At 45.0% G+C, this 69,324-nt stretch overlaps 6 protein-coding genes across 18 annotated transcripts; 3 read left to right on the top strand and 3 right to left on the bottom strand.

The window, feature by feature from the left end:
- Positions 1-2,687: 2,687 nt before the first annotated feature.
- LOC117648178 lies at positions 2,688-8,251 on the top strand. Its single transcript, XM_034390496.1, has 4 exons — positions 2,688-2,866; positions 3,546-3,767; positions 5,906-6,145; positions 7,076-8,251. The coding sequence occupies exons 1-4, from the start codon at positions 2,738-2,740 to the stop codon at positions 8,012-8,014; spliced, it is 1,530 nt and encodes a 509-aa protein (XP_034246387.1). The 5' UTR covers positions 2,688-2,737; the 3' UTR covers positions 8,015-8,251.
- Positions 8,252-15,136: 6,885 nt separating this feature from the next.
- LOC117648171 (juvenile hormone esterase-like) lies at positions 15,137-19,349 on the top strand. Of its 3 annotated transcripts, none has more exons than XM_034390463.1 (12): positions 15,137-15,284; positions 15,556-15,640; positions 15,729-15,873; positions 16,166-16,303; positions 16,801-16,894; positions 16,987-17,172; positions 17,469-17,692; positions 17,821-17,992; positions 18,085-18,302; positions 18,442-18,592; positions 18,664-18,793; positions 19,109-19,349. In XM_034390463.1, the coding sequence occupies exons 1-12, from the start codon at positions 15,263-15,265 to the stop codon at positions 19,284-19,286; spliced, it is 1,743 nt and encodes a 580-aa protein (XP_034246354.1). In that variant the 5' UTR covers positions 15,137-15,262; the 3' UTR covers positions 19,287-19,349. The 3 variants fall into 3 exon arrangements, with proteins under 3 accessions (XP_034246354.1, XP_034246352.1, XP_034246353.1); XM_034390461.1 differs by having other exon boundaries at positions 15,138-15,284; positions 16,750-16,894; XM_034390462.1 differs by having other exon boundaries at positions 15,188-15,284; positions 15,559-15,640; positions 16,750-16,894.
- Positions 19,350-21,277: 1,928 nt separating this feature from the next.
- LOC117648161 lies at positions 21,278-29,987 on the bottom strand. Its single transcript, XM_034390416.1, has 14 exons — positions 28,840-29,987; positions 28,343-28,615; positions 26,749-27,878; positions 26,291-26,632; positions 26,065-26,211; positions 25,940-25,985; positions 25,553-25,851; positions 25,158-25,484; positions 24,546-25,091; positions 24,176-24,466; positions 23,950-24,066; positions 23,516-23,878; positions 23,195-23,446; positions 21,278-22,945 (listed from the first exon to the last, which is right to left on the bottom strand). Exons 1-14 carry the CDS (start codon positions 29,103-29,105, stop codon positions 22,455-22,457), a joined length of 4,890 nt encoding a protein of 1,629 aa, XP_034246307.1. The 5' UTR covers positions 29,106-29,987; the 3' UTR covers positions 21,278-22,454.
- A 298-nt stretch (positions 29,988-30,285) lies between these two features.
- On the top strand, positions 30,286-35,073 carry LOC117648192. The gene is made up of 4 exons (XM_034390531.1): positions 30,286-31,042; positions 32,618-32,677; positions 33,892-33,952; positions 34,777-35,073. The coding sequence occupies exons 1-4, from the start codon at positions 30,955-30,957 to the stop codon at positions 35,036-35,038; spliced, it is 471 nt and encodes a 156-aa protein (XP_034246422.1). The 5' UTR covers positions 30,286-30,954; the 3' UTR covers positions 35,039-35,073.
- A 515-nt stretch (positions 35,074-35,588) lies between these two features.
- Positions 35,589-47,862, bottom strand: LOC117648174 (SET domain-containing protein SmydA-8-like). 11 transcript variants are annotated; one of them, XM_034390482.1, is made up of 12 exons: positions 47,842-47,862; positions 44,657-44,709; positions 43,141-43,400; positions 42,235-42,391; positions 41,500-41,633; positions 40,861-41,055; positions 40,006-40,161; positions 39,129-39,270; positions 38,194-38,334; positions 37,335-37,484; positions 36,921-37,108; positions 35,589-36,034 (listed from the first exon to the last, which is right to left on the bottom strand). In XM_034390482.1, exons 2-12 carry the CDS (start codon positions 44,682-44,684, stop codon positions 35,900-35,902), a joined length of 1,686 nt encoding a protein of 561 aa, XP_034246373.1. In that variant the 5' UTR covers positions 44,685-44,709; positions 47,842-47,862; the 3' UTR covers positions 35,589-35,899. The 11 variants fall into 11 exon arrangements, with proteins under 11 accessions (XP_034246373.1, XP_034246363.1, XP_034246365.1 ...); XM_034390472.1 differs by lacking the exon at positions 47,842-47,862 and adding an exon at positions 46,321-46,450; XM_034390474.1 differs by lacking the exon at positions 47,842-47,862 and adding an exon at positions 46,261-46,376.
- A 13,435-nt stretch (positions 47,863-61,297) lies between these two features.
- Positions 61,298-62,474, bottom strand: LOC117648498. Its single transcript, XM_034391005.1, has 4 exons — positions 62,405-62,474; positions 62,288-62,339; positions 61,556-61,705; positions 61,298-61,457 (listed from the first exon to the last, which is right to left on the bottom strand). The coding sequence occupies exons 1-4, from the start codon at positions 62,472-62,474 to the stop codon at positions 61,298-61,300; spliced, it is 432 nt and encodes a 143-aa protein (XP_034246896.1).
- Between the last annotated feature and the right edge of the window lie 6,850 nt (positions 62,475-69,324).

Raw genomic sequence — 69,324 nt, 5'->3', positions numbered from 1 at the left:
TCAAGTCTCTGTTACTGAACTCTCAAGTGAGTGGTATTTGTAAAATGGACTGAAATTTATTTGCCTTTGCTGATAATTATCTTGGAACGCTTAATGTCGCAGAGTTACTTTAATGTCTGTTTTCTCCCCACACATACGGTGTTAGGTACTTCTCTTCATAAGTTTTTTTGTTTTCGTGCTTTGAAGTGTGTCATTATGTAGCAGCGACATTTAAGTAATATTTCTAAGAACAAACAAATATCTCTCTGTTACCTTGCTGTCAAGTGGCTGACAAACTCTAAAACTAATTTCATAAATCTTTGTGAAAATCTTTTGCGTGGTTGTTTTTTTGTACTGAATGCCAATTCTGACAATTTTGTTGGGAAACGAAGGAGAGAAGTTCCGTTCTCCGTTCTCTTACCTTAAATTTATGCATTTAAAAGGAACATTTTGATGATTACAATTAAATTCAGTTAACCTAGTCTACTGTTGCTACACGGAAAAATGGATGGGTTGGAATGGAACTTAGTATGTAGTCAAGTTTCTTTGAGTGTATGAACCCTCTAGTGTTTCAACTACCTGAATCAAGTTGTGCAGCCTCAGGTATTTTCAGTTACCTCTCTTCAAAATTATTTGCTTTGCATTTGTGGTGTTAGTCCAAAATTTGAACCGCATTTTTTATAGTCTGTGAGTAATGGGTGCTTATGCTAACATTTAGTCGTTTCCTTCTCCCTAATTCCCCACACTGTAAAGGAATAGGGATCCAGCCTCCATATTCTGGCAGTAGCTCATTTGATAGAGGAAATAGAAAGCGTTGCCCCTCTTTAAAATATTCCTCTTGGTTTTCCTGAGAAAAAGTAATCAAGACCTGAATGTCGCATAATCTCTCAAATTTGAAGAATAATAAAAGGAAGCCTCATAAATAAAATTCAACACCCTCTACAAGGCTGAAATTTAGCTGTGGCACTCATGTCTTTTCATCATGTCTTTAAAGGTTCAAGTGACAGAATCTGGAGATTGGAGACCGTTCCCTTTGTTGAGAGAAACAACTAAAAGTTTCTGCAAACCTTCATAGCTCAAAAACTGAAGGGAGCTGAGGCCTGTAGCTTTAGGAACACATTCATCTCACAGAAATTAAATTTTAACCATGGAAGGAACTTCCTGTCGCAGGAATTTCCAGAACATGGAAATTTCGCTTTGAAGTATGCCTTATGCCTGCTTTTGTTCGTATTTACAGTGCCATGATCTCCTTTGGGACGATGATCGCGGACCTCAACCTCCAGACGGCCAGAGTCAAGCTGCGCATCGAGCGCGCCAAGCTGAAGGCGGTCCCCAGAGCGGTGCGAGCCGCCGAGCTGCAGCTTGTCTTCACCAAGGTGGAGAGGGACTACGCCAAGGTCGTGGCTGAACTGGAGGAGGTGCGGGGAGAACACCGCGGGTGTTTGGTGAGTGTGCTGCAGCCAACCACAGTGGGCCAGAAGACCGGCGTCGCCGGCGAAAACTCGAGACGCGTTTTGAGCTCCAGAGTCGTTAAATGGGACTCGATCAGAACGAGTGACCCCACTCATGGATTCCTCGCTCGGAGAGCAATCCATTGGTGGGCTCACACGTTTGGTTCGAGTCCCATTTAACGACTTCAGATCTCAAACCGCGTCCCGGGATTGCGACCGCCTCCACCGGTCTCCTGGCCCACTGTGCCACGGCACAGTTTGCTGACAAAGTCGCATGAGGAATTTATTGATTTGCGTTAGGTTTTAGAACAAATGTGTTGAGTGAAAGTAAGTTTTCCCAGTGTTATGTGATGCAAGTGCATTAGTTTAGAAATAATGCAGCGTTCTGTAAGCTAAAGTTGTTATCACTTACTTTCCCACGTCATATCAGGAATATTCCGGCCTGTAGTTTCACTGCAAATCCAATGCAATGTGCATTTGAGTTTGTATTCACACAGAAAAAGTCTGTCAGGTGTCGCTTGGTGTACGAACAAAACCAAGGCATTGTAACGCTTCTTAATACAGAGCATTTTTTCATAATACAAAGCTATTTTACACCTCAATTCTTTTTCCAATTATGGAGCAGATACTGCATGAAAAAACCACAACAAAAGTACAACATTTCCTGGAATTTTTTTTATCGGGAATTAAATTGTACTTTGAAAGTACAACAATTGGTGTACAAAGTACATTGGAACCGGCATGACGAGTGCTGTGCAGTGCAGTGTGCAATCCAGGCCTCGTTGTGGTTCGTACAATTCTCGATTGTACTTTTTACAATCCTTGTTGTACTTTAATTGTACAGTTTTTGTTGTACTATTCACAGTTTTTCTTGCAGTGGATGCATTAGAGGTTTTTAGGGCTAACTCCCACATGTTCTACAGTGAAGATTCCCAATGGGAAAATGTTCCATATTATGGTGTGCAGTGACTTCATAACATACCCTTCAGAAATGGCACTGTACCTAAATTTGACGAATTTCATTGGTACTTATGAAAGGAAAATCTCCACCATAATATGTTGGTGCAGCCTTTCACCTAAAGACATTTACAGTGTAGGCGGATCTCCCAATGTTTGTTCTGCGTGTGTCTCAGGACGAGTCTTCCTCCTTTTTTTCCGTCGTCGGAAAGGCCGTCCACCCGGGCGGCCGCCCGACCGGGGGCCCCGCCCAAAAATCGCCGGACGATTCCCAAAGGTGGAGCTTTTTGGGGGGAAGGGAGGCGGACAGGCGGTTCGCGGAAGCTCGTAAGCAGGAGCTGGAGGTCAAGATGGAGGCGAGGGCGGCGCGGACCCACCTGGAGCAACTACACCAGAAGATAGTGCAGCGCCAGAAGGACATTGCCGACGTGACCCTGCAGCTCGCAGACATGCGCAGCACCCACCGGGAGTGCCTCAGGGTGAGAGCCTTGTAAAAATTCCTAGGAGATTTCGTGTATTACACTGGTAAAACAAAGGCATGAAATTCACGCCCTTTAGGTCATAAATTCTCTCGTACGCCCTTCAAGGGCGTAAATCGTTTTATGCCCTTGGAAAGGGCGTGAATGGTACTGGAAGTTAAAGCAAAATTGTAATGTCCTTCCAAAGGGCATTGACAATTCAGGGAAGTAAATTGTTTACGCCCTTGAAGGGCATCATATTAATGCCTTTGTTTCACCAGTGTACGCCTGGAAAATGCCTTACGCTTGAACTGAGTTACAGTGCATACGGACAGTTTCATGTAAAACGGCCTCTAGATTGCTATATTTCCCTTTCATATTATTTTTACCTCATTAATTTTTTTTTATTTAGAGTTGTTACTTGTAGTAAATGGATTACATCTCAAGGAAAAAAGACCTCTCTGACTTTGTTAACTGTGGTGCAGAGAACAGCAGGCCCAGCTTGGGTGACAATACCCTTAGAAACTTGCGGAGTTCTTTTAAATTTGTGTCAATTAAATGTTTTACTTTCCGCCCACTTTCGATTTGCCGAAGTTCTTTTACATTTGCACAAATTTAATAATTTACCACAACTTTCTTCTGCCAAGCGGTCAAGTTTGCCAAAGAGACGCTCAAAGAATTTTTGTATGTCTGTGCCCAGGAATATGAGTTTGACGGTTTGGTGGAGCACCCTGATCAGTACCAGTGGAAAGACAAGACTTTGCGGCTTTCGGCCAAGGCGATGCACTCCAGGAAGAGGGTGGAGCATTTCATCAAGAAGCTCGCGACGGCGCCCTGCATGAAGACGCTGTCCTTGTTCCTCCAGGAGTACATCGGCGGAGTGCCCCCGTCGCTCAAGTTGGCCCAGGACGCTCTGTCCAAGGTAAGTCAATTTGGGGAAGTTCTGTTAAAAATCTCTCTTTCTGGAAAATTGGTCCCACTGTGAAAATTTGTTAGTGTTGTGAAGACTTACTGAGAAACGATTAAATTGTTCCATTTGCAAGCTCATGCCCTCAGTTGAAAAGCCTATTTTGGCTGTACTTTTAAAAAGTTCTTGCACCCATTATCTTAACGTTAAAGGATGGTCTTGAAATTTTTCACTTCTTTTATTCATTTTGGAAAGATCCTTGCATGTACTACTAGAAATTCATTACATTACTGATATCAATCTGTTAAAGCAGTAAGTTCATTCAAATTTGGCAAAAATGTACAAAATGTACGAGCTGTAGTGACATTCCAGCTCGAAAAGCTTGTCAATACAGTGGCGTGTAATTAGCATTAGGAGTTGTGTATGCAAGAATCTTTTAAAAGTGAATTGAAGTAGTGGAAAAAAAAGATGCATAAAATGGCTACAGCAACCTTTTGCGTTAAGGGAGGACCCTGGTGAAAAAATCGCCAAAATTCCAATAAATTGTATTATCAAAGTTCATAGATAAACATGTGCATAGAAGGTTTCAGATTCAACAGGTTTAACCCCTTTAAGCTATGTGGGTAGTTTCTTTATCATTGGGAAGGAAATAACATTGAGATCAGTTGTCGTTGGCTTCTACGCTCAACTTCACAGCTTTGCTCAGTCGACAAAAAATTTTGTCGTAGAAAGACTTCCTGCGTTCCTGGTTGACACCTACATGAGTCATCTTGCATGGACTCTATTCATTGATGACTTGTCGACAAATTTTAGTGACGGAATCTTGATATCAGCCCTACTTTTTTTTAAAACACACCTAAAAGTTTGAAAAAAGGGAAAAAAATCACTTTTTTTTTAATGTTAAAATTTGTAAACTCATATCTCAGGACAGAAGTTGAATTTGAAAATTCCGTCACTAAAATCTCTTCTATATATCTTTAGGATAACCCAAACAAATTTTCAAGACTTTCCGTCCCAATGAAAGACGCAAGAAGATTTTTCCCCAACGCTCCAAAAAAACACCAAAAAGCCACTTTTCTCAGAGACCGTTCAACATTTTGGATTGAATTTTGTTTTGGGAACTCACTATAATGAACCTAATAAGTAAGCAAAGTTTCAACTTCCTGGGATTATTTTAAAGCCTACTTGAAAGTTTCACCAGGGTCCCCCCTTAAAACAGAATGCGTAAGAAAACCCATTTTGAGGAGGTGAAACAATCTCGTGTTTAATTTATTTAATTAATAATAATATACAGGTCTGAGGGCAAGCCCTGTACAGACATCAAGAGTTTTTTTTACATATCAGGCGATGTGACCATGGGGTATACTGACACAGTAAGCCAAATTCCTCAGCGTGTGGCTGGACCAACACCTTAACTGGGATTCACACGTTAATAAGTTGATACCAAGACTTCGAGTGGTCACAAGTCCTATATACAGACTCAGACTTGATGCTGACATAGGACTTCTGAAGATCATCTACTATTCCTACTTTCACTCTATCCTTTCTTTTATGTGTGGCTTATGGGGCCTGGCCCCTAAAGAATCTATGCGCAGGATAGTCGTCCTTCAAAAGCGCTGCATAAAGACTGCGCATGCGCAGACTTAACATTTATTGACATTTTGGGTGCCCATATCTTGGGAACAACTACAAATAATTAACTTATGTACAAAGTAACTTGCTTAAAAACATAATTTGAATTTAAGTTATTCTATGAACTTTTTCATCTCACGCCATTTCCAAAAGAAAACTTCAAAAATTGGGAAATTGTCGTATGCGTACCCTGTTCACAGAGAGTCCCATAGGAAACTAGGAACCGATTCTGCCGGGTACTGTTGTTCTGTTTTGAAAGCGCTTTTTTCTTTGGTTTGAACGTCCGCACTGAGAATCCAAACGCTATGAGTATAGCGTCAATTGGTGCAATACAAAAGCATTGCACATGAAGTGCAATGCCTTGCCATTCCCATGCATTAGCATAGGGCCTTTTTGGGATGCGTTGCACGTAAGGTGCAATACGGCTGAGGCATTGCACGTATGGTGCAATATCTCAGGTGCATTGCACCATACGTGCTATACTCATAGCGTTTGGAATCTCAGTGCGCCCGTGGTTGCAGGCACCGGTCCACATCCAGGAGCTGTGCGTGACGTTTGGGTCGAGCAGCAAGGAGGCCGTGCTGGCCCTAGTGGAGAAGACCCGCGACCACCTGGAGCGCCTCGCCTTGACCCTCATGTACGACGCCAGGTTCACCGACGACGAGCTGCGGCGCTTGTGGGGCCTGGTGGGCGGCTCTAACATCAAAGTGCTGGCGCTGTCTTCCCCGGAGCTTGTGCGCAAAGTGCAGTTCCCATTCCGGGTGAGAACTTTGCCAGTTCAGAAGAACGGTTCGAGGCGGCAAAATTCCAGACGCGTTTTGAGCTCCAGAGTCGCTAAACAGGGCTCGAACCGAGCGTGTGACCCCACTAATGGATTCCTCTTGCAGAGAGCAATCCATTAGTGGGGTCACACTTTCAGTTCGACACACATTTAACGGCTCCGGTGCTCTAAATGCGTCTTGAATTTTGGGCGCCTCCACCGGTCTTCTGCCTCACTGTGTCTTGGTCGTAGTCTGTCATTTTTTGCTATTCTTTTATGAATGTAAACTGATTTAACTTGAGATAATTCTGGGAGCTTGAGGCGCACTTGAAACTACGTGCTAGGTCACTTAAAATTGAAGCCACCACATAAACCAATTAATTCTTTCTTTCTTGTGGATGCCATTTTAATACATGCAGTTCTTACGGACAAAGTCGTCAAATGTGACTAGAGATAGAGCAGGATAAAGTGTCTGATGTTGGCCCGGTAAAATTTTTGCCATAAAATCGGGTTTGTGATTCCTACGCTTTATCAAAACCAGGGCAGCGATTATTTAATTATTGCATTATTTGCAACCAAACCACTCATTATTTTTCTAGCGTTAAAAGAGTATTATGGATTACTCTCACTGCTCGTTATCACAATTTTGTACGTGGCTGCATGAATTAAAACATATATGTGTAACGTTATGCATAGAATTGTGCTCAAATTTACACAAATGTATGCATTTCTACGCACAATATTATGCGAATTCCATGTATGTAACCACCGTGCAAGTTTCTCTTAAAAAATTCTACATTAGTATACATATTCCGCATGTACATCTAGTGTGTGTATTGTTTTTTAAATTTCTAAATTTTGCAATGAATATTTCGCTTGTATGATCAGCCACACCGGTTTCTAAATTAAAAAATTCTCAATGCAATTTCAGACGAGCCGACTTCAGCTGGAGCGGCTGGAGCTGGGCGACCTCGGCGACTGCAAGCATCCCACTGTGCTGGGGCCGCTGATCAGGGCGGCCAGCGCTACACTGCGAGTGGTGCAGCTGCCGTCTACACTGGTAGAGGGCGATCGGATGGACGTCTTCGAGGCCCTGGGCGAGTGCTCCAACCTGGAGGAGGCGTCCGTGCCCTGCTACCGGTACATCCTCGCCCTGCAGTCCTGCGCCAAGCTGGGGAGACTGGGCCTACAGTGTGTCGACAAGCAGTGGTCGCTGCGCCCCAACGCGGACACCAATGCGGTCGTCGAACTGCTGGGCCTCAAGTTCGTGAAGATGCGCCTCCGCGGGCTGACGCTGTCGTCCTTCTGCCCGGACAGAGACAGGGCCGTGATCGGTGCGGTGTCTGCGTTGAAGAACCTCCGCAGCCTCACCCTGAACACCAACATGCAGAAGGATGCTCTTGTCATCCTGCTGCGTTACCTGCCCTGCCTGGAAGAGCTGCACCTGCTTCGCCGGTTCAGCCTGACGTCCGAAATCGTGCGCCAAATCACTCCTAGGCTCTTGCCAAAGCTCCGACTCCTGGAGCTGGACTGCGATGACAACGAGTCGGAGTGCAATTGCTCTGAAGACGACGAGGACTTTGGTTTCGGCGGCTGCGGGTTGCCCCATGCAGGCTGGCGACCCGGCGTCGATTTCACAGTGAAGCGGGCTTTCGAAGAAGTCAACCCCGACCTGACCTTGATAGTTGCACCCAGCACCACTGCAGAAAAGAAGAGCTGCTCTTCGGAGGGCTCAGATGTTGAGTCGGATGATGGTTTGGAGAAAGAGGCGCTCAAACAGTTTGAACTTTGGCAGGATGAAGAAGAAGAAAGTTCAGAGGCTGAATCAAATGAAGGCTCAGAGACTGAAGAATTACCCAGCATGAACTAGCGTTACCGAGCTGAGTCGTCCATCCAGCTCAAAGTACGAAGGACTCTCCCTTACCCCAGTGTCGCATTTAAATTAACTCTTCACCGTTTGCCCACAAGTACTGTTTTGTATACCTTTGACTCTCTGAGTAAAATGTGTTTTTGCATGGATCTCTCTGCGCTTTTTTAATTAAACTAGTGGCAAATTCTTTGTGTAAAATGTTTCTATTTTAAGTAATAAAGTGCATGTACAAGTTAATTTTTGAAAGCTTTTACGTACATTTATTTACAATTTTGACAATTTTTACTTCTTTGCTACACTTTAGAAAGAAACAGATGCTCGGTGCTCAATGGCCTTTGAGACACACTATTTGGAGTGAAAATGGCATTGCCCATAAAGATGCACTGTTAAAAGATGGTCGTAGAGAAACAATTGGACCAATGAAAATTTAGTCCGTCCAAAACTTAGAGTGTCATCATGAGCCAAAGCAACACTAATGTCGTTGAATCTAGAAGAAGACCAAAATTCTTGTTATCACCATTGACAGTTACTTTGTGTCCAAATAACATCTTTTTTTAAATCATCTGGCAAATTAAAATGAGTAAATAGTATTATTGGAATCATCATCTACTTTGTTCTTCAAAGTTGTAGGAAGAGTACATACTATTATAAGATGTAGAACTTTGAAAAGTAAAGTTAGCAACAAAACTACTCAATCAATATTTGTGGCAGACAAAATATTTCATTCACCTCCAATACTTACTTGTTGTTGTTGGTCAACAACAAAAGCGCTGACCCTGGCCCGAAAGAAGGAGAAGAGCAAAAATTCGGTCAGTCAGACGGTCGATCTAGCTCAATGCGAGTCAGATCGAGCCTGGAAAGAGGCCTGAGTTCGACTCCCCAGTGAGATGGCGTTTTCCTCAGTTACACTGGTAAAACTAAAGCGTAACTCTATGCTTGATTCAAGCATAAAGTTACGCTTGAAGACGTTACGCTTGAAATCAAGCATGGAGGAGAAATTCCCCGCATGCATTTAGATAGGGGAAATGTTGGCGGATGAGCCTGTTACGCTTGATTTCAAGCGTAAAGTGATTACGCTTGATTTCAAGCATAAAGTGATTACGCTTGATTTCAAGCGTAAAGTGATTACGCTTGATTTCAAGCGCAAAGTGATTACGCTTGATTTCAAGTGTAAAGTGATTACGCTTGAAAACAGTGGGTAATATAACGCTTTGGTTTTACCGGTGTAGCTTCTCAAGCCTAGAGCAGAATATTCCCGTACCATCAGTCTAAGTCTGTGCGTTCCAGTGGCTCAGGGCGTAGAGGCCTCCAACGAGAATCAGGGATCGCATCCCGGGGACGAAAATAATTTTCTCGGTTGACCGCCTAAATGCGGTGGCAGTCTGGGAAGAAGTTTGGGAAGACCGTGTGTCAGGTGGCTCAAGGAGCAGAGGTGTCGGCCGCGCTGCGAGAGACTCTAAAAAAGAGACAACATTTTCCTCAGTTTGATTGTTGATATATCTTAGACCCGGTACCATCACTCTAAGTTTGATCGCGCAACTTCCCAGTGCTTGGTTGGCTGAGATGGTAGAGACGTCGGCTGGCGGTTGGAAGTCCTGGGTTCGACGCCCAGGTGAGTGAATCTTTTCCTCGGTTTACTTCTCAAACCAGGTGCCATCGCCATCACTCTAAGATGGACCGGGTCAAATTGTAGTGGATGGGTGGCCGAGATGATAGAGAATTCGGCCGGCGGGAGGAAATCCCGGGTTCGACTCCCAGTCGAGTGAATCTTTTCCTCAGTTAACTTCTCAAACCCGGTACCATCACTCTTAGATGGATCACTCCGACTCGCAGTGGCTGGTTGGCCGAGATGGTAGAGGAGTCGGCCGGCGGGAGAAAATCCTGGGTTCAACTCCCCGGTGAACAAATCTTTTCCTCGGTTTACTTCTCAAACCCGGGACCATCACTCCAAGATGGATCGAGTTGACTTGTATTTACTGGGTGGCCGAGATGGTAGAGGAGTCGGCGGGCGGGGGGCAGTCCTGGGTTCAACTCCTAGGTGAGGGAATCTTTTCCTCAGTTTACCTCTCAAACCCGGTACCATCACTCTGAGATTGGCCGAACCAACACGCCATGGCTGGGTGGCCGAGATGGTAGAGGAGTCGGCGGGCGGGGGGCAGTCCTGGGTTCAACTCCTAGGTGAGGGAATCTTTTCCTCAGTTTACCTCTCAAACCCGGTACCATCACTCTAAGATTGATCGTGCCAACACGCAGTGGCTGGTTGGCCGAGATGGTTGAGGAGTCGGCCGGCGGGAGGAAGACGTGGGTTCGACTCCCAGGAGAGCGAATCTTTTCCTCGGTTTACTTCTCGAACCCGGTACCATCACTCTAAGATAGGACGTGTCTGGCAGGTGTGTTGTCGTAGCTCAGGTGGCAGAGCGATGGGCCGCGGAGGCTGGTTGGAGGCCATGCGGCAGCACACGTTTCCCGTTGGACCTGGTTCGCCACCAGCCAGGTCAGGTTGCTAACCCTTTATGATTGCCCTACTCCACTCTCCTTCGGGGAGGGGGGGTAGGGGGGGAGGGGCCGACGGCGGGAACTCTTTTGCACCTTAGAGAGAAAGCCAGCACTCATGCATAGGGGCGTGCGCCACCGAGGTAGGCCACCCATTTGACACGCTGGGGTTGCGTTGAGTAGCGACAGCAGGGCGTGTGTTCCTCTCGCGTCTCTTATTCATTCATAGCCAGGGTTGGCTCGTACGCGCCGTCAAGGTAGGCCGCCCATTTGACACGCTGCTGCAAAAGCAGTGCTGCGGCAGAAAATAAAAGCCACACCCCTGCCGGGATTCGAACCCAGGTATTTCTTCCCACGGCCGACTCTTCAGCCCACTGAGCCACCGAGGCACCGATTAATGAATTTTCTTCCAAACTTAGAGTGATGGTACCGCACGCAAGCAGTCAGATGAGGAAAATGTTCCTGCACCTGGGATTCGAATCCGAGTGCTTAGTCGGGGCGACCACTTCCTCTGCGCTCTCAGCCACCGAGACATGGGTAATGTGTTACCCGATGTTGATACTGGTGGTACGGGATTCAAGGTTCAACTGAGGAAAACATTTCCACATCTGGTATTTGAACAAGTTTCCTCTCTCGGGACGGCCGCTACCTCTGCGCCCTGAGCCACCAAATCACGCTGTCCGTTCTTGCCCAAACTCAGACTCATGGTTATCTGATTGTTAGAGAAGTGAACTGAGAGGAAAAGTTTGGAGATTGCGGGACTCGAACCCGAGCTTTTCGCATGGCAGCCGACTCCTTGGCTCGCTCAGCTACCAACTCACTCAGAAGAATCTGTCACGAAACTTGTACTTATGATATCATTTTTATTGAACATAAATAGTACAATAATTGATTGCAGATTGATGTATACTATAAAACTTTCTTATGGGAGTGTTATATTGAATTGAAATTGGAGAAAACGTTAGGGTGGTCGGCAGATAGAGAAAATTAAAATGAAATTAGTTGAGATTGACAAATAACTGACGATTAGGCAAACTCCGGTGTGTCCAGGGACGAGATTACAGATGGTAAACTGCTGAAAACATTCAATTGTCTGGGGATTCGAACCCAGATCCTGCTCATGGCGGACGACACTCGTCTTTACTTTTATTTTATTTGTATCGATACAAACATACTCTTGCCCATTGAGCTACCGCTATACAGTCAAGCGACGTGCCTAAACTCAGGCGTGATGCGGCAACAAAAGAAAATCAAGGAAAATAAACAAGCGTCTCACTGTGGCAAAAAGGTACGGAAAATTCTGTTAATTTTTTTTGCCAGGATTCTCCGTAGCCTTCTTATCAATATTCTCCGTACACACTAAATGTCATGGGACTTTTTTTGTCCCACGGTTAATGCAATTTTAAGCACATCCGGTGGTGATGCAATTTTGTGTCCGCCAGGCGGGACAAATTGTCTTGTGAAAGTACAAGTTGCAGCTGGCGCCGGACAAAATGTGTCACCAGACGGGAACAAAATTGTATCAGCGTCGGATGTGCTTAAAATTGCATAAACCGTGGGACAAAAAAAGTCCCATGACATTTAGTGTGTAGGCTCTTACAGTATTCTCCGTAGGGCCGTACAGTATTCTCTGTAAGTCTGCACAGTCTTCTCCGTAGGACCTGGAAGACTGTATAGTCCTACGGAGATCACTGCAAGGTCCTACAGAGAATACTGTGCGGTCCTACGGAAAAATACTGTAAGAACCTACGGAGAATATTGATAAGGGGGCTACGGAGAATTACCACAAGCTGTTTACAGAATTTATCGTAGCTTTTTGCCACAGTGCCCCAGGTCCTTCTATTGCTCCTATTCCTTCTCTTGTCGACTAAAGCTTCCGGTTAGTGATGTTTCATCCGACCGTCCGTCCGACCGTCTGCGACCGACCCATTATAGGGTCACCGTAAGGCTACTTCGTGTCTAAAAGCAATGAAAATTTATCCAAGAAAATACGTAACTACTTCCACACCATCGCACGGTGGGCCAGAAGGACCGGTGAAGGCGGCCAAAACTTTCGACGCGTTTTGAGCTCCAGAGTCGCTAAACAGGATTAGAACCGAACGTGACACCACCAACGGATTGCTCTGCGAACGAGGAATCCATTGGTGGGGGTCTCATGTTCTGTTCCAGTCCTGATAAGCGACTCTGAAGCTCAAAACGTGTATCGATTTTTGGCCACCTCCACCGGTCTTCTGGCCCACTGTGCATCGCCGTTCCTAGTCCACTGTAAAGAACTCCGTACTCTAGGGGGAAATCACTCGCGTAATAATCGGGTCACTGATTCCTAGTATTACGCGTAATAGTAATAGCGTAATAGCCAAATTTTTTAAAATTTTCCCTATTTAGGGTCCGATTTTAGCCTAAATCTGGATATTTTCGAGCGTAATAAGCCTTCTGTAATAGCGTAATAGAACGTAATCGCGAACGTAATAGGGAGTAGTCGGGTCACAGTTTTTAAGAGTGATTTCCCCCTCGTCCGTACTTTTGAACGGAAATGGTACAGAAAAATATAGTTCGGAGGTACGGAGAAAAGTGCGGAACTTGCTCCATATGAACCCATGTAAATGGGTACGGAAAAAGAGTACGGAACGTTCCGTAGTTGGCAAGTACGGACGGTCCAGGCAAATTATTGACCAGACATGTTCCGTACTTTTTCCGTACTTTTTTCTCACAGTGTCCTCCGCTCCTATCGGCCCGCAGGTGTCATGCAGGTGCAAGCGTCCTGCGAAGAAAATTAAAATCACGTCAGATAACTTTTTCTTGAGACTCACCCTCTCATCCTTGCACTGGTGAAACAAAGGCATAAAAATTATGCCCTTAAAGGGCGTAAACGATTCACGCCCTTAAAGGGCATAAATCGTTAATGCCTTTGGGAAGGCCATTAAAATTTTGCTTGAAATTCCCATACCATTTACGCCCTTCCCAAGGGCATAAAACGATTTATGCCCTTGCAAGGGCGTAAAAGAGCATTTATGCCCTAAAGGGCGTAATTTTTATGCCTTTGTTTTACCAGTGTGTTCCGATGTGGTGAATCGGAAGAGTTCGATACCTCCTAACGAGAAGCGCTTACCGGGACCCATGCCAATACATAACCGCTTACCAGCATAGGAAACCCTGCAGCGGTAAGCGGTTATGAATCGGCATAGGTGCCGGTACGCGCTTCTCGTTAGGGTCTTATGTGAAGGCGGTGAAGCCGCCTGAAACACTGGTAAAACTAAAGCGTAGTATTACCCTCTGTTTTCAAGCGTAATCAGTTTACGCTTGAAATCAAGCGTAAGACACTGTTAAAAAAATTTTTTAGTCAAATTCCTATACATGTATATGAAGCTATTTACATATACACGTATAGGAATTTTACCATGCACTCGTATAGTAATTTTCCTATACATCGGTACGGCATTCTCCTATCCCTCGTGTAGGATTTTTCCTATAAAAATATGCTTTTCTTTCGAAACAGAACGTTTGTAGTTCGTCATTACGAAAGTTGTGTAACCTTCCCGATGCAGCAGAGATTTTAAAAAATGTTGAGAACTTTCAGAGAAAAGCCGCGCGCAGTGTTTTGATAGGTTCTCTCAACATTTCATTTTTTTTTCCTCTAACGACTAACAAGACAGAGGGTAATTTCGTTTTTGGTAAAAAAAAAAACAACATAAAAACATGTTATTAAAAAAAATCTAGTTTTAACCTTTTTGACCGCCTTTCTATTTGCGGTAAAGCCTGCGGTGCACCGCACCTAGCGAAATTTTACAAACAAATGTTAAATTCATTAAAATTCATCGAAATTTTTCTTATAGTTCAGTAGTTTTTGCCCAAAATTCAAGTGAAATTAATGAGATGTGAACACCGAAATTCACAGTCATTTCCCCTTGATCTAAACGTGTACGTGAACGTGTGCGGACTCCACACCAAGGTGCCACATTACTTAGCTCTTGACATCACAAGGTCGCAACCGATAACGTGTTTTACAGACCTAAAAGGTGCTACACAGTGGGCCAGAAGACCGGGGCCGGAGGCCAAAGCGCGATACGCGTTTTGAGCTCCACAGTCGCTACACGGGCCTCGAACCGAACGTGTGACCCCACCAATTGATTGCTCTACGAACGAGGTAGGGTCCATTGGTAGGGTCTCATTCTGGGTTCGAGCCCTGTTACCCGACTCTTTTGGCCGCCAGAGCCGGTCTTCTGGCCCACTGTGTGCTACCTGTCTATTTTTTGGAACATTTCTGTTGGAAACCTCAATTTAATCTTTCTTCGGCACCAAGTTCGGCCCGCTCTCTAAATGCATCAAAAGGTTACAGCAAAAAAAAAGAAAGAAAAAAAGACGTATTTTGGTGAGTTATTGAGGGATTCAGCGTGGCACGCTGCGGGACAATTTGGGAAATTAGTTCACAATGCTAAAAATAGACAATGATGACGTGATAACGGCATAGATTACTGGCGATTACCAGTCAAGTTGTACACAGGATACAGGATTACGGGTGAGGCGGCTCCCTCGCTGCTTGTTTCGGGCCGCTGTATCCAAGAAGGCGGATAGAGCCAAATCACACATCGCGTATCACTGTCAGGCCCTCTCAAGTTGCATGATATAGCGGAAAAAAGTGGCTTCTTACACTCGGCACGGCACGAGAGGCGTGCTTCCACACAGAATAAGTAGCAAACTGCAGTGTCCGCTCCGCAGTCTGAGTACATCGAGCACGGCGCTCACTTCGGAGATAAAATGGTCACGTCCACAAAGAAAAGTGAGAATCCGGCAGAGATAAGCAAAGTTCTTCATGCAAAAACGAGGGGGCAACCACTTTTGATGTTTTGGGACACTAGAACTCTTAAACGAAGAGATTTCGTGGGACTCCGCAGGATTCCGGCCAAATTTGCAATTTTTTTTTCCTTTTTCGAGGGGGATTTCGGTTTTTCAGTTATATCCGGTGCTGAAGTGGCCATGCATGGCCCATGGGATTTCACTAGTGGTTGCTGCCTCAAGCAGAACATTAGCATTTTTCTCTTTTGTTCTAGAAGTCGTTGTCGTCGGCGCTCTAGTTTTAGTCATACTTGTTATTGTGTTATGCGCTGTGTTTTTGACCAAAGGCGCGGAAACGGGGTAAGATTTTTTTCCCGTCTGCCTCATTATGCTTGGGCCAGCTCTATCGAAATTTATCATAGTATCATGTTATTCGCTTTTGCATCAGATCTTTAAAAGAGGCGGTTGTGACAACTAAACAAGGAAAGCTAGCGGGGGAATGGGTAACCGCAGAAGATCCACAACACTTTACCTACGCAGCGTTTCGGGGGATTCCGTACGCCCAGCCTCCACTGGGAAACCTTCGGTTCAAGGTAAGCTATCTAGCTTTCTAGCGCAGATCGAAAAAGGCCTTCGTTTGCAGCTTGCAAGCACAGAACTCCACGATTCCACAATAGCAAGGCTTTGTCAAAAAGTCACATATAGATACTACTAAGCAACCCTCTTTTCTATTTAAATATCGTCCCAACTGGCTTGAATGAGTGAAAAGTACGTGTCAAATATGTTCAGTTAGGAAGCCAAGAGCCTGCAGACTTTTCCTTTGTGAGAAAATATATTAAAACATGATGTTGCCTCTCTAAGATTGAGTTAAAATCTTTTTTCTAGGGGCCCAAGCCGTTCCCACCATGGGAAGGCGTACGACCTGCAACCACAGAGGGAAATCCTTGCTTTCACGATGCCACTACAGGTTCCGAAGATTGTTTATACTTGAACGTATACACACCACGAATCCCATCCGCCGAGGTAAATAGGTTTCTTACTTTCCGAGGGGGTATATGGTATGCACTCGCGCGTAATAGACGGACCATATTGATCGTAATAACACGCGACATTGCCGAAATCCACACGACCAAAGGGCAAACTACCCCGAAAATTTTTGTAGTTATTTCAGATATAAGTTATTCGATCGTTCGATGTTTTTCGATGATTCGCAGTTATTTCAATGTTGCTTTAAGGGACCCGTACACCAATATTCAAGTTGTTTCCCCCTCGCTCATAATTTTACCTATTTTGAGGTTGTTTTGGTCAGTTTCTATCCAAATCCCGGTAATTTTGAGGCGTAATTGAGGGTATTAGACGCAATATTCTGGTAACTGGTTTTCTAAGTGCATTCCCCCGTCAAAACTTCAGTAAAAATTAAAAAAAAAACATCAAGTTTCTCATTGACGCTTTTTTATTATTTTTTTTAGAATAATCCTCAAATGGCTGTGTATGTATTTATCTATGGTGGGGCATTTCAGCGCGGAAGCAGTTCTGCCGAAGATTGGGGACCAGATTTTCTGGTTACCCAGGACATTGTAGTTGTAACTATGAATTACAGAACAGGAGTATTTGGTAAGACTATCGATGAAATGTTGAAACAGATGATCAAATAACTTTCATCTGTCCAGTAAAGGATTTTTTTTCATTATTTTATCTTTATTTAGCAAGTTTGTCTCTTGATACGGACGAGGTGCCCGGCAACTCTGGTATGAAAGATCAGCTACACGTCCTGCGATGGGTAAAGGAAAATATAGAAGGTTTTGGAGGGGATCCCTCGAAAGTGACTCTCGGCGGTCATTCTTCTGGAGGCGTGCATGCCAGTTGGCTAACTCTTGTGCCACAAACCAAAGGTAGGATGATTTCTCGCCTGCTCAGTGAGACGATCGGCGCAGGCGGCGAAAACTCTCGACGCGTTTTGAGCTCTTGAGTCGCTAAACAAGATTCAAACCGAATGTGACCTGAGACCCCTCCAATGGATTCCTCATTCGGAGAGCAATCCATTAGTGGGGTCACTCTGTTGGAGCCCCATCTAGAGCTTCAAACGCATCTCGAGTTTCGGCCGCCTGCGCCGGTCTTCTGGCCCACCGTGGCATACTAAAAACTTTGCACAGCTTCAAAAAAGTCTTAATTGCCCCTCAAATTTCAGGTTTGATTCGAGCTGCTATCATACAAAGTGGCACAGCTCTCTGCGGTTTGTCAATCCCCAAAACAAATATTGAGTTGGCCAAATTGGTTTATGAACAGCTGACCGGTACGACAACGGATGATAAATCAGCAATGACGAGCGTGTTCAAGTCTGCTGGTATGTTGGATCTTTATTACGCCGGTGCAAATGCATCTTTGATAATGAAACAGGCCAAGGGCCTAGGGGTGAGTTGACATTTAATGGCACTTCGAGTACTGCAGAATGCAATTGCGCCATTTGGCTCTGCTCCAGTAGATGAAAACATCTGGGTTTAGAAAGTTATCAAAACATGAATAAAGATCTTTCCGTACAGATGGAAATGGCTATTGCCTACGCCCCATTTATTGAACAACGAGAACAAGGCGAAGAAGAGAAACTTATCACAAAAGACCCTGAAAGTTACATCATTGACAAGGACGCGAACAACATTCCCATAATCCTTGGCGAAACAGCGCAAGAATGGACTTTGGCATTCTCTCAGATAGGTATGACAAAATCCTTTTTTGTGTGTGTGTGACATCATCACATTTAATGCCTTATTCAAATGGTTTTATCGAGTGGGTATTTTTTAATTCAGATATGTTTGGGAACGAAACAAAACTGAATGAGCACATAGCAAATTTAACAACTTACGTGCCTAGAAGTATTATGCCTGGAAGCGATACTCAAGATTTGCTTAAAATTAAAGATTTCGTTCCTACGGTAAATGTTGACGAAATCGTTAAGAAACTTACAGAGTTTTACTTTAAGAACGATGATGACAAGCATTGTGGAACCAACTGCAAAATGGACAAGGTGAAATACTGATGTTTTATTTGATTTCTCCAAAGAACTTTCATAAAATTGTTGTCTTATCATGGGTCACTATCACCAGACCAAAAGCTGTGATGAAGCTGCGGATATATTTTCTGTTAACATCAGTTTCTTGTTTCAGTATTTGCATCAAGCTGCTATCAAGGCAGATACAAGCCACTTTCTTCGGCTAAGGTCCAAGTACATACAAGAGCCAACCTACGCTTATGTGTTTAATTTAAGAACGGATTACAATATCGACCTTTCAGCGCTGCCACCCCCTTTCCGATCTGGTATGCTTCAATCTTACCGTTTAAAATACATTTTAATGGCACAAAATTCATGAGATTGAACTTTATTGCAGACGTCGTTCACGCAGATGAATTAGGTTACATATGGAAGCAAAAACAGAACACGTACAGATACGGAAACGACACCGCAGCAATTGCTTCACGGCGCCTCGTCCGTATGTTAGCAAACTTCGTCAAAGAGGGGTAAAAGCAATTTTTATGCTTCACTGCTAAAAAAAACACAACAAAGAAAGAAGAATTCCTGGCTTTGTTTCTATCTGGAACGTTCTTGATAGAAACAATCCGTGCGAATTGTACTTTCAGAGTACTACAATAATTGTACAAAGAAAAAAGGAACCGGCACGAATAGTATACAGTCCAGTCAAAGCCTCGATGTAACTTACTTTGTACAATTCTCGTTGTTCTTTTGATGCACTGTTCACACTTTTACTTACATTACAGTGACTGTTTTAGTTTAAACTGGCAGGAGTGAAAAATTGTTTTTTTTTCTTTTTTCAGGAATCCAACACCAAATATTGACGACGTTATCAATGTCAAGTGGCAGCCCGTGACGCATGGAGCAGAGGAGACGTATCTCGAAATAACGGCGAACCTCGAAAAGCGAACGGCTAGCATGGCCGACTCGGAGATCTGGTCTGACATTTATTCATCGTTTCGAGCATATAAAAGCCCATGACTTGGCGCTCCCTTCAAAGTTGTGAATCCTTTCGTTGAAATAAAACAAAATCAACTTTTGAAATATCCGCAATATTGTTCCATACATCCACATTTAACAGAGCTGAACGTTGAACGGACGCGTGTTGCAGTGGATTTTGGATGAGGGTATGAACCAGATGACTCAAGAGTACCTTCTTTAACATAAAATGAGAACATGTCAAAATGTTTCTTTTCAAAGTAAATATTATGCTGCCAAATTTCACATTAAATATCCTCTCTGTCAAAGACAGAGAGTCCCCCCCGGAGCCCCCGTCGAGCCCGTCCAGCCCCAGTGCAGGGACACACAAAAGACCAAAAACTAAGGGCCCAAAACTAATAAACTACAAACAAATTGGCAACCCTCAAAAGGACCGACGACGGGGTGACCCGGGACGACGGCGACAAAGTCGCGTATCGGTACACTGCATAGAAAGGCGTCCAGGGCCGCCGCAGAGCCACAGGCCCCTGTGTTTACTTACCAGCCTGGCCCGACCCGGTCGCTGACCAGGCAAGTCTGGTCGGCGCGCGGTCCAGTGACGAGGCGGCGCGGCGGGACGACAAAGACAGTGACGGGAGCAGCGCCGCGTGCACGTTGCTTATATCCTTGCTGCAGACGGCGGGGCCGAGCCGCAACATTGTGCCGACATTGCAACAAGTGTGTGATAAGACCACGCACAGAAAACAAGTCGGAATTCGTCGAAGAAAACGAACGGAGCCATTGTGAAATCTACGAAGAAATGCATCGCAGTGTATTTTGAAGCAAAATCCTTCGTACCATACATTTCTTCGTAGTACGAAGTAAGAATACTCTGCAAACTCAACAGTGTACTCAGTACACTCTAGTTAGAGTGTGCTCATGAGTACACTCTAACTAGCGTGTACTCAGATGAGTACACACTTTCAGCTGCATAAATTGCCAGGCGTGCTTAGGTGTGTACCCATCTGAGTACACGCTAGTTAGAGTGAACTCATCTGAGTACACGCTAGTTAGAGTGTACTCATCCGAGTACACGCTAGTTAGAGTGTACTCATCCGAGTACACGCTAGTTTCATCCGAGTACACGCTAGTTAGAGTGTACTCATCCGAGTACACGCTAGTTTCATCCGAGTACACGCTAGTTAGAGTGTACTCATCCGAGTACACGCTAGTTAGAGTGTACTCATCCGAGTACACGCTAGTTAGAGTGTACTCATGAGCACACTCTAACTAGAGTGTACTGAGTGCACTGTTGAGTTTGCAGAGTATCTTCAGTTTTTCTGTACTGTACTCGAAACACACACGCACCGTCGACTTTTCAGCGCTTTTCAGAGTGCGCACCGCACTAAACGTGTGCTCAAGATTTACAGAAAAATGTGGCCCACTTGTCTCTGCCACCCCGACCCCTCCAGGGGCCGTTATCCACCCACAGTTGGAGCACACTAAATTACTTTGTAGGCTTTTCTGCGCGATAATGCACGACATTAAACATGCTCTTCGTAACGCACGAATTTGAGCGCGACAATGCACGATTTCCAGCATACTTGCGCACGAAATCGTGCATTTCCTGCATACTTGCGCACGAAATCGTGCATTGTCGCGCACAAATTCGTGCGTTCCGAAGTGCACGTTTAATTTCGTGCATTAGCGCGCAGAAAAACCTACCTAGTAATTTAGAGCGAGTCCTGTTTGTTAGCGACTCTGGCGCTCAAAAGGCGTCCGCGGGATTTTGACCACCTCCACCGGCCTTCCCGCCCACTGTGCGCCCCCCACGCACTCCTTTTCTCCAGCCAGGAGGCGCGTCGAGGGGAAGGTGGTGGTGGTAGGGTAGGGTGGGGGGATGCAGCGCGGCCGACGGTCAGGTCAGGCCGCCCGCGCCCCGCGCGAGGCGTGCCAGGCGGCGTGGCAGTGTCGCGTTGGCGGTCGTCCTGGAAGGCGGGAGGCCCGCGCCGCCGGACGGCCCTATTGGTAGGAAGTCCTGCGCACAAGGATTATTCGGCTATTCGCCGGAAGGAGTTCCTGCCTTTATGGAGTGTGTTGGCTATCGACAGGAAGGGATTCCTGCGATTGTCTCGGCTTCTGACTATTTGCAGGGATTGTTCAAGAAATAAATATGTTCCTGCCAATAGATTGCGTGAATCAAAAATGCAGGAATTCCTGCGCATTTTTATAAGAGATGCTATTTACAAAAATTCCTGCATATTTCCATTAAAAGTGCTATAAACAAGAATTCTTGCGGATTCACAAATAATATGTTATTCCCAGGAACTTTGGCCCATTTCAAGTACTATGCACATCAAATGGCCATCTAAGTATATATTTATTTTGGTTCTTTTGGCTGAGTTCTAGGTATCTGTCAATAACTATATTAATGCATCCCATAATATACATTTATTGAACTCGTCAGCAATATGTCACAAGATTACACATTTAAATTAGAGGATAATGACAATAAGATGCCTACAGACCACCATTGGAAGTACACGGAAATTCAACCGTTTTGCAAGCTTGTTTTGCAAAATTGTGGCTGTAAATACTCATAAATAATTACAAGAGACACACCTACAACTACAATACAGCTTCAATAAGTTCAGGCATTTATGCTCTACTTCAATACACGGACATATCACAATAAAATTCCTTATTCCTTAATAAAGATCACAAAATTTTATCTTGAGAGGAACTGTTTATAGTCTTCCCAACAACATAACAAGAACAAGAACCCTGACTAAATCACTAGTCTAAAACTCTTAGGTGTTTTCGAGCAGTAAAAATACTTTGATATTAAGGCACTTTACAGCATTTTTCCTGATACATTGCTATAATTTACCCATGAAAATAATATTCTGCGTTCAAGAAATGACAACTTGATCTCAACCAGTCTTAAGAAATTGTGCTCACTGGGAAAATTGCTTACGTATATTTTTTTATCAGAGCAGAAGTTTTGCTTTTTCTTCTTCAGGAAATATTTAAGAGCACACCTGTGATTAATGAGAGTTAGGAATTGAATAAAGCTAAATAACAAAGAAATTATAAGACTAGTATATAAAAGTATATAAGACCACAAAGATATGATAATGTAGTAATGTTTTGGTAACCCTTGAAATAGAGAAGGCACAGAGGCATATGTAAAACACTACACCATTTCCACTGTGGAGAAGACCGATGGACTTAGCAGCATTTGCTGCAACTCCAATGTCTTTTGCTTGGATTTTTAGTGAGGCCTTCACATTTCATGTGGTAGTACATGCGGCAGGTGCTGCACTTCACCAACATTTTGTCGAAGTGGTCTGGAAGGCGACACTTGCAGTAGACCTTCACGAATGACCACTTGCTGGAGCTTCCTTTCTTCAGCTTTGGTGGCTCTCCCCGCTGAGGAAATCTTTCCATCCTACCTCTTTGCATGCACTGTAGAAAATGTGGCCTTAATCTGTCAGTATCAAAAGTAGTCTCCTTTATCTCCCTGGTGAAGCAAAATTCAGTGGACAGAGCAATAGCTAGTGGCCCACAATCCATAGTGGCTCCTTGGTCCTGACAGTGGGGGAAATATACTTTAAATTCTGTATGGTCAGTGTGCATCATGAGAGCAACTTGCTGCTCTGCAAAACTTGACAGAGAAAAATTGTTCAGAGTGTCCAGGACTGTTGCTTTGCCGTGAGGACCTGACAACAAAGGAACATTAAATGTAGTCAAATCAAAAAGTGATACAGTGCTGTTAAACCTAACTGGATTTTTATATTTTCCCAGTCCCTGATAAGTGGCAAAGGAAAAGATTATTTTCAAAAGAACATAGTTACCATGTTTAGATGGTAATTTCTTTTTCAGTTCAATACGGTTATTCTTTCTTAAATTAAAATTACATTTGTGGCAAAATATTTATGTTTTGATGATGCTACTGGTTTTTAACATACCCTTCAAAATTATACAAGTGAGCCAATGCATATGGCCATTTGATATAATTTGGACATAGTCACTTCCTGGACGTCTTTTAGGATACTGAATTACATTCGTAGTAATATCCTTCTCCTGTGCTATAGGAGGTTGCAGCCCATCCACATCTGGAAACTGATCCTGCAGCATTCTTATAGCTGCAATGATATGAACATCAGTGAGCATGGCTCCATTAAGCAGCAACCTTGTGTCGTTACGGCCCCATCCAGTAACTGAAAATGTAATGCATTGTCATTAAATGGCATACTTTTTTCAAAATTCACTCAAAAAATAATAAGTACCTCGAATGTAGTTGCAAGGGTCACAAAAAGCGTTTTTATGTGAGATGCACCTATTGTGGCTGTATTGGCGGCAGTTGTTACATTCAGAGCTGTCGTCACTGTCTCGAATAGCTCTGTGGCAGGTATGACACTGGCACAGATGGTTCTTCGTTTTGGGTTTCTTGCACCTCTCACAAAGACAGCGCCTACAAACTCTTACATCCTCATCAACCATCACACCTGAGACACTTGGAATGGAGCATTCTGTGTCCTGATGCACTACCTTCTTGCACAGTGAGCAAGTCGAAATAAGCGCACCCTGCTGAATAATTTTGTTACAAGCACCACATTCATTGAGTAGTCTAGGTTGTCGAGTTGATCCACCTGTTCAATTAGAAAATATTGTATTACTTTTTTTTCACTATAAAAAAGCTATTTTTGTGAAACTTTCTTACCTTTTTTCTCTGGTTTCTTGATCCGAGGATTTCCACTCACATTATGACTCGGCAATACAAGACTAGACAATTTAGACACATCCCTGATCACTATTCTCCTAGAGTTTGCATTATTTTCTGAAAAGTAAAATTTGATTTATGCATTTAACATAAAGAAACTAGGATTTTCACACAATAGTAAAATATAAAGGTCAAATCAATATTATTTAATAATTTCAGAGTCTACCTTCATTCTGCTTGACGACCTCATAAATTTTATAAATATGTTTACATGGAGCCTTTCTGTATCGGAAGTCCTGACATGAGCAGCTGAACATGTGGCTGCATGGAGGCTCAGCACATGCACTTATTTTGCACAATTGCTGCTTCTCGATGACTTTATAGGATTGATCCTGATCGGTACTTGAAACTACAATCCAAGAATTGTGGGAATGCTCTTTGACATTTGCATCAGGAATTTCTTTACCCTTTTTTCTACGAGCTTCCTGGGCGCTTTTATCCAGAGGTTTCAGAGGTCCTGTAATGGATAGGTAAAGTCCATGACAACTGGGCATTGGTGCTACAGGTTTGATTATTGATAAGTGAGTGTAAAGTACCTTGGTTTGTCTGAGGGAGAGCGAAGGAGGGCTGATGCTGCAAAATCTTGTTTGCTGCAGAATTGGTTGATGGAGTCATTCCTTGAGGGTTCCTTTTAAATTTATGAATGGACCCACCAGAATTTTTTTCAGAACCTGGCTCCTGCTCCTTGTTTGCCCCAGAGTTGGTTGGTGAAGTCAATTCTTGGGAGCGCCTTGAAGGTGAATGTATGGATAACCCATCCAAATCTTGATCATGCACAGAGTTGGTTGGTGAAGTCAGTTCTTGGGAGCGCCTCAAAGATGTATGTATGGATAATCCATCTGAATCTTCATCAGGCTGTACTACAGTGTTGGTTGGTGACGTCAATTCTTGGGAGCGCCTTAAAGATGTATGTATGGATAATCCATCTGAATCTTCATCAGGCTCTGACACAGTGTTGGTTGGTGAAGTCAATTCTTGGGAGCGCCTAATAGATGTGTGTATAGGTGACCCATCTGATTCATCAGTAGCAGTCTCTTGTCCTCTTTGATCATTCCTCTTTGGAGGATTTCTCCTGTCAAAATCTGAAAAGAAATGTGTTAGCTTTCCTGTGCAATCACATGATAAGATGATGAAATATGAATACTGACCAGCTAGAAGTTGGGAAAGAGTTTTCCCTTCACTTATTTGCTTTTGAATTAACACATATTCAGGGTCATTATTGGCAGAATTAGTAGTGAATACAAATTCATCACAACTAGGTAGTGATAGTGACACATTTTCATCAGGACTACTATTGCCAGGAATATTCTCAGTTGGTGAGTCCGAGATATGAGAGTGGGTCTCGTGTAATTCAGGAGAGCGTCTTGAGGACATGTGGAAGCTTCCATCTGACTCGGGATCTGAGGGCCCAAACATATCAGGACTGCCAGGTGGTTGCATCCTTGCTGATGATGCTCTGCTTTTTATTTCATAATCTGAAATGAAATTTGTTAAATGGTGCTTTAACTGTGACCCTATGAAATGTCAACATAAGAACACTCACCTGACACGAGTTCGGCAAGAGTCTTTTCTTGATCATTGTTTGAAGGCCCAATTTCACCACCACTGTTAGCAGAATTATTGAGTGGTGATCTATTTCCAAAAATGTTAGGAGATGATGTATTTTCACCGGGACCATTTTGGGAGTGTGGGATTGCATCCTCTTGATAATGTCCCTCTCTAACATCTACTGCATTGCAATGGAAACATTTTTCCCACCGATAAAATGGGGCTGTAGGATGGCACCGGCAGACATAATAGAAACGTTTATAGTTCCTGCTTCCCTGTTTCTTAACAATCTTCCTGCAAAAAATGTAATGAGAAGATTAAACAATGTTTCATGAGGTCTTAGGATTTTTTTGTGTTTGAAAAGGTATGACAAAGTTTTTACCGGGGTATTGCTACTTCGCAATTCTTGCAGGTTACCATGTATATATCTGAAATGAAACCATATCTATAAGCCTCAGAGTTAACCCAGAAATTTACAAAAAGATGCAAATGTTCAAAGCTGTTTACCTGGGGGACACTTTTGGGCTCCCAAATCATCTCTCAAATTATGAGTGCCTGAAGTTTCTGTATTTGATGAAATGTGAACTTCCTCTGTTGTTCTGTCACTAGCAGTGGGTTCAACATTATGTGTTTCAGAATTTTGAATGAATTCCACTGTTAAAATTTTAGAAGGATTACTTGTGAAAAATATATATCTCAGACACCTGCAGGACATTAAATTAAGAAAACTTACTATCAATTACACCATTGGCTGAGATGGGTAGAACTATGCATTCCCTCTTGCTCATCCACAGCTTCAAAATATTCTCCAAAGCCTCCATTCGTTGCTCAAATTGCTGTCCACCAGTCAGAGACAGCAAACTGGAGATTTCAGTGCACACTTCAAGAGCTTTTTTGTACTTAGCTGCTTTGTCCATAGGTCGTGGTCCTAATGGGTGGCGCCTCATAGAGACCCTAACTTGACCCCCATTTTGAAGTTCTCTAACTGGACTTTCATCTTCGTCAGGGTCTTGGTTTCTGTTGTCAGTCTTTAGCCACCTTAATGGTACATCAGCTACCACAAACAACTCATGTCCTGTTAATAAAATAGAGAAAAAAAATTGAAAGCTTTGCAGTGAGGAATATTTTATGGTAGTAAATGAAATTAATTCACACTATTTGAATCTAACATTTGGAGGATAAATACTTTACCTGAATTACGTCTTTGAAAAAAGATGTGAGCGCAATGTTTCATGCCAAACATCTTGTAGAAATTGCAAGAGCACAAGTTTTCATCCTCGGTTACAATGTCAGGACCTTGGACATAGTCTGGGGAAGCACTCTTTTTCAGTTCACTAACTAATAACCTGCCTCCCCAATCCGAGAGGGAATCGAGGATGAGTTGAACATCAGGATCTCGGTTGTGCGCAATGTAGGCCTTAGATGCCATCTCTCTGAAGTCTTTGTATGCACTATCAAACTCCCTAGACTTGTGCAGTCTCAGCAACTGTCTAATGAGATCAGCAACTGTTTGTGTCCTGTTGATTACAGATTTAATCTTGCCATTGTGAGATTCCACATGTTGATTTGATCTGATGCCAAGTGACAGAGAGGCATTCCTGACATACAATATCCAGGCTGAGTCAATATCTTTCCAGAATTTGTCAAAGTACTGGGTCATAAAGTTCTCTGATGCTACAGTTTGTAGTTTTGAATACAGTTCTAAAAATTCTTCTTTGCTTTGACAGACACTCATCTGCTTCACAATCTTGAAAATTTCTGGACCATTATCCTCCTTCTTAGTTTTTCTCTCAAAGATTCTCAAGACATGTGTGTGACAAAGATGCACATGAACATGTGGAAGGACCTTTTTAATGCCTCCAATTTCTTTGTAATCTTTGTCCACTAACACTGTTTTCACATGTGGCATCACATCCTCATTAGCCTTGGCGAAGGTTGCTATGCTTGCTTCAATAATATCCTTCGTCTCTCTCCGAACAAGAACATAAGCCACAATTCTCCCATTCCCATGATTATCTACCACTTGCATCACTACAAGGTGCATGTTATGCTTGTTGGTATCGTAAGTAGTGTCCATCCCAACAATGTCTGGAAACCGCCGCAGATTTTCTCTCATCTCCGAAGTTTGAAAAATTATAAAGTCAATAGGTCTAGGTTTCTCAGCTTCATCTCCATCCTCTTCTTCTTCTTCACTCTCTCCCTCATCAACATAACCGATTTTGTAAAAGGATCCAGGATCTTCCTCCAGAAGATGGTTCAACTCAGCCAGCAGATCCTCTTCATCGGTTTTCCCTTTCCTGTTTTTCTTTTTAATTTTTTGCCTGCAACCATGAAATATGATAATGAGTCAGTATAGCTTAGCAAGCTCGTTACAATCATTTGAAATTGGTCAATATCATCTTAAGGCAAAGCATAGTGCTTTTCGCCCCTATTATCACTCAAAAAGAAATAATACACACACTCTACACAATTGGTTGAAATAAATTCAAATAAGACGTTGCCTCTGAGGCCCTTGGCTTCACTCAGTAAGACTCGCAAATTATGTAATTTTTAATATAAAAAAATCATTAATGGGAAAATAGGGCAAAAAGGCAACATTAAATCATATCTACAAGTAGAATTTCTTAGTGATATCAATCTAGTAAACCACAATCAATTCTGTGCCATCAATACTTCTATTCAGAAAAAAAAAACAAAAAAACTTTTGATAAAAACTATTTGCTTTGATATTTTTTTAAGAAAAGTATTAATGCCACAGTATTGACACGGTGCCTTGTTTACTTACTGCAGGTTTGAGAAGTCCTTTGGAGTCATTTTTTTTCTCGTGGTGCTTCTCACATGAGATCTGATGTGCATTGGCTTTGCTCCACATAAAATCATATTGTCAACAGTTGTTTCAGTCTCTGCATCAACTCGTCTATTCTCAGGATAGAATGCAGCAAAATCCTCCGTTTGCAAATGTGAGTGTTTCTCCCTTAAGATTGTAATCTGCAGTCTCTGAGTTGGATGCCTCACAGCTTTCAAGGTGATCTGTGCAGGGCACCCTATTTTCATCGTCCTGCAAGCAAATCACATGTCAGCAGCGTCTGATAATTACAACATCGAAACTTCTGAAATTGATGATTATATTTTTAATGAACAAAATGCAACTATTTCTCTTTATTGTAACGTAAAACACAATGTGAGAAGATGGTAAAATGACCACTAGAACAGGCAAACTGACAAACTACCTAGCTTTGTACAGATGGCTAGAAAGGTGGACTTTTTGATTTAGTGACTTACCGCTGGTGAGGGCGTAAACCCTTGCTTGACGATGGTCGATAATAGCCTCCACTTTTGCATGTTAAGGTGAGGTTTTTGTACTTGAGGGCTTCAGCGTAAGGCTCCTCTCCTGCTTTCAGATTGTTGTTGGCTATGGCTACAGCCTTTGAAGATGCAGTTGTAAAAAGAACGTTTTTTTCCCTGTTATATATGTCTAGAGCCTCTTTAAACTCAGCGTAAGAAGAAAAATACGCTCCTTGCCGTATTCCCTCTGCCGGCCCCGCCATGGTGGAACGACAGACACTGAGCAGGTTCCCTTGACGGACAGGGCCAGATCACATTTCAAAACAGTGCCCTCAGTCCACAGTAGAGAGCGCCACTGTCGCCTCCACAGTAACCAACCTACTGATTCTCATTCCCTCAGCTAACCAGAATTTAAATATAATAGCCGGTATACACAACTATCGGCTCTGCTTGAGAGTCTCATATTTTTATGGTAAACCTACATTGAATCAGAAGACTTCATCGTTCACGATGAGAAACGCCAATAGACACAGTGAAGCGGAACTGTGTAGGTTGGTATTGGAGGGGGATTCTGCGGAAGCGGCACCCCCGCGATAAGAGTCGGGGAGCTGTTTGAAATATGAATCGACACCGACAAACAAACGTGTCCCGACGTGTTTTTCGTCGCCCCATGGCAGAGGCAGGGGCAATACAGCTTGGGTCGTCGTTTCCGTCTGAGATAGGTTAGGTATCTCTGTGTATTGCTTGTTACAAAATTATTCAGATTGGCTTGGGCGAAATGGGGGATGACCATAAATGCCAGTGTCGCCATGGTGTCACACCTGCCACAGAGCTTATGGAGATAGTGGAGGGAGACATGTGGGCTGAGACCTGTGATTTTCCCTAATGAAATATTTTTTTGCGATTTATTTATTGTTATTTTTTTGCGATTTATTTATTTTTAAGCATCAGAGATGAAGTAATTATGGACAGACTTAAAATAATTTGCTAATCTATAAATATTCCTGCCAATAGTGTTAATGTTTTAATTCGACAGGAATTCCTGCGGATTTGAATGAAGTACCTGTTTGCAGAAATTCCTGCGCGCAGAGCTTGCGAGGCTATTCGCAGGAATTCCTTGCAAAGTGAATTCCTGCGAATAGAGATTTCGTTCTTAATCGCAGGAATTCCTGCAAACAATTGTCGTTAGGCTATTCGCAGAGATTCCTGTGAATAGGCACGTCCCGCGCCGCCGCTTCCCGTCCGCGCCGCGTCGTGGTCGCTGTCGCGTCGCGCCCCCTTATTCAGTGGGCCGGATGTGGTCAAAATCCCGGACGCGTTTTGAGCTCCAGAGTCGCTAAATGGGACTCGAACCAAACGCGTGACCCCACCAATGGCTTGCTCTCTGCACGAGGAATCCATTGGTGGGGGTCACACGCGCTGTTTGAGTCCTGTTTAGCGACTCTGGAGCTCAAAACGCGTCTGGAGTTTAGGCCGACGGCCACTGTGTCTTGGTATACCGGGTTGTCGGGGGCTCCAGCATTAAGTTTCGGAGGTGGCCATGAACTTTTGTCTACCTTCAGGCGGTGGTGATACGTGCTTGTTGCCTACTTTCAGGCCGGGACCAGACCTGGGGGAGTAGGCTACGAAGTTCACCTGTTTGAAAATGTGTCAGACCACGTATACAATTGTACAAATTACATTAGTGTGTTCCCGAGAGGTTTTCTCCGATTCTTCGACATAAGTTGCTTTCTCGTTATAGGAATGTCGATTGAAATCATTCTGGTGGACCCAGCTCCGTTTCTATTCATCGGCCATTAGATTCTCCCTGACAATTAAGTTTCTTAATTCGAATCCTTTGTCCAATGACTTCAAATTGAGTATGGGCAGCCATGGTGTTTTCTGACTTCACACTAAATGTTTTTGTTCAAATTTGAATGTGGTCTCACTCAATGCGCAACTCTGCGAGCTTTTTCGTAGAGATTTGTACGCAATTTCGCACGAATTTGGGTGAACCCGCGTGCCAATTTATACGAAAAACTTCGCATGTGTCAAATTGTGAGACCCCATTCAAAATTGTACGAATACATTTAGGGTGGACGTTTCTATCGCGTAGGTCACTCCTGTCGCAGCATGGCGAAGCCTGGCCATATTTTAAAATCGTTGTTAATTGTTGTGATTCGTCTCATTAGAGCTCGTTTGTTGTACTTAATCATGAATGGTATGAGCCGGAAACGACTTGCATTGAATATTTTATTGGTTGATTAACTGAGTGTTTCATGTCTGCAGGTTGACCACTGTGGCAAAAAACTACGGAAAATTCTGTAAACAGCTTGTGGCGATTCTCCGTAGCCTTCTTGTCAGTATTCTCCGTAGGCTCTTACAGTATTTTCCGTGCGGCCCTACGGAGAATATTGATAAGAGGGCTACGGAGAATCCTGGCAAAAAAATTAACAGAATTTTCCGTACCTTTTTGCCACAGTGTACGAAAGAACCGGCGCGACGGAAGACCCAAGAAGCACTGCAATACGCACGCTTAAAACCTTCTGAAGTATTTTGAGCACACAGTACAAACTTATAAAGTTTGTCAAACGAAGAAATAGTTCGCAAATTACGAAATATTTTCTTTGTAAGCTCATGTATGCTCAAAATACTTTATTATGACAAGCTACTTTTGAAAAAAGTTTGTAAGGTTTTCACAGCGCGCCGAATCATTTTTTTCTCACTGTCGTCATCTGTTCTACAAGTATCAAAAGAAATATTCCGAAACAATATTTTGCGGTTTTTGTAGTGTGGGGCTGAGTAAAGCCCCTGTCGTACGGCGCTATTCGTCGCGGAAGACAGTCGAAACGAAATTCCTTGCGCAATGTTTTCTATTTTCTTTTCCTTCTTTCTGCTTTTTCATGAGGTTGCAGACTTAAAAGTAAGAGTTCACTGTGAGAAAAAAGTACGGAACATGTCTGGTCAATAATTTGCCTGGACGGTCCGTACTTGCCAACTACGGAACGTTCCGTATTTTTTTCCCGTACCCATTTTCATGGGTTCCGTACTTTTCTCCGTACCTCCGTACAATATTTTTCTGTACCATTTCCGTACAAAAGTACGGAATTTTTTACAGCGTTCCGGACTTTGGTACGAGAATTTTCCTTCGTGTCCCTTTCCCATCTGCGGCCTCACAAACCTGCTTGCATGTATTGTCAGATTACGTACTCTACCTATCGAAGTGTGTACATTCTTCTGGAGAAGACAAACTCCCCATGCCTTAGGCACTACGCAAGTGTCACAGTGGGCCAGAAGACCGGCGGGGGTGGCCAAAATCCAGGACGCGTTTGGAGCTCCAGAGTCGCTAAATGGGTCTCGAACCGAACCTGCGACCCCGCCAACGGATTGCTCTCCGAACGGGGAATCCATTGGTGGGGTCATACGGCTCAGCGGCTCTGGTGTCCAAAACGCGTCTCGTATTTTGGCCACCTCCACCGGTCTTCTGGCCCGCTGTACATGTTAACTGCAGTCAGCGCACACTTCAATGTACACCCTTCCATTGGTAAACTATCCAGAATTTAAAAATTTGGAGGTGGTGATGCATGTTCAAACAATGGGATGAGTGGTGGTGGTGGTGGCATTTATGCACAGATGCACTAAGACCAATAAGAAAGGCAGAACGGAACAAGTCATGGTGATGACCAAAGTTTGACCGCACAAAGAGGTTTGTCGAACAACTTTGTCGGCAAAATAAGGTGCTTTGGTCTTTATCATGATTTTTAATCTCCGAGATTTCTAATGTAAATTATTTCAGTTTCAGAAGCTGGTCAGTGGACACAGCAGGGATACCATACCATCAACTGCGTCGTGATGGGTGAGCTGCCATTAACATTACTTACGTTTCCCAGTTCACGACATCCCCTCTGGGCCAAGAAGGCCGGCGAAGGCGGCCGAAATTCTCGATGCGTTTTGAGCTTCAGATGGGACTCGAACCGATAGGTGACCCCTCCAATGGATTGCTCCCCGAACGAGAAATCCATCGGTGGGGTCACACGCTTGATTCGGATCCTTAGCGACTTTGGAGCCCAAAATGCGTCTAGAAATTAGGCCGCCTCTTACGGCCCAGTCCCCAATGTTACTCAAAGATACGCTGCTCTCTACAAATCGAAGAGCGTACATTGGATGCTGTACACTTTCATGCCAGGAACGTGACATCACGTTGAAACAAACGTGACGTCACGTTCGTTTGAGCATTGTGTCACGTTCGTTTGGATGTGAACAAGCTGATTTTTGGCCAATTCACACCCAAACGAATGTGACACAACGCTCAAACGGGACATTTTGTCACGTTCGTTTAAACGTGATGTCACGTTCCTGAAATGAGAGTGTAACTGGAGCATGCCTGCAAGCACGCTCTAGCTAGCGCATGCCTGCGAAGCATGCACTTGGTGCATACATGCTGTGCAGACCGTAACTGAAGCGCATCTAGTGCATACGGGATGAGTTGCCTACATCAGGAAGCGTGTACATGGCATGTATGCACTAGTAAGTGCATGCTTGCCAGACATGCGCTAGCTAGAGCGTGCTTGCAAGGCATGCTCCAGTTACAGCATACTATGCACGCTCTTCGAAGAGTGGCTCGACACTGTTGAAAAAGCCGTACTTTTTAAGGAAAAAGGTACGGCTAGACCGTACCTCACGGTGTACAGAACAACTGTACCAAAAAAACCGTGCTTCCCATAAAAGCCCATGTTATGAAAAACCGTACTCCGTACCCCAAAAGCCGTACTGGCTGAGGTACGGTGGTACGAGGCAAATTGTCTTCTAGACTGTGCCTGTACCTTTCCCCGTTGATTTTTTTTTTACAGTGGATGATCATGCAATTTGGTGCGTAGTCTCACTCAATTGTAAACATGTATGCTAATTTTTCCGCTCAAATTTGTACGCTGAGTGACACAAATTCGCACAAATTCGTGTGAAATAGGGCACGAAAAATCACTTATTTGAAAAATTGAGTGAGACTAGGACAAAAACTGCACAGAGGAATTTAGTGTGTTCACCTTCTTAATCATTGCGGCACTTTTTCAGGCCCCAGACCTGGTTACACTTGCTCGTGTTCGCAGGAGGACGGAAGCGACAGAGTAGAGAGGTAGGGTCAGGGCGGGGAAAAACTGGACAGGGGAAGAACTGGACACCCCACATTTTACTTCAAATGCCGTATGTACTGGCCTGACAACTGTCGTGTAATGAACCGCTGATGCCACGGAACAACTTTTGATAGTTGTTATTCCTGTGCCTACGGTATTTGAAGTAAAATATGGGGTGTCCAGTTCTTCCCCGCCCTGACACTATTTGAGAACATCTTTCAAATATTTTGAAGTGCATACGCTTAAAACTTGAAGAGGTAGTTTGAGCCTCTGCAAGGTACAAACTGTCGAGTTTGTAATACGTCATACAAAGAAAATCCTTTCCACGCTTAAAAACCTTACGAAGTATTTTGAACGTGTACGAATTAATTTACTTTGGTGTACGAAGTATTATCTTTGCAAGCTTAAAACCCCCGTTATAAAAAGCTGCTTTTCTTTGGAAGGCCTGCAATAGTATGTATGGTTTTCAGGGTGTCGTACACTGTGAGAAAAAAGTACGGAAACAGAACGGAACATGTCTGGTCAATAATTTGCCTGGACGGTCCGTACTTGCCAACTACGGAACGTTCCGTACTTTTGTTCCGTACCCATTAACATGGGTTCACATGGAGCAAGTACGGAACGTTCCGTACTTTTCTCCGTACCTTCCGTACTATATTTTTCTGTACCATTTCCGTACAAAAGTACGGAATTTTTTACAGTGTAATAAGAGGGAAAACCTCCTTTATATTATGCTCTTGCGCTCCTTCTTTCGTATCGTGGGAAATCAAGACATTTGGAACGCTTGAGAAAATCTGCTCTAACTGTGCTCCTCTCTGCTCTGCAGTCCACCGCTGGAGGCTCTCGTGGAGCGCGGGGCGGCGCGGCTCCACACTCGGCGGCGCTCCTCGCGGTCCAGGACCCGCCGCGACGTCGACGGTTGGCGATTCCGGGGATCCAAATCCTGTTCCCGCAGCAGCACATCTGGAACGGCGGCCCCGCGTCGCTCCTCCAGATCGCTGTCGCGGAGGACAGCGTCACCGCCTGGGAGTGACGAATCCCTCGCCAACCGCCTTGACACTTACTGGAGTTTTGCTGACTTCCGCTGATGAGTCACTTCACTTTTGATGTCATGGAAGTGTTTCCTGATCCCATGTACTACCACTTGCAAAAGGAAGCGACCTCCCGGCCGGGCCCGGCGCTACCCCGCACTCAGGTAGCTGCTGGAGATCCCATAGCCGCCTGGACGCGGGGTAGTGCCGGGCCCGGCCGGGAGGTCGCTTTCTTTTGCAAGTGGTAGTATGATGCTGTTAAGCATATCCGTCGGTGACTCAATTTAGGGTCCACCGGGTGACACAAATCGTCCCATGCCCATTGCAATTTGCTATTACATTGGACAATTCGTGTCACCTGGTGGACGCCACATTGTATCACCGACGGATATGCTCAAAATTGCGTCACTCATAGCTCACAAATAGAACCGTGATATTAAGTGTGAAGCTCACTAAATTACCATGTTGTTTCTCGTGCTTTGCTTTAGTACAAAATTGAACTGAAAAATTGATTAAAAACTTGTTCTCAAGACAAATGATTGTACATTCACAACTTGATTCGAAAAGAAAAATTTGTTAGGAACTTGATTAGAAAATATAAATTAAACACAGTTGATAATGAACGTTTAATTTGCGTCTGTTAGTTCTCCGTTCCAACAAATTCCTCGAGCCTCTGAAGAACAAAAGTAATATTCACCGACTTAAACCGATAGCCCTCACTAAAATATAAACAAGGAATGAAGTGGACTTCTTAAAGGTCTCACTCGGTAGTCAACAAAAACTAAACACAAAAAGGAATTCCATTTTACATTTGTAACGTATCACTCAATGGAACATGATGGCAGCTTCGTCAATAAAGTGACACTCAGAGGACCCGCCGATGGACACAATGACGAGGCAGTTGGCGTCTGGACCTGACTATCTGCCACCGAAGGGGTCTTCAATCAGGAAACGCTTCGGCATCTCCTCGTCCCTGTTGAAGTGAAGACCGCAAAGTTGCTTGTTGACATCCAGGACGGCTTGCCTGTACTCCGGCAGCTTGAGCCCGGCCTCCTACAACAACGTGCGCATTTAGTTAGGGTGAGACTCTTCCTAGGCAACAAAACGTCAATACCTCACTGAGAATGAAAAACTCATAGGGTGACATACGCTACACCAAAATATCGTCATGGTGACACGAGAATTGATCAAGACCCTTTTATCCTCAGAGATTTTGGGAGCTAAAAGTGCAAGGGAGCACATTAAATGTTTGAGTACAAATTTTGATCGAGACATCACAGTTTTTGTTTTGGTGGAAACGAACGTTTCACGCAAATTTGAACGCAACTTTGCACAAAACTGGGGAATTAGGTGCAGGTTTTCTTACAAAAAAAAATTGAACGGAAAGTTCGTGTGCCCAAAAACCTGTGATGTCTCGTGCAAAATGGTACTCAACAAATCGAAGAGCGTACATTGTATGCTCCAACTGGAGCATCCCTGCAAGCGCCCTAGCTAGTGCATGCCTGCCAAGCTTGCACTTACTAGTGCATTTATGCCATGTACGCGCTAACTGAAGCATGCATCTAGTGCATACACGGTTAGACTCGATCCTGGATCTTCCAGGACCGTCCTGGTTTCTCCTGTGTTCAATACATAGGAAAACCAGGACGGTCCCGGAAGATCCAGGACCTAGTGTCCCCGAGTAAGGGATAAGGAGTTGCCTGCATCAACATATACACTCTAAATGTTCTACAGTGAAGATTCTCCATATTATGGTGAAAATGTTCCATATTATGGTGGTGCAGCTGACTTCGTAACATACCATCGAGAATTCACTGTACCTTATAGAGATTTTGACGAATTTCGTTGGTATTATGGAGAAAATCTCCACCATATTATGTTGGTGCAGCCTTTCACCGTAAGACATTTACTGTGTATTTAGAGGGATGCAAGTGCTCACCGTGGTCCGGGAGGGCTGGCAGAACGCCTCCAGTGCCGCCTTCCTCTCCGCCGCTCGCAGACGACGCAGCGTGAGGCGACGCAGCTCCAGGAGAATAACGGCGCGGTCCTCGCCCACCACACCGGGCAGCAGCCGGTCCAGGGCGCGCAGCTGGCCGCGGACCACCTCCTCCCAGCGGTCCACCTCGCCTGCAATACAACCCAAATTAAATAGTCTGCCGAGTCACAGTGGGCCAGAAGAACGGTGGAGGCGGTCAACATCCCGGACGCGTTCAGAGCCCCAGAGCCGCTAAATGGGACTCGAACCGAACGTGCGACCCCACCAACGGATTCCTCTCCGAACGAGGAATCCATTGGTGGGGTCGCACGTTCGGTTCGAGTTCTGTTTCGCGAGTGCCGTTCGTCTTGGACTCACCCTCGGTGGCCTGCTCGTCGGCCCTGCGGTCGTAGATATCTTTCCTGAGGTACTCGTTGGCGCGCAACACCACAGTGTGCGTAGAGTGCAAGGGGCCGTGTGGGTACACCTGGGCCTTGGTGAACTGGAGTATCGTCTCTGGCGGAGATCCTGGCGAAAGAGGTCATAAGGAAAGAATTAAGGGCCGTGAAGAAATTTCTCAGCACACACTTAACTCTTGTGAATTTTTCATGAATTATTAGGCATGCATATCGTAATTACACACCACACACGTGTGGTACGTGTACGTATTCAAGTGCATAACATTGCAGAAATAGTTCGTAATTATGCGTTAAAATAGCTTACAAGAATTTGATGTGAAATGAGGATAAAGTTATATGCTCGTATGCCCGAGAGACAAGGCCTCACCAAACGGTAAACGGTTCCTGGTTTTCCCGGGAACACTCTGGAAATCACCAGTGTCCTCACTTATAGGCTGGAAAAACCAGGAACCTTTAAGGCACCGCAATTGGCTTCAAAATTCCGAACCAAAAACCAAGTATTGCAAAAAGTGCAATGCAGCCGTTTGCTTGAAAGGACGAACTAAAATTATGTATCGGAAAACGTTGAAGTCGCCAGGGCCGAGGCGAGCTGTCCTCAGCTGAATGAATGACCCATCATTGACAAACGGGGGTTCCACCTTTGAATGTCTGGATTTATCGGCTTCTTTACTGTCATATATTTGCATCGCATCTTTCACCAGTCAGACATTCAATCGCTTTCCTCTTCAAATCGGACAGGTATATTTACTTTCTTCGTCTTATCGGTCAGATATTCGCATCCCTCCTTACATCGGTCAAACTTCCGCGCCGCAACTCACCTTTGAGCTCCTCCAGCCGATCCTCCATTGGTTTGGTCAGAGCCTTCACTTCGCTCACCGTCATCTCCAGGGGACAGCCCTCGCAGCGCCACAGATCACGATCTTCTTTGACAGGCACCAGGTAGCGCTGCTTGCCTTGAGCTGTCAACCAGAAAACAGTGTCAGCAGATTGAGTCCGGATTTGTTAGGAAGACAGTTAGCATGCACACACTGATCGTTAGGTACAAGCTACTTTCGTACAAGACATCCCTGTTTTTCGTTAAGACGAACTTTTCTTATCATTTTCGTACGAAAAACTGCACACATTTCCCCATATTCGTTCAAATTCGCGTACGATATTCATACGAAAATTTCATCTGCACAAAAAACTGTGACGTCTCATACAAACTTTGTAAAAAACCCTGTAGAGCGCAGTCACATATTTAAGCAGTGTACATGCAGGCACACATAAAAACCAAAGTGCCATGCACGCACTGAATTGAGAATGGTCAGACTTATGACGCTTAAAAGGGCTATACTAAAATATAAGACGGAGAAGAGTCAAACTCTGATGTGACCCTCAAGCTAAGCAAGGGCCAGTCTCGCTGATGTCTGACCCTTTATCGGTCACACATTGGTGTGTGTCATTTTTTTTTCGATCATACTTTTCGTATCGCCGAAAATTGGTCAGGTCTCACTCTTTGAATTTCAGTGCGCACTTAAGTTTCCAGAGCGAGAGACAGTTCCGTCAATGCGAGGGGGGAACAGCAACCCACATTCGTTGTACAAAATTTGAACACATTCCACATTCAGGTGGCAAAAACGCCTGTAAGTAGGCAACGTGTGTGGCAAAAACGCCAGAAATCTTGCACTATCTTGCACATTCACTCAATCATTGAACACAAAATTTTACAGTGGGTCACCCCTCGTGTCAATGCTAGTGTGGTGGGACGAACCTGTACAGCCGGCGCAGCAGGGCGAGCCCACATACACGCCCAGCTCGGTGGGGTCGCTGCAGCGTTCGCAGTCGCAGACGATGCCCTTGCGAACCAAGAGGGTCTCGCGCCGCTGCAGCGTGTCGTCCAGCCAGCGACAGCGCTGCGAACACAATCAAACTGTGAGCAATAACAGACAGAAAAGAGCTCCAAGTCTCTGGGTCCCTCTAGAACAAAAAATGCACTCGGTCATCCAGAAATCAGTTTGCATTCGAAGAATGGCCTTCTTTAAACATATCTGAACAATAAATTGTGTTTTCACTTGAAGAGAGTGATGACATGTCTTCGGCAAGTTTACTGACGCATTCCAACTAGTCGTAAAAGTTGAAAGACAAGTGAGACGCTACAAATTAAACCTAGAGCCAAAATATTTTTTTTCCCACTCAGCTTTGTGAGCACTACAAGTGCACGCTGGGTTACTATGGCATCAATGATAGTCATTGAAATCTAGTAAAAGAAGTTCGCATACAAATATATGGTTTCTAAAAACAAGTTGAAACACATTTAGGCACAAAATATCTCTTATGGTGATTGAAAACTGCGAAGCATAAGTTCTAACTTTTCTAAACCTTTACGACAATACAGTTTACGTAAACTTGTCGAAATATTGTTGGTCACTTCCTTCACGAGGATCCACATGGTAAACTTGTTGAAATATTGTTGGTCACTTCCTTCATGCGAATCCACACTACAAGTAAAGGCGAACTTCGATTGCAAAACAGAACAACCGTAATACTCATGGTTTACACACTGAGTAAAAAAATAAAACCGTCAAATTTCGATCCCGAGCAGGCTTGACACCTCTTAAATGGCTCAGAATTAAAACAATTGTTCTAACCTGATGGTGGGTGGTGATGGGTGCACCTGCAGCAACGTCCCTCGATGTCACGACCACCCACTCCTTGAGCTCGGCGTTCATAATCGTGTCACCGGAGTTAGGGTAGCAGCTGTGCTTTCTTTGCGCCATTCCAACATACAGAGTGCCTACGTGTTCCTGCAACAGACAGACACACAAATCAATCTTTCATGAAATTGCGGGCGACGATGCGTTGATCCTCACGGATATTTGGGAAACAAGCATTCCTCGCCAAAAATGTTAGTTAGACATGATTGATTCCAACCACTTGATTCACAGTGTGAACGTTTCGAACAAAACATGACCTACCATTCCTGGATTGCCACAGTGGCACTCAGGAAGACTTACAAAGATGACTACGACCATTTCTAAGATATAAAGCAGACATATTTTAGAAAAGGAAGCCAAAAATGATACGCAATGTGAACAAATTTGATTCGTAATAATAATTGAAAACATAGACTCAGCCTTTTACTGACAATTTCTCATTAGCAGACACATTTCTGTAAGCAACCATAATACTCAGTATTTTGATCTTAGAGACTTAAAAATTTCTTATTAATTTATTTGGAAAACGATAATATCAGAACAGTAATAAGCAACCCGATAAAAAATAAGCTGTATTATGATTGTTAACAGAAATGCGTCTGCTAACTGATAAAAAATAAGCTGTATTATGATTGTTAACAGAAATGCGTCTGCTGATGAGAAGTTGGTAGTAACAGGCTGAGAGTGTACTAATTCGCACTAATTTCTAGGTTACTTCCACGTTCACTTGCATAAATTTGGAGTGTGTTCACTGCGAGCGTCACGATCAGATATCAACAACGAACTGACCTGTTTCGAGACGTGTGACCATCTGGCAGGGTCGGGGCCCTCGAAGTCCTCTGCGTACATGGAGACGATGCGCGCGGCGCGGATGAGGTCTTGTTCGGGGATCCACTTGATGCCCGCGACCTCGCGCAGGAACAAGGCCACAGCGGCGATGTAGGTTTCAATGGTGTCCACCCAGGACGCGGCATCAGGAGACGCCTGCAAGTCACAACTCGTTACACAGTGGGCCAGCAGAAACCCGGCGGAGGCAGTCAAGATCCCGGACGCGGACGCGTTCAGATCTCTTGAGTCGCTAAATGAGGCTCGAACCGTACGAGGAATCCATTGGTGGGGTCACATGGTCGGTTTGAGGCCTTCTTAGTGGATCAGGAGCTCAAGACGTGACTTGAGTTCTGACCGCCTCCACCGGTCATCTATCCCAATGAGCGTTAGCTTGAGTAGAAACCCACAGTTGAAAATAATATTACAGTACATGAGATCTATGCGCCGAACAGCAGTGTAAATTCGCAAGCATTAGTATGAAGGTTGCTTTTCTACGCATTACAAAGGTTTTTCTTTGAATCTTGCGATGAAAATATTATGCTTGCGCCCTTTCCGTATTATGGGAAATTTCTTCGTAAGACATTTCAAAGTGTTACGAACCTGCAACCCCTGTCCATCTAAAGTCGGTTCACGAAGAAGATTTTGGAGCAGCTGGTTGTCAGAGCATGCCGAGACCACACGAAGCGTCGCGACAGCCGCGCCAAGCATAGCTCCCGTAGCGCCGCGGATATCAGCTGGAAAAAGTAAAAGAAATCTCCGTTAAAGAATACTGTAAAGTGAAACATTGATGTCCTGGAAATATTTCTGGAATGAAAACCATTTAGAGCTGATATTCCCAAGATTCTACTGGGCTCTTCCTTCGTAATGTGCGAACAAAATGCTCAGAAATAGGTAAAACCCTATCGTAAAGGTTTCTCAGTATCTTAATTTTCTTCACATTGCAAACAAATTTCTCTGTATTATGATTGCTTCGTTCGTGCCGCATTGAGTACTGTCTTACTCAGTAGAAAAATGAGAGTGAAAGCAAGAAAAAACACTCTAAATGTTCACGGTTAAAACGGTTCCTGGTTTTCCCAGGAACTCCCTGGAAATCGCCAATTGGCTTCCTGCGAAAACCAGGTTCAGTTTTTATCGTGTTGTGCAGTGAAGATTCTCCATATCAAGGTGAAAATGTTGCATATGATGGTGATGTAGCTGACTTCATAACGACGCCACGGAGAATTCACTGTACCTCATAGATATTTCGACGAATTTCGTTGGTATTATGGAGAAAATCTCCACTATATTTTGTTGGTGCAGCCTTTCACTGTTGAACATTTACTACTGTGAACTTACCTTTTGTCACTTTGAACTTGGCGCGCTCGAACGCCTTGCACTCCACCTGGTGTTCACTGGCCCGGCTGCAGGCGTTGCCACAGACAGGCAGTCCGCAGCGGCGGCACTGCGAAGCTGCCTTCGGGGTCAATTCGGCGCAGCAACCCACGCACAGCAACTGAACACAGAAACGATCATAATGCCGTAGCACAGTGGTGCGAGTGGACGAAATCCCGGACGCGTTTTGAGCTCCCGAATCGCTAGATGGAACTCGAAACGAACGTGAGAATGGATTGCTCTCCGAACGAGAGATCCATTGGTGCGGGGTCACACGCTCGACAGCTCAAAACGCGATAAGAATTTTGGGCACCTCCACCGGTCTTCTGACCCACTGTGCATGCACTGTTAGGAAATGGTTGCACAGAAACAATCAGATGAGTGAAAATTTAGTCGTTCCAAAACATAGAATGTCATCATGAACCAAGGCAAAACAGATGTCATTTAATCTAGTAAGCGACAATTTGTCGCTGAAGAACAAAACTCTTGTTTGCACCGTTAACGATACAATTTATGTGGTAACAACATCTATTGCCATCGTCAGCTCAATCCAAGTATATTATTAATAATCATGTGTTTGGTTCTTCTAAGTCATGGGGAAATCACATTTGTTTACGGTAGAACCATTAAAAATAAATGGCGCGACAAAAGTACTCAATTAATACTTGTCGCAGACATTCCAAATTTTCTTTCTACTTACAATACTTGTCGTTGACTGACAACATTTATTGTTGGTCAAAGACTTGTTATAACAAGCTATTCGTTGCCTATCTTGTCGCTAAAAAAATTAGCAATAAATGGGTCGCTAAGTTAGGATTTTTTTTATCAGTGTAGTGCAGGAATGCTGAGGGGCTGTCTTCGTCTACTCACCAGAAGACACTGGCTTTGGTAGTACGTCAGGGGCGACGCTGGGAAGAAGAGCGCCGGCACCTCCCTCATGATGACCGTGCCGGCGGGGATGTCCCTGGCCGCCACCACACTGCCTCCACGCAGCTCCACACTGCCGCAGCCCACCTTGTGCTTGGGCCAGTGCCTCTTCTGGTGCTCCTTGCTGCAGTAGTAGTCCACGCGGCAGCGCGCGCAGGGGAGGCCGGTCTCACCGCACACCGCGCACGGGCCCGTCCCAGGATCTGGTCAAACGGAGCGCATTGATCCACAGTGGGCCAGAAGACCGGTAGAGGCGGTCAAAACCCCGGACGCGTTTTGAGCTCCTGAGTCGCTAGACGGGACTCGAACCGAACGTGTGACCCCACCAATGGATTGCGCTGCGAACGAGGAATTCTTTGATGCGGGCACACGCTCGGTTCGAGTCTCCTGTTTAGCGACTCTGGAACTCTAAACACGCCTTGAGTTTGGACTGCCCTCACTGTTAAAAATTGGTTGTACAGAAACAATCAGATGAGTGAAAATTTAGTCGTTCCATAACAGAACTTCATCATGAACCAAAGCGAAACAAATGTCGTTGAGTCTAGTAAGCGACATTTTGTCGTTGAAAGACAAAATTCTTGTTATCACCCTTTACGATACAATTTGTGTGGAAACAACATCTTTTGCAATTATCTGCTCAATTAAAGCATATTATGAATAATCATCTTTTGTTCTTCTAAGTCATAGGGAAATTGCTATTGTTGAAAAAAAAAAACATGCAAAATAAATTTAGCGACAAAAGTACTCTATGAATATTGTCGCAGACATTACAAAATTTCTTTTGGACTCTCAATACTTGTTGTTGATGTGTTATTGTTGGTGCGTCATTACAAGTTAGTCGTTGTGAAATTATCCCTTGGTTCCAATACGACTACCGTTTAACAAGCTATTCGTTCCACAACAAATCTTGTTGCTAAAAAAGTAAGCGATAAATGTGTCGCTTAGTTGCGACAAAATTTTTATCAGTGTTGGAGTTCCCGATGCACTTCATAGTGAAGTCGGTGGAAATTTGGTGCGGAATCTGCTTGCAGCAACATCCTCAGCGCATTGCTGACTTTCTTCAAAATTTGGTGAGCAGTGATCGTATAAGCAAGGATAATACCTAGTATTTATTAGGTCAGTGTGAATAATTTCCTTTTTAAAATCAGTACTTACAAAAACAAATTGTTATTTCACTACATGATAACAACAAAGTACTATAATGATTGCAGAAATTACTTGCGAGTACAACTGACAAATTAAGCGACAAGTCAGTAATGCGCTGAGAGTGAATAGAATAGACATCAGTTGTCTGTCGCCGAGGAAAGATCAAACGAAACAAAACAGCCAGAAACCCACCTACTAGTTCCTGGCTTTCTGATTACTTGTGTTCTTCACTCGGCGACAGACAACCGAAAGGGTCTATTGGACATGAAGCATACAGTTTCTAAATCTTATCCTGAAATGTGAGTTTGCTTACTGTGCGTGAGAGGGCGAGAAGCAGCCATGTTGCTCAGAAATCACCGAAAATGGCTGAAAATGAAAAAAGAAGAGATCAGTTTGAGTTCCGTCGGATTTAGGGTCAGGCGACCAGGCATTCACATGAGGGTGCCTTGAACAAGGAGAAGATCTTGACGACCTAACACTAAATCGAGGGGGCAATAACAACGGATGTTTGGGGACACAAGATTTCTTAAGGCTAAAGATTTCGTCGGATTTCGCAAGATTTTAACCGATAATACGCCCAAAACTAGCTTGTTTTTGGTCTTTTAGGGGGCAAGATTTCAGATTTCCAGGGATTTCTAGCGTTCAAGGGGACACAAGACTTCTAGGGTTGTTGCCCCCTCGCACTAAGTATTTAGGTAGAATTTTGTGGGTGCAACCTGCACGATTTCGAGAATACGTGGAATATGCATATCGTGCGTGATGCATGAAATTATGCAAATTAACGGCCAATTTTACGCACGACGGTACGCAGGTTAAAAATTAGGCATTACCACGTACTATATTGTACATATACATTTAGTGAGCTCACAGCGAAAGTGACGCATACAAGGGACGTTTAAAAATTACGTTACGAACTTGGAGGGAGGGGGTCTTTGTCCTGCGTAACGCTGCGGTTCACGAAATGGGGAAAAGGGGGGGGGAGCCAGCGTAACGCTTACACTAAACACATAACATGTGAGAACATTTCGGAAATTGCAACAGTAAGTAAGGGTAAAATAATGCTTACACAAGAAATTTAGCGTAACGTTTCGCTTTGAAAGGGGGTCGAGGTTCAGGCCTAACGCAACGCGGCATTACATGGGGGAACGGGGAGACCAATGTGTCCAAACGTGCGTAACCTTGAAGGATACTCCAATGAATCTTGAAACGAAAAAAAAGAACCAGAGAAACCCTAAACACAGCTTCCGCGGAGCTCGACACAGATGGTTTGAGGTGTGCAACCGATCATTTTTTTGAATCGCAGTAATCTCTCACAATTTTAATCATGCGACTTGTGGCAGGATGGCCGAGCAGAAATCGCGTATAAATTTGAACGAAAAGCACGCATTCTCAAAATTGTGCGAGATCGCGTTTGAAAATTGGACAGATATTTTCAGTGAATAGAAGCCCCCAGATCAGAATTGACTGAGAAATCGCGAGTGAGAAATTGAGCCACCCTGTTGGACTAAAATGAAGTCATACACGTTTTGATCTAGTTGAAAATCCGAGGCGGTACTCGCGTGATACCCAGTACACACAAACCCTGTATTTCACGGCACAACTTAGGCTGGACTGTTTAGATTCTTAGGCTAGACTGTTTAGATTCTTACCACGCGACGTTAGGAAAATTCTACCGGTAAGATTTAGTCTAGTTGGGCTGGCTAGCCGAAATTTTCTGACGTCGAACGTCGCTTACACCAAGCATATGAAGAATTCTGTACGTGTAACTTGCACGAATTAGAGCATGTGTCCAAGTTGCATAACATGCGTAAAAATGCATAAATTCGAGCACAATTTCATGCAAAGCGACACAAAAGCAAGCATGCATCACCACGTTTAAAATTGCACTTTAACATTTAACGTGCCGCGAGGAAGTACCGAGTGAAAAGTAGATGTGGGAAGGATGAAACCTTGTGCACGTTTCGTAAGTCCACTCACTGGCCACGGATGAGGTGCTGTGATGTGAGTCGCTCCACTGCGCGCCGGCTACTGGCAATCCTGGGCCTGGGCCTGGCGAAAACCGCACCGCTGCTGCTGCACCGCATCCCCCCTCCCCTCTCGCTACCACCCGCTTCCCGTCCCTCCCCTCCCTCCCGCTACCTCGAACTTCGGCCTGCTTCGGCTTCAGCCGCTCCCTCCACGGTGGGCAGCTGGCCTGGCAAGCTGCAGTTTCCGCGAACCCAGCGTGCTGATTCTGAGCACTCAGCGCTGTCTCTCTCGCTCCCTTACGGGACGCCCCGTGAGTGCGAGAGAGACAGTGCGATGGTGGTCGTTGTCAGTGTGTCCGCGGGCACCCCGGCTCGGCTCAAGAATTGTTCGGCTCGTCTCTGCTCGACTCGAGCCGCGCGTGGGGCTGGCCCACGCAGCCCACAAGACTGGCTCCCCACCACTCTTATTTGCCCGACAGTGCCCACGTCAGCGTACAAACTGTACCAACCTACAGAAAAGATATGCCACTTCACGCTGAGGGACTTTACCTTACCGATGGTCTTTTTGGGCACAATCAATGAATGATAGGCAAATTTTTATCTTAGTGTATTTTTGTGAACAAGGTAGGTGTACGCCAGACGTTGTCTTGTCGTAACAGGCTTCGCGATGCTGCGCCAGTTTCGACAATCCACGCCTGGCGTATACACCTTCCTTGGCCTGCGGCGTAACCTGCCTTCGGCAGGCTGCTTTCCTATAGGCAGGCCGTAGAAATAGGCGTGATCCCCTCTAATATAAAAAACATTTGATCTTCAAAATTTACACCAACGGGATTTAACTTTCGGTCGGGGGTCTGAACGGGTTCTATTTTCGTCATCAGCAGCCTCGAAAACATATGAAACGATATGAAACTTGACAAAATGTTTCAGGTACCCAAAAAGTTGTCTTTTTTCTGCCGTTTTTGATGTGTTTTTTAGCTAATATGAGCGACTGGATTGAGATAGAAAGCTGAATTTTGGTGTGTGGCGAGCCAAGAACATATCCAATGACCCTGCAAAATCTCAGCCAGATCGGCCGAGCCGTTCAGGAGTAGTGCACACACACACACACACGCAGACAGACAGACAAAACTTTCAACCCCACTGGAGTAACGGGCTTCGCTTGTTGATTCCTTTCAGAGCTACTGTGCTCACATAATGAGATCGGGAGGACACTTGATGCATCACTGTGGACGCTGTCGCTCTGTTTCTTTGAGCTTTCTCCAACAGGTCCAAAAGCTCTTCTGCAGATGAAACCGTCTCAACCTTCAGAGATAGAATAATTAGTTAGCCGGCACACCGTCACGAGGTGGCCTTTTCCCCTCACGACGACGTTGGGTTTTTCTGGTTCGGAGTTGTTCATGAACGACACAGGGCCAGCCACATAAAACCCGTCTTCGCAGAGACTACGTTCGACGACGTGGAAGGCCGGGTGCTCTCTTGGTAGGCCTTTGACATCACAGAAAAGAAATTCATGATGAATTCAAATACTTACAGTTAAATTGGAAACATGAACATTTTCCGAAACTGTGTCAACCATTAATGCTAGAGGCCAAACCTGTCGAAAAGGATGGTTGTGTGTGACAGAGTTTAGAAAATGTAATCTGTCTCTCTGGAGAAGCAGTAAATTACTCTTGAATACCTGTCCAAACTGAAACACAGTCAGTATAAAGACTTGTTTCCCCTTGGCACATTGGGAACACTTTAGAAGGTCCCATCAGCAGCAAAAGTGTCCCCCGAATTACAGATGAAGAGCATTCGGTCACAAGCAAATATTAGGGACGTCACTGCTATATAGTTGTTCCTCATCCAGCGAAGTCCGACCTAGAAAACACAAAACAGACACCAGTTTTTAACTTAACAATTTTAACTGTCCTACACAAGGTAGGTGTACGCCAGACCGTGTCTTGTAACAGGCCTCGCGATGCTGCGCCAGTTTCAGCAATCCATGCCCGGCGTATACACCTGCCTTGGCCCGCGGCGCTAGCCTGCCTTAGTCAAACCGTAGAAATGAGCGTGATCCCCACAAAAATTAGAATTTGGTGATCTGAATCTTCACTAGTAGGACTTATCTTTAGGTCGGGGGTCAGAATGGGTCCTATTTTCGTCATCAGCACCCTCCAAAACATAGGAATCGATAGGAAACTTGTCAAAAAAAAAAAAAATGAAAGTACCGAAAAAATTGTCTTTTTTCTGCCATTTTTTGAGCATTTTTTGCTTAAGAGACGGAATGGATTGAGGTAGAAAGCTGAATTTTTGTGTGTGGCGAGTCAAGGACATACCTAATGACCCTGCAAAATCTCAGCCAGACCGGCCGAGCCGTTCAGGAGGGGTAGTGCGCACACACAAACACACACACACACGTACCAAACTTTTCGACCGCACTGGAGTAACGGGCTTCGCTATCGCTCAGCCAAAAAAGAAATAACAAAATAAACAAATGAAAATGTTTTGAAAATTCTTTAAATGTTGCCTGCAAGTCTGTTTACCTCCTCAGCCAAACTCTTAACCACTTTATTCCAAGTTAAAAGCCATAAATTAATTTTTTGGGTCTCTTTTGAAGCCGCAGCCTGGCTTCCACAGAGAAGCTTCTCTGAACCCGTCAATTTGGTGATCTGAATCTTCACTAATGGGCAATTAAAGGCTTGTAAATGCCGTTTCAAATTGTAAGGGTATTGTGGCGGAGTTGGCGCTGGTGGGCGTGGCACAGTGGGCCAGAAGACCAGTGGAGGCGGCCAAAACTCCAGACGCGTTTTGAGCTCCAGAGTCGCTAAATGGGACTCGAACCGAAACGTGTGACCCCATCAATGGATTGCTCTCCAAACGAGGAATCCATTGGTGGGGTCACACGTTCGGTTCGAGTCCCGTTTAGCGACTCTGGAGCTCAAAACGCGTCTCGAGTTTTGGCCGCCTCCACCGGTCTTCTGGCCCACTGTGCGTGGCAGCCTGCTATGGATGAGGTTCGGGTGGTTCGGGCCGCGGGCGTCGGGATTCGCGTCCGCAACGACGCGAGAGCGCAGCACCGTCGCCCTCAGATAGCGTGCGACGGAGCACCGCCCTTTTCGAAACAGGTGGCTTGTTTTCTTCGTTATTAATGTACTTTCGTTAGATTCTATTCTTTGTCTGTGGCTTTATTCTCTACGGAAGATAAGGACTCCTATGACCTCAACTGAGCGTGATTTTAGCAATTTGTTAAATTTAATATTATGCCACTTTTCCCCTCCTCCCCGTGTCAGCAGTTCTCCGCAATGACCTGGCTGTAGTGGTGAATGCATTGCATTTGGCTGTTGCACTCTCTCAATCAGAGGCAGAAAGAGAAAGAAAAATGGTATCAAAGGCACCTAGCACTTCAGCGCATTCGAGAACAAGAGAGGGGATTCAAACCTACTCGGTACACTGACACCCCTTTCCGACCTCTGGTTGCGGAGGTTGGGCCGAGACCCATCGAAAACGACACTGCAAACTTTCAGTCGGTCAATCTCCGTTTTTCAAGGCCCTCCTCTCGTTACGACGGTTGTGGCGAGATCCATCGTAATCCGCGAGTTTTGACTTGACACTCAAAGTTGTGATTTTCTTGGATCTCCTCTGACAGCTAGGATTGTCTTCGAGAAATTTTAGGGGCGCTTCGATAATGACCCGTGTTGCCAGACGTACCACCTCGGTGGTACATGTACCACTATTACGAGCCCCGTACCACCTTTACCGGGAAAACACCGAATTATGTCCACACGCAGGCAAATGGATCTTTTCGGGCGCCTGCGTCAGGTTGTCGTCCCCCAGAAGTCAAGCATGTAATCCTTTGCCTGCGTTCGTGACCTGTTCCAAGGAAAGGGGCTCTGGTCGGACAGGTCGGGCGCGGGAAACTGGAAGTGCCCCGCCCTGGGCACGCGGGCAACAAAACGGGTCTGCTTGCAAGCTTGCTTGTACACCAGCCTGAGGGGCCGCGGCTGACTTCTTCAGAGTTCTCAATTTCCAAATTCTTCATTCCTGATATTTACGCCTAGCGTAAATTTTTATCCCCCCCCCTCCGTACCATCTTGCGGCTCCAACGTACCACCTTACCGTACCACAACAATTATTACTAACTTTTCTCCCATTAGGCCCTGAACCCGGGTCAGACGTTCAAATGGAGTCCATTTTCATTTTCAGCACCCTCTACAACATCCGAAATGATGTAAAACAGAACATAACAACGCATGTCAGTAACAAGCTCATTTTTCTTACCGTTTACGTGTTTTTTTGGCTGTACTGACAACATGGATTGAGATAGAAAGCTGCATTTTGGTGTGTGGCGAGCCAAGGACATACCTAATGACCCTTCAAAATCTCAGCCGTATCAGCCGAGCCGTTAAGGAGGAGAAGTGCACACATGCCCGCACTCAGACAAAAAAAGTTTTTCAACCTCACTGGAGTAACGGGCTTCGCTATCGCTCAGCCAACTATGGAATTGTCTGGAAGAATGTGGCTAGCTTCCTTAACATGGATGTGTCCTTCCTCATCTTTTATTGCTTTTGATTTGTCCGTGACAGGCCAAACTTACTGATACAAGATCCAAACCGGATGCAGTGACGTGAACTGAAAAGTAGTGGAAAGATGGCGCTGAGCACGCTCGCTCTTGCAGAGTTGGATAAGCTTAGCAAAGAACATGAATCTTTGAGAGGGTAGTAACCGAGGGGTGAATAACTCAGCGTTCTGGTGTACTCATGAGTACATGAGTACGGGTGAGTACACCTTACTTTGCTCACAAATTTTGCATTTGTAAACGCTCAAAGGCTTTATTTAGCGTTATAAACGACACCCAACGCCAAATCAAGCGAAAAAGTACAGAATTTCACCCTTATTAAACTTGTGAGTACACTGAGTACGGGCAACTTTGCACACATGAGTACACAAGTGATTCACCCCTCGGTAGTAACGTCTTGCATCCAGACTACGTTGCCGAGACGGAGCGGCGAACGGGCGTCGGTGTCAACGCTGGCTAGTTCGTCTCTTACTCTATTCACAAAGCTAAAGTCCTGCATTTATCCAAGGTGTACGCCAGATCGTGTCCCTTCTCATCACGCTTCGCTATGCTGTGCCATTCACCCAGGCCCTCACATGCACCTCCACTGTAGACAGGCGTCCTCAGCTTCACAGTGTCATACACATCAACATGATCGGAAGCATTCAGTCCTTAACTTTCTGCTGGGGCCCTGGGGCCTCTCAAAAAAAGGTTTTGGAATCGGAGGATTGGCTGGTCTGTGTGACTTTTTGATCTCGTCACACTGTTCAAATGGTACCATGTACCCTGGATACCCTGCAACAGATCGGTCACAATCACAAACCCATTCTAAGTCAACATTCACTCTTAATGTCTCACGAAGAAATTTCCCATAATACGAAGGAAACGGCGCAAGCATATTACGAAGGTGGTTTTTCTTCGTATTACGAAGGCTTTTCACTGTATCTTACAATGAAAAAGTTCAAAAGATTCGTATTACGAAGGAATATTGCTACGTATTATGCTTGCGCCGAATTCACTGTAACATACGAGTAACATAGGTCAAATTTCATTCTAAGACATTTGGAGTGTTGGTAGATATTCTAAACAATTTATTTTTTACAGTTTCTCTATACTATGATCCAAAACTGGCTAAGCATCTATACTATGATCCAAAACTGGCTAAGCATCTATACTGTGATCCAAAACTGGCTAAGCATTTTTTGTTTCGCATGCTGCTCACTTAAGATTTGATGTATTCTTTCCCGGTCCATGGCCTCAGCCCAGGAAGCCTACGGTAGAAACGTAGGCGACTTCCAGGGAGTCCCTGGGAAAACCAGGAACCGTTTGTGCCGTGTAATATGGAAGTCGTTATGGAATATGGAAGTCAGGATTGGCCCCTTCGGGGTGGGGGTCAAAACGGATTTCGTTTTTGATATCGGCACCTCTTAAAGTATACAAGGTAGGTTTACACCAGACTGTGGCTTGCCGTAACAGGCTTCGCGATGCTGCGTCAGTTCCGACTATCCACGCCTGACGTTACACTCACCTTGCCCTGCGGCGCTGGCCTGCCTTCGGCAGACTCTCTCGCCACTCCAGACACCCCCGCCCCCCCTCCCTCCATGTTTACGGGGCAACGAGGTTAGTTTGCTGGTCAAACTGAATGACATTTTTGGTTTGACTCCCCTTAAATTCTGGCAAATTTTTCTACAATTAGGACTCATATCTGGGTCGGAGGTCGAAATAGATTCCATTGTCATTTTCAGCACCCTCCAAAACACATGAAACTATGTGGAACTTAACTTGACAGCACATCACTTAGTTCATTAAAGATTTCGTTCTGCGTATCAACGGGGTCAACGTCATGATGCTTACCGGGCCTGCGAACAAAGGTGAAAACCATGATAAAAGGTCACCATAGAAACAGAATAATGACCTCAAATGCATTGCTGCGCGGTTTAAAGAAAGTGTACTTACGGTGGTGGCCCTTTTGTATGAGCCGCTTCTGCACGTCAGCCCACGGCCTTTGATCCACCTCCGGTTGAAGATCTATTTAATGTCGCTCTGGAAAACGGGTTAGAAATTAAATAAGCAGCACTTCTTCACCCATACTGCATTGCCTCTCGTCTCGTCGATACTCACTATCTCTCTGGTGCTTCTTGCATCCCTTTTCTGACACGAACCATAATGTACACAAAGCTGCTGGGCAAAACCATACCGGTGCCTGCAACAGAAAGGTTAGGCCATTGTCAAGCAGCACCAAAGGAAAGCGTCAGGGATAGGCACGGGCCTCCATAGGGAAAGGGGAAGTGCTGGTCTAGGTAGAATACGCCCACGGCGTTTGGCTTGACCGCGAGTCGTCAGTCGTAGGCTGCGCTCGACAGCGGCAGCACCTTTCGGACCCAGCTTGGTGAGGGGTGAACCCAACCCCTACACTCCAAATCCAGGGTGTCTTGAAACTATACGCCTTAGGCGTATGCCACAGAAATGGAACTGCCTTAAGGCGCCTTGATTCTACACGCCAAAGGCGTATACCCCATTGAGCACCTTTTGCAGATAGAAGTTAGCATGTGAGCACCATTGGTCGAAGGAAAGGTGCGTGCATTGTACACACCCTGGATCATAGGCACTGAGCTCAACAGGACTCTAGGTGCGTTGAATGCAAACACCGCCCTTGGCCGAGGCCTTAAAGGGTGTTTACATTCTACGCACCTTGAGTCCTGTTGAGCTCAGTGCCTATGATCCAGGGTGTGTACAATGCACGCACCTTTCCTTCGACCAATGGTGCTCACATGCTAACTTCTATCTGTAAAAGGTGCTCAATGGGGTATACGCCTTTGGCGTGTAGAATCAAGGCGCCTTAAGGCAGTTCCATTTCTGTGGCATACGCCTAAGGCGTATAGTTTCTAGACACCCTGGATTTGGAGTGTACACACTGTGTTCTTCCTGCCATCAGTTCAGTCCCATAGTCCTGAAACTCCTCGCCTTGCATCCCGACGGGAAGGTCGCCGCGCCCCGGGGGGCCGCATCCCCATCTGGCGCGCCACAAGTGCGAGAGAGACAGAAACGAGCCTCTGGCCCCAAATAGGGTCTGCCATGCTCGGCGACCCATGGACAAGTCCAGGGCGAGGACAAGAAGCGGGGCTGCTGCCGTGCTTTCGCGTGTCCATTTTCACCCCTCATTCGTGGCAGTGGCAGCTTCGGGGCGCGCGGTGGAATGGACGCGAACACGCGGTCCGGCCGGCACATCGGGCGCACGGACGCTGAAGATCAGGCGGGGGCGCTCCTCGCCAAACCATCATGGTTCGAAACGTTCTTGCTCAGATCCGGCCCCCAATTTTTTTTTATCTGTCATTGATGACGCCGTTAGGATAACCTGAGGATCCAATAACGCAAACCACCCAAAAACCATTTTTTATTTAATATATAAACAATCTAGACCCAGTGACAGGTGTTGCAGACTGCACTTTGCTGCGTTCCTGCAACATGGACACAAATACAGCGGAACTATAGACCCTGATGATGCAGTTTACAATTCTCAATAAGCAAATTAAGACCACTTTAACTTACAAAATCCAATTCAACATGGTCATCCGAAACTAATGAAGACTTTGACAAGTAAGCATGAAAAGAAGATTCAACATTGGCTTTCAGGTCTTCATCCTGAGTCCCACTATTGCGTTCCTGCAACATACACGTATATACCACAAAACTCTAGACCCGTTGTTGCAGTTTGCAATTCTCGAAAAGCAAATAAAAACCACAATTACATACAGATTCCAATTGTACATGGTCACCAGACACAGAGGAAGGTTTTGAATTATTTAAGCTTGCAGCTGATGGAAGAAAGTGGTTCAGCTGCGCAGTTGGACCACCATTTCTACTTGAACCTTCTTTATCAGCAGCAATTGCCTTTTCAACCAACTCTTCATAGTTGTATTCTGTTCTCGTAGGAATAGGAATATTGTGAGGGTGCGGGTTTTGGGGAGGATTCCGGCGAGAGAGTAGGAGGTATGCACTAGGTTTATTCAATATCCCTACACATTCAAAAAAGTTCCGCCAGGGCAAGCTTAGCAAAGCGGCCCGGGTGGAAGGATCTGCAGTTAAAACTATATGACAAAACAGGAGTTTTTCTGTTGTAAAATGTATTGTTTTAAGTGAAAAAAAAATTAAAAAATCAAGAAGTTAAAAGTAACTTTTAAGAGAAAAAAAATTGTAGTTAAACTATAGTCAACTGCAGTAAAACTGCAGTTTAACTATGCAAAAACTACCAGTTATTTGGAACAACTATAGTTTCTCCCTCATTTTCGTGCTAGTTAAACTGCAGTCAAACTGCAGTTCAACCTCAGTTTCGAACAACTTAAAAGCCATTTGAAATAACTAGAAAGAGAGTAGTTGGGGTTAAGTTTCCGAAAAGAGAGTGAAAATTCAAAATAGAGCCTCAGCCCTGTTATCATTTAGCCACCTTAGGTGATTTCAACCTTAGGTGTTAGTGAGTGGAATCACCTCCTCTCGGAGTTGATCACTCGTAAAAAATATACTTCGCATCGAGGACTGATGCACTTGGAGGCACAGCGATCGGAGCCTAACCAAACTACGACCCGTAGCCGTGCGCGAGAGGAAAGTTGTACTCAAAGTTATTTCCCTAATATTCCACCTATCGAGGTCAATCCTTTTGTGGTAGAGTCATAGCATCTCAAATATTTGCCCTGCACAGAGTTTGATCCAAAAATATTCCTCTGATCGGCTGCAAGAACACTTTTAACTCGAAGACGTAAATGATGCGACACTAGCGCCACCTAGCGGAGGATGCACTAAGTGTCCATTTTTGCGGTAGTCAATATGCTTTGCTCCAACTTCACTCAACGAAAGTGTTATTTAATACTACTAGCATGTAATATTATGTTTATTTTAAAAAGGGTATATGAAGGACTTAACAGAATTACTTTGATTTGGATTTAATAAAAAAAAATCAAAACTAAGAATTTTTCTACATCTTCTAAACTACAAGCAATTTTAGAGTAATCCTATGTAAAGTTGTAGTCCTCTTCATGACAAACTTGCATTTTATGACCAATTTTAATTTTAAACTGTCAGTATAAAAAATGTAAGCGCAAAATATTTTGGACCTTTGCGACAAGTCTGTTTACGTAAACTTGTCGCTTAGGGAGGCTAACTTTAAAAAAGGGGAAGCTTGCATAAATTTTTAAACAGCGAACAACTATACCATTTAAAGTAAAGCCAACTGTATTAGCTATAAACCTTAAACGTTTGCTTTTAACCTGATACTTTTTTTAAAGGGAGACGACAAAAAATTCAACGTAAACCTCAACTGCTTTAAAAGCAATGAAGCAGCCACTGTAATTTTGAGTTCCCCTAGTGGTATGTAACTTTTACTTGATAGAACTAGAAGATTGCATAAGAAGTATGGAAACGTACTAGTTTTGAGACATAACTATCAACGTTAGTATGTCGATAAGAGAATATGTTTAAAATACATACTAAGTACGGAAACATACTAGATGAGAGACAGTTTTTGAATATTTATTTTCAGCAGTCGCTTTACTTCCAGAAATGGATATTAAGTAAATTGTAACTGAAACTTAAACTGAACCTCCAACTGAACTTCAAATCAACACTAAAACTACATTGTGAACTGACAGAAAACTACAATTTCAACTGCAAAGTGGAATTGTATTTAGTCTTCAGTTTCTTTTTAAAACTAACTTTAGTTCGGGAACTGCAGTTTTGGTACTGTAGTTGAAACTACAGTTTAACTAAAGATCCTTCCACCCGGGGGTCTTGCCGTGGCCCGGCAGGGGAGGCTGGGCAGAGAGGGGGCAACGGGGGAGGGGGTGGCTGTGAGGAGTGGGGACGGCGCGGCGGCGCAGGACGACGACGGACGACGGAACCAACACGATCATGCAGTCCCCTCCGAGCACGCTAAATGGATGGATGGATGGATTGGATAGATGGGATGGGATGAGTAGGATCACTGAGAATGAATTGGTCACCACCATCACCCTTTAAATGGGTGATGCAACTTCGTTGCCCAAATTTTGGTGACGAAAAATTCATCACCCAAAATTGGGTAACAGGCGTTTGGTCGCCCAAATTTGGGTAACGCCGTCGGCGACGCTGTGAGGTTCCCAATGCCGTCCTTCCGGGGCAACCACGATGACCGGAGGCCTCAACGCCACATTGGGTCATCGTGGTGGCCCCGGAAGAGCGCCAACGGTGACCTTACGGCGTCGCCGACGGCGTTACCCAAATTTGGGCAACGATTTTATGACTGCCCAAAATTTGGTCACCGCGGGCTCGTCACCCAAATTTGGGCAACGGTGCGTGCGTTACCCAATGAAAGGGCGGTGGTGGTGACTCTTTCATTCTCAGTGATCGGATGCAGAGCTAGAAGCTAGAAGACCAGCTCCTGGACCTCATCAAAATTGGCATATCAGAAAATTCAAGGGTAACAATTGAAAAAAAATATAGAAGAACACCACTTCCCCTGGATAACAGAAGCGTACAGAAATCTCTGCAAGCGCAAGGATCCCTTATACAAGCAAGCAAAACTCTAAGCTGCATTTTGGTGTGTGGCGAGCCAAGGACATACCGAATGACCCTTTTAAATCTCAGCCGGATCAGCCGAGCCGTTAAGGAGAAGTGCACGCACGCACGCAGACAGAAAAAGTTTTCAACCTCACTGGAGTAACGGGCTTCGCTATCGCTCAGCCAACAATGTAAATGTCTGGAAGGATGTGGCTAGCTTCCTTAACGTAGATGTGCTCTTCCGTATTTTTTTATTGCTTCTGATTTGTCCGAAACTTACTGATACATGATCCCAACTGGATGCAGTGACGTGATCTGAAAAGTACTGGAAAGATGGCGCTGAGCACGCTCTTGCAGAGTGGGATAAGCTCAGTAAAGAACATCAATCTTTGAGAGGGTAGTAACCGAGGGGTGAATGACTCAGCTCAGGCGTCGGGAAACACACGATGTCACACGCAACATGCAGCATGTTCGTTTCTCCGGCACGGAATGTGCAGTGTCAAAAACTCACCTGAAGTTCGGTTTTAAAGCGGCCCTTAAATTTGTGCCTGAACGCATTTTGAATGGAGCCGACTCTGGACACTGCCGACCCCGGCTCCACAGTCGCCCGGAAAGAGGAATGCTTGGCCGCGGAGCACATGGCCTCCACGGTCTCAGCATCCCACCTCTCGGGGCACTTCTCCAGCCGGGCCGTCAGCACCGCCCGTATGGCGGCTGGGCCATGCGGCGACCACGGGACGCTGTTTCTCGACATCTGCAACACAGCGAAAGGGCCAAGCTTAATTTAGATCCTGGACAAATCCAAAAAAAATCAGTCATGCTTAAATATTTTTGAAAAATTTAATGACATGTAATGAAAATCTCATGACAAGCTGCGTAATGTAATGAAACTGCATGCACACGACGAGAGAGAAGAGAGAGAGAGAGAGAGAGAGAGAGAGAGAGAGAGAGAGAGAGAGAGAGAGAGAGGAGAGAGAGAGACAGAGAGAGACGAGAAGGTCGCCCTATGGAAATCCTGCTAAGCCTTGGCCAAGCCCCGGCCGAGTCCGGCCAAGTTCCTAGGAATGGGTCAACTCGTCCCGGTTTGGAAAAAATCCCCTAGGCACAGGACGATGCCGGCTAACCTCAACACAGAGTTGCACACCAAACACGGCAAGGGCTTCGCTGTCACTCAGCCAACTAACCTTAAGGTCCGCCAGCAACCGGGCGTGATGCGTCCCTCGTGCCACGAACGTCGCCTTGACCGATCGATGTCTGTTCGGGCAGTGCAGCCCGATTTCGCGTTTGCCTGATGCGAGTAGTACGGGGTGGACCACAGAAAAGTTTTCTTCTATGGCCGCCCACGTGACTCCTTTCCTCCGGAGTGCGGCTAGAATGTAGGCCAGGTGGAAATCATATCCTACGGGCGCCGCACTGCACCCCACGGCCCACGGACGACTAAGTTTAAGTTAGCTGGGGTAGGTTAGACTAGTCATTTAGAATCGAGTGCAACTTCTAATAAAGTAAATTTGTAGTGAGATCTTACTGTCTGTGTTGAATTTGAAGAGTGAAGGTTTGCAACACTGGTGTCGAATGTCAGCCAACTAACTTGGGCATCTTTCGTGAATTGGGCGTGATGGGTCCCTTTCCGAACAAACGCCGCCTTGACACTTCGAGGGCGGTTCGCGTCAAAGGCCGCCACCTCGCGTTTCCCAGAAGCGAGGAGACTTGGGTGGAGGACGGTGATGTCCGCCTCGATGTCATGCCATGTCACGCTTCGGTCTTTTAGATGTTGTTGGATAAAGGGCGCATGGAGGTCACGAAAGGCACCGTTCGCTCGGCCTGCACCAGCGGCGCGTCAAAAACCCCGACGACGCCGGTAGAATAGCGCGCCGCGGCTGCGTCGGGAAACACACGATGTCACACGCAACATGCAGCATGTTCGTTTCTCCGGTACGGAATGTGCAGTGTCAAAAACTCACCTTTAGCTCTTCTCGGAAAGGTATTTTAAACCTTTTCCGGAATGCTTGTTGTATGCTTTTCAGGCGGGTTTTGGCGCCGCCCGCCTCCGCCGTCCGCTTGAACGAGGCATTTTTTGCCGCGGCGCACGCTGCCATCACCGCATCCACGTCCCACAAATTTGGGCAGCGTCTGCCGCGGTCATCCAGCATTGCCTGGAGGGCGGCCGGGCCGTGTGGCTCCCATGGAACTTCTTCTCCCATCTGCAACAGCGAAAGGGCCAAGCTTAATTTAGATCCTGGACAAATCCAAAAAAAATCAGTCATGCTTAAATATTTTTGAAAAATTTAATGACATGTAATGAAAATCTCATGACAAGCTGCGTAATGTAATGAAACTGCATGCACACGACGAGAGAGGGGAGAGAGAGAGAGAGAGAGAGAGAGAGAGAGAGAGAGAGAGAGAGAGAGAGACGAGAAGCCCCTGCACTGTATGCAGCCCGCTGCTCGCGCTGACCGTGTAATTCGTTCGTCGATTGGCAGACAGGCTGTGCCTCGACGGGCAGTGCCTAGCAGTGCCTGCACGCGAGGGAAGGAAGACCCACACAGCCTTCGGGAGTCCTTTGCCATGCGCGCCGGGCCACGTCCCGCCCAAGACAAGCCCTTGGCGTTTCGCGGATTTGACGGCACCTTCGACCTTCGTCGCGCAGTCGAACCATTTCGGAACACTGTCAAGCCAAACCCGCCGGCGTCATGGCCTCCCCTATATCTCTACTCATCCAAAAAAGTTCCGCCAAGGCAAGCTTAGCAAAGCGGTCTTGCCGTGGCCCGGCAGGGGAGGCTGGGCAGAGAGGGGGCAACGGGGGAGGGGGTGGCTGTGAGGAGTGGGGACGGCGCGGCGGCGCAGGACGACGACGGACGACGGAACCAACACGACCATGCAGTCCCCTCCGAGCACGCTAAATGGATGGATGGATGGATTGGATAGATAGGATGGGATGAGTAGGATCGGATGCAGAGCTAGAAGCTAGAAGACCAGCTCCTGGACCTCATCAAAATTGGCATATCAGAAAATTCAAGGGTAACAATTAAAAAAAAATATAGAACACCACTTCCCCTGGATAACAGAAGCGTACAGAAATCTCTGCAAGCGGAAGGATGCCTTATACAAGCAAACAAAACTCTATCCAGCGAACCAGGCTGTGAGAGATGACTAGAAGAATCCGCAACCTCGTAACTAGCACTAATAGAAAAAATAAGGAAAAGTACTACACCACGCAGCTCGATAATAATGGCAAGAACCTCAGAGAAATGTGGAAAACTATTCAGAAGATAGTGAAAGTGACGCCGGGGGGGAAGGAATCAGGAGGGCAGGTGAAGAAGCACGTCCGTCTATGGATGGGATGGGAGGAGTGGGATCGGATGCAGAGCTAGAAGCGGTAGCAAGACCGCCTAAAAAAATAAATGTGTACGCTAGTACACTAGGGACTCACTATCTCCTGAGCATGACGCTCCTTGAGTTGTTCTAGCTCTTGCTGTCTCTCCTCTCGCTCTTGCTGTCTCTCCTCTCGCTCTCTTCTCTCTCGCTCTCTCTCCTCTTCCTGCCCCTCCTCTTCCTGCCTGTCCTCTCGCTGCCTCCCGCCCTGCCCCAGATAGGACTCTCCTCAAAAATTGGAGACCAATTTCATTAATAAATAGTGACTACAAAATAATAACAAGAATTTTTGGAAGAAGAATCTCAACAGTGCTACCATCTCTCTTAAAATCTGTTCAAAGTTACTGTGTACCGGGCAGAACAATTTATAACAATTTGGATCTTATAAGAAATACAATTCACCATGCCAACAGAAGCAAATCAAAGTTAGCTATACTAGCACTGGATCAAGTTGGAGCTTTTAACAGTGTCTCACATAGCTACTTGGAACATCTTTTGAAACTTTACAACTTTGGACCTTCCCTCTATTTACAAGCCAGAATTTATAAAATTAGTGTAACAGTTCTCGAATTTTCCTGTTGGCTTCAACTTTGTTCTTCAATTTTAGCTCTTGAGCCGCAATTTCGATATTTAGAGCTTCAATTTTTATATGTAGTTTTTTTATACTCTTTTCAATTAGTAACGCCTGCTCTTCTAAGATTCGTTTCACTCTGGAACAAAATCAACCCAAGAAATTAACTTATGTTACACACTTTTTCTCAAAACGCAAGCATGAAAAACGAAAAAAAAAACAGTATAAAGCACTTACGCTCCTTTGTTCATAGATGCTTTTGCCCGTAGAAGTTCATATCGGGCTTCTTGTTTCTTACATTCTTCTTCTATTTTGTTAAGTTCAACTTTTAAAGTTGTTCGGTTAGTAAAAGCATTTTTTAGTTCATTTTCTAATTGTTGATATTTCCTAAAGTAAACGAAAACAAACTGAAATATAATGACAGGAGCAATAGACATTGGCAACTTTGGCCCGTCCCGCACATTGGACGTATGGAAGATTTGCATATGTTGACCCTATCGGAAACTTCACGTAAGTGTGGTGTCAAAATTGTAACTGTCATCAGTGCCCTCAAAAACAAGTGAAACAATTCAAAAAAAGTTGCAATTCAACTGGTTGCAACAAACCCGGGTCTAAAGTTCTCCAATTTGCTCGAATCTAGGACCGTCGGCATTGTCTCGTCATCTCGATTCCAAAAATACCTCTTCACGATGACGCACCTGCAGCAGTGTCCCCGGGGCTTGGATTGGATTTGCTGCCACAGTAGGAATCTAAGGACACCTTAGGACGCCGTATACCAAATTCGGTCAAGATTAGAAGACCGAAAGTCCTTATACGGACCAACGGACGCACAGCATGCATCAAACTATATTCCCTTCCAGTTGGTATTAATTTCACAATTAAAAAAATACGGGATGGGCCAAAGACTAGGCTGCTAAGAATATAAAAACACTGTTTGAAAGTGCAGAGCAATTGATACCGATTACTTACAAGAGGAGGTCAGTGTATTCTTTTTCCTTTGACCGAATGAGCTGCTTGCACTCTCATGACAAAAAGCCACATGAATCTCAAGCTTTCAACAGAATTTGGCACTTACGTTTTAAATACCGTGAAACGGGGTAACTTCGGACACTTTTGATGGTTTTTTTCGAAATTGTGAAAGTTGTGGTGCTGTCATGGACTTGAGGGTTAAAATTTATCATCTACCCACCTTTAGCTTCGATTTGGCGCTTATTTCAAATATCTGCACCTCACCGTTTTTACAGTGGAGGGTCCGAAGCAGTGTCCGAAATTACCCCGTGTTTTGGGGTAATTTCGGACACCCCTGGTTAAAACGACTTTTCGTTCTGATTTTGGTCCCAAAATCGATCACTGACTGTTTCTAAAGTGCTAATATGATTTTATGAGAAATTCGTAAGGGTTTAGATGTAAAGATATGGTAGGGGTGGTCATTCATACATAATTTGAGGTCATGTTTTGCACTCATATGTAGTTGGATTTCAGGAATAGTGGGTGGAACTGGTAGAGCCATTTAGAACGCTTCTATTTTTTAATTTTTGACCGATTAGCTTTCATAGGCTACTCGGGCCATACATTTTTCGCGAAAGTGAATCTTAAATCTTCCTCCACAAGATTACATACAATTACATACATGCGTATGAGGGGCAAGTAGTCGTGTCGTTTGTACGGTTCGGAAGATTCAGGGATTCAGTGGAAAGGTTTGCATTTCAATTGAAGTAAACCGGCGAGCTATGCAGCCATTCGCCAAGCCTTACTATCATGTCACATGAAAGAAAATTAATCACAAAACAGTCGTTGACACTAAGGTAGGATATGCACATAAAACTAAGTATTAAAGATGTAGCTTTGCCCCATTTATATGAAATTCGAAGTTTATAAAGCAACCGCTGTAACAATTGGGGATTATCGTTGTTTTTGGATTATCTTCAACTTCCAGTAGAGCTCTTCAGCTTCTACCACTCAAACACTGCGAAATAGAAAGTGTTCAGGACAAACCCACTCTCCCTGGCGTGACGTTTGTATGTCCGAAATTACCCCGTAAAGTAACAATTTTTTAGTTTTGAGCCCATATAAACCATACTTTTTGACCCAGGTGATTGAAAATTTGACACAGTATGCTCTTAACATGATCGAATCGACAAACAATCACCTCATGAACCGGCCATGAACAGTTTCGGTTCGCCAGTCAAAGTTTTTAAGCATAAAGCGAATTTAGGTAAAAATGGTTAAATACAAAAACCACTCTTTCTCCTGAAGTTTGCCCCTGATTTGGCCTCCGGGTGATTGATCAGATGGTTTTAAGTGTGGCCGACACTCTACCAAAAATGTCCTGTAAATGCCGTTAATTTATTACCAGTTTTCACTGTAGGTCAATTCACAGCGTTTACTGTGATCTGCTCACGGGATTCACTGTGATCTTGTTCGCGGTGTTCACTGTGATCTGGTCCCCAGTAAACACTGTGATTTTGACGCCGCTAAGCACCGAAGTACTGCAAATCAGGCTCCAATTCACGGCGTTTACTGTGGCCAGATCACAGTGAACACTGTAACCGAGATCACAGTGAACGCCGTGAACTAGTTCACAGCAAACGCCGTGAATTGCAAAACAGCAAACATTGGTAATAAATTAACGGCGTTGACAGGACATTTTTTGTAGAGTGGATGCGATGCGCGCAACGGGACAAGCCTCCAAGTTGGCCGTTAGATGGTAGCATCATTGCCATGCTTCCGGGTAGAGTTGTCCGAAATTACACCGAGTGTCCGAAATTACCCCGTTTCACGGTACTGTAATGGACTGAGATTGTCCTGTACGGCTAACTTTAGGAATTTATCGGGCACAGCCCAAGGGCGACGTGTAGTGAAGGGGCGAGCATTTTCACCTGAAACAGTCAAAGAGCTTGGGTTGGGGCAAACGTCGTGGTTTGAGAGCAGTTATTTAAAACTGTTGCCTTTTTTGATATTTTTTATTTTTTGTAAACCAGTTGTCTAAAATTATAGATTTATTAACGGAAAACGAAGATATGATCTTTAATGTACGACCGATCAAATTTGTCGAAAATATTACTAATTAAAATATATATTACAAGAAATGTTTAAAGAGCAATATTTTTGTTCAACTTTCATGATTAACGAAGCTAGTAAAAAGAAAAGATACTTACAGCATGGGAAAGTTTTTTGGTGGCGCTGCAATCCATTGAGGTCAACAAAAGTGTGGAAGCACGCGCAACACGTAATTTGCGTCAGCTCGACGTCAGATGGGGCTGTAAAGTGGAAAACACGAGGCATGGTGCCTGAAAAAGGATAAAACTGATTAAAAGTTTGCAAAATTGAGAGTGAAAAACGGGCACAAAAATTTGGCAATCAAAGCACGAAGGGAAATGACCCGCTGCACAAAACGGAATATTAAGAACAAATGTAAAGCATTATAGGTGTGGGCTTAACGTGATGATTATAACTAAAGCCAAACAAAAAGGAAAATTAAAGAACTTCGCAAAAAATGTGTTATATAAAAGTCCAATTATGTCGAGACGTCGAGACACGACCGAAATCTGATATAACATGTGGTCGCTATTTCGGAATTTGAACCCACGGTTTCAACTTGAAAGCCAGGCGTGACAAACACTTCAGAACTTAGTGCTCTGGACAGAACCAAAAGTTACAGAACGAATGTAAGAGCGTCAATTGCTTCATCAAGGAACTAGAGCTCTGAGAAAAAGATGTCGCGATGTCGGGATGCGAACCAACGTTTTGGGATTGCTGGCTAGGCGTGCTTACCGCTACACTACAATGATCCTCAGTAGGGGACAACAATGCCGTTAAAAGACTTGTTGGGAGACACCCGAAAACGTTTGCCAATGAATTTCATATCCGCATTTTCTTTCGGACCGGCCCGACCACCGGCTGCTTAACTTGGGGGCGATGCGGTTCGTGCGGGTTGCCTAACTGCACCAAAAACTTTGTCTAAGTGTGCCGCTGGGTCAAACGGAAAGAGCTAAAACAAAAATGAATGCAACATTGGTTTCAGCACCTTCAAAATACGTGATTCGTTTCATGAAACTTTTTTCAATTTTTTACTCGTTCTTTACACACCACTCACTAACATACAAAACTCTATGTGAAGAGAACGAGTATTGTGTTCAAAAATGAGTTTTGGGGGGACATCTTTCATCTCAGATCTCACAGCATGTGGGAAAATGAGAGTGGTATCAAATGAAAGATGGAGTGTCAGTCGCTTGATCGTAAATGAAGTTTTTTTTTTACTTGCAATGAGAAATATTAAGAAAATGAACATGAAAGAGACGTTTTTAGTGCACTATGAGAAACTAACCTCTTTTCACGTGTCTGTATCTTTTGATGTTGAACGCCACTGAAACGCAAAGTACAACACCAATGACACGAGATCTTTGGCCAACAAAAAACTAGGAGGGTTTTTTGCAAGTGACAATGGATTATTTTGAGAAATTTGGTAATAACGAAACATTGTTTGACCCTAACCATGATACATGTCTCAGAACTGCAAGCTGTGTCATCTTAATGAATTTCTTTTTGATGGTGTTGCACGTCTTATATTCGAGATGAGAGATGAAATAATAAGTTTCATTTGACTGTTTTCTAAAATAAATGTGTCCTTCTGAGGGTTTTGGTCATGGAAAAAGCAGGTTTTTGGCACGGACTCACCATGAACAAAGCCATTCTCTCATGGACTCACGGACTCTAGTGTAAATTCGATTATGCACGAGAATCGATATCTCGAGATATCGCGATGCATCGATGTTCCCTGCCTGAGAGGAGAACCAACCGGAAGCGTTCGTTGAAAGGCAAAATTACAAATCGTCAGAGGACAATTCATGTAACGATCAGCGACTGACACATCAATCTAGCTTTGTAAAGAACGAGTCCCTCCCATGTGATATCAATTCTTTGATGTCTTTCCTTCTTGTTTCACTTGCGAACTGATGCCCGTGATTGCGCGCAGAACGCATCACGCAGGCTGAATCTTCCCTACCGTCACATTTTTGTGTTGCTTGGTATCAAAATTGCCGTCTCATCATGAGCTATTGGCCTGTCACACTCCAAAAACAATTGGTGTGGTTGCGTACAAAATGCATCGCGAAGACTGAAGCCTTCCATATTGACGGCCGTAAAAATTGGGGACCCGCTGAGCGCCGTTTATGACGGCTCGAACAGGGGCCGCGCCGGCGCGGCCGAGGGGGAGGGGGGCGTCGGGCCTGTCGCGCCGCGCGCTGCTGAATTCAAAGGAACTTGAGAAGTGGAGTGAGGAACGGGCCTTATCCGGCAAATTACACGAATTTTCCCCTGCAACAAATCGGCCATAATCACAAACCCATTCAAACACAACACTAGTAGGTATCTAAAACAATTTATTTTTCACAAGATTCTTTACCTTTAAATCAAATATTTCAGTGTTCAGTCGGGTTACCTCCAACGTTAAGTGAGCCTGTCACAAACAAAAAGTAAAGGGTCATTCATGTGAGTAATGAAGTCTTTATGAAAACCATTGAAGCGCAATGTGGAATACAAGACCCTCCAGTTAATTAAGTTCTTTAGTTCCTTGAAACCCCTATGAACTGTGATACTAGTCTAGTCAATTGCAGCGAGCTGCATATCTCAAGCATATTCCAAGTACCAGCTCCTGAACAAAGCTGTTTCCAAATTCTATACCTCAACGCTAGAAGCAAGACCGCTTAAAAAATAAATGTGTACACGACTGTGACTCACTTTCTCCTCATCATGTTGCTGTTGGCACAGCAACAGTTGTTGGAGATGCTACAGCTCCTCCTGGTGTTGTTGCTGCAGAAGCAGCACCTCTTCCTGTTGTTGCTGCAGACGCTGCAGCTCCTCCTGGAAGTCACGAAAGGCACCGTTCGCTCGGCCTGCACCAGCGGCGCGTCAAAAACCCCGACGACGCCGGTAGAATAACGCGCCGCGGCTGCGTCGGGAAACACGATGTCACACGCAACATGCAGCATGTTCGTTTCTCCGGTACGGAATGTGCAGTGTCAAAAACTCACCTTCAATTCTGTCTCAAAGCGGTCCTTGTGTTGGTTACGGAAAGCTTTTTGAATAGACTTAATTCTGGACCCCGCCGACCCGGCCTCCACGGTGTCGCGGAAGGAGGAGTGCTTGGCCGCGGAACAGATTCTGTCCACGGCCTTTGCATCCCACTCCTCCGGACACCGCTTCAGCCGGTCCTCCAGTACCTTCTCCAGAGCGGCAGGCCCGTGGGGGTCCCACGGCACGGTGTCTCGTGGCATCTGCAACACAGCGAAAGGGCCAAGCTTAATTTAGATCCTGGACAAATCCAAAAAAAATTCAGTCATGCTTAGATATTTTTGAAAAATTTAATGACATGTAATGAAAATCTTATGACAAGCTGCGTAATGTAATGAAACTGCATGCACACGACGAGAGAGAAGAGAGAGAGAGAGAGGAGAGAGAGAGAGACAGAGAGAGACGAGAAGGTCGCCCTATGGAAATCCTGCTAAGCCTTGGCCAAGCCCCGGCCGAGTCCGGCCAAGTTCCTAGGAATGGGTCAACTCGTCCCGGTTTGGAAAAAATCCCCTAGGCACAGGACGATGCCGGCTAACCTCAACACAGAGTTGCACACCAAACACGGCAAGGGCTTCGCTGTCACTCAGCCAACTAACCTTGAGGTCCGCCAGCAACCGGGCGTGATGCGTCCCTCGTGCCACGAACGTCGCCTTGACCGATCGATGTCTGTTCGGGCAGTGCAGCCCGATTTCGCGTTTGCCTGATGCGAGTAGTACGGGGTGGACCACAGAAAAGTTTTCTTCTATGGCCGCCCACGTGACTCCTTTCCTCCGGAGTGCGGCTAGAATGTAGGCCAGGTGGAAATCATATCCTACGGGCGCCGCACTGCACCCCACGGCCCACGGACGACTAAGTTTAAGTTAGCTGGGGTAGGTTAGACTAGTCATTTAGAATCGAGTGCAACTTCTAATAAAGTAAATTTGTAGTGAGATCTTACTGTCTGTGTTGAATTTGAAGAGTGAAGGTTTGCAACACTGGTGTCGAATGTCAGCCAACTAACTTGGGCATCTTTCGTGAATTGGGCGTGATGGGTCCCTTTCCGAACAAACGCCGCCTTGACACTTCGAGGGCGGTTCGCGTCAAAGGCCGCCACCTCGCGTTTCCCAGAAGCGAGGAGACTTGGGTGGAGGACGGTGATGTCCGCCTCGATGTCATGCCATGTCACGCTTCGGTCTTTTAGATGTTGTTGGATGAAGGGCGCATGGAGGTCACGAAAGGCACCGTTCGCTCGGCCTGCACCAGCGGTGCGTCAAAAACCCCGACGACGCCGGTAGAATAACGCGCCGCGGCTGCGTCGGGAAACACACGATGTCACACGCAACATGCAGCATGTTCGTTTCTCCGGTACGGAATGTGCAGTGTCAAAAACTCACCTTCAATTCTGTTCCGAAGCGGTCTTTGTGTTGGTTACGGAACGCTTTTTGAATAGATTTTATTCTGGACTCCGCCGACCCGGCCTCCACGGTGTCGCGGAAGGAGGAGTGCTTGGCCGCGGAACAGAGTCTGTCCACGGCCTTTGCATCCCACTCCTCCGGACACCGCTTCAGCCGGTCCTCCAGAACCCTCTCCAGGGCGGCAGGCCCGTGGGGATCCCACGGCACGGGGTCTCGCGGCATCTGCAACACAGCGAAAGGGCCAAGCTTAATTTAGATCCTGGACAAATCCAAAAAAAATCAGTCATGCTTAAATATTTTTGAAAAAATTAATGACATGTAATGAAAATCTCATGACAAGCTGCGTAATGTAATGAAACTGCATGCACACGACGAGAGAGAAGAGAGAGAGAGAGAGAGAGAGAGAGAGAGACGAGAAGCCCCTGCACTGTATGCAGCCCGCTGCTCGCGCTGACCGTGTAATTCGTTCGTCGATTGGCAGACAGGCTGTGCCTCGACGGGCAGTGCCTAGCAGTGCCTGCACGCGAGGGAAGGAAGACC

The sequence above is a fragment of the Thrips palmi genome, unplaced genomic scaffold (assembly GCF_012932325.1).
Source record: "Thrips palmi isolate BJ-2018 unplaced genomic scaffold, TpBJ-2018v1 HiC_scaffold_3, whole genome shotgun sequence".
Classification (NCBI taxonomy): domain Eukaryota; kingdom Metazoa; phylum Arthropoda; class Insecta; order Thysanoptera; family Thripidae; genus Thrips; species Thrips palmi.
The sequence above is the reverse complement of the archived record's forward strand: the minus strand, read 5'-3'. Positions and strand labels throughout refer to the sequence as shown.

Coding starts and splice junctions, on each gene's coding strand:
- LOC117648178 (XM_034390496.1), top strand. CDS start 2,738: ATGGAGGCGAGGGCGGCGCGGACCCACCTGGAGCAACTACACCAGAAG. Junction 2,867..3,545: donor CCCACCGGGAGTGCCTCAGG/GTGAGAGCCTTG, acceptor GTCTGTGCCCAG/GAATATGAGTTTGACGGTTT. Junction 6,146..7,075: donor AAGTGCAGTTCCCATTCCGG/GTGAGAACTTTG, acceptor ATGCAATTTCAG/ACGAGCCGACTTCAGCTGGA.
- LOC117648171 (XM_034390461.1), top strand. CDS start 15,263: ATGGTCACGTCCACAAAGAAAA. Junction 16,304..16,749: donor CACGAATCCCATCCGCCGAG/GTAAATAGGTTT, acceptor TATTTTTTTTAG/AATAATCCTCAAATGGCTGT. Junction 16,895..16,986: donor TTACAGAACAGGAGTATTTG/GTAAGACTATCG, acceptor ATCTTTATTTAG/CAAGTTTGTCTCTTGATACG.
- LOC117648161 (XM_034390416.1), bottom strand. CDS start 29,105: ATGGCGGGGCCGGCAGAGGGAATACGGCAAGGAGCGTATTTTTCTTCT. Junction 27,879..28,342: donor AAGGACTTCTCAAACCTGCA/GTAAGTAAACAA, acceptor TCATGGTTGCAG/GCAAAAAATTAAAAAGAAAA. Junction 23,447..23,515: donor CCCTTGCAACTACATTCGAG/GTACTTATTATT, acceptor TTACATTTTCAG/TTACTGGATGGGGCCGTAAC.
- LOC117648192 (XM_034390531.1), top strand. CDS start 30,955: ATGGCGAAGCCTGGCCATATTTTAAAATCGTTGTTAATTGTTGTGATT. Junction 32,678..33,891: donor CATCAACTGCGTCGTGATGG/GTGAGCTGCCAT, acceptor GCACTTTTTCAG/GCCCCAGACCTGGTTACACT. Junction 33,953..34,776: donor GGAAGCGACAGAGTAGAGAG/GTAGGGTCAGGG, acceptor TCTGCTCTGCAG/TCCACCGCTGGAGGCTCTCG.
- LOC117648174 (XM_034390482.1), bottom strand. CDS start 44,684: ATGGCTGCTTCTCGCCCTCTCACGCACA. Junction 41,056..41,499: donor TAGATGGACAGGGGTTGCAG/GTTCGTAACACT, acceptor TGTGACTTGCAG/GCGTCTCCTGATGCCGCGTC. Junction 40,162..40,860: donor GGTCACACGTCTCGAAACAG/GTCAGTTCGTTG, acceptor TGTCTGTTGCAG/GAACACGTAGGCACTCTGTA.
- LOC117648498 (XM_034391005.1), bottom strand. CDS start 62,474: ATGACAGCACCACAACTTTCACAATTTCGAAAAAAACCATCAAAAGTG. Junction 61,706..62,287: donor GAATACACTGACCTCCTCTT/GTAAGTAATCGG, acceptor CGTTTACTTTAG/GAAATATCAACAATTAGAAA. Junction 61,458..61,555: donor GCATCTATGAACAAAGGAGC/GTAAGTGCTTTA, acceptor ATTTTGTTCCAG/AGTGAAACGAATCTTAGAAG.